This window comes from Canis lupus, chromosome 15 (genome assembly GCF_011100685.1).
Source record: "Canis lupus familiaris isolate Mischka breed German Shepherd chromosome 15, alternate assembly UU_Cfam_GSD_1.0, whole genome shotgun sequence".
NCBI classification, from domain to species: domain Eukaryota; kingdom Metazoa; phylum Chordata; class Mammalia; order Carnivora; family Canidae; genus Canis; species Canis lupus.
Genome location: NC_049236.1, coordinates 21,366,932 through 21,439,020, shown reverse-complemented (window position 1 = coordinate 21,439,020; position 72,089 = coordinate 21,366,932). Strand labels below are relative to the sequence as shown.

The window sequence follows — 72,089 nt, the reverse complement described above, 5'->3', positions numbered from 1 at the left end:
TCCCCTTTTCCTAATGCAGACAGTTTGGTTCTCCATTGCTCCCGTTGTCAACTCAGGTCAGAGATTCCCTTTACATGTCCAAAAATTCAGCAAAAGCTTTGAAATGACTACTTTGAAGAGCCTGGTGGACTTCCTATGCCATACAAAAATGTTCCATCTTTTTTATCTATAAGCAGCTGAGATAATGGGGGACTGAAGCAAAAGAAGAATTTTTACTTTGTACTGACACTGGTCTAAGAACCATAAATACATTAACTAGTTTAATTCCACAATTCCCCTAGAGGATCAGCATACTATCACCCCCATTTTGCAGGCAAAAATGCTGAAGTACAGAAAAGATTAAGGAATTTACCCAATGATACCCAGCTAGAATGCATCAGAGGGAAGAAGCCAGACTTTTTTAGTCAGGATAGGTTGGATTTTGCTGTCATATATTAATCAATCAATAAATCAATTCAGAATTTCAGCAACTTGATCCTTGGCACGAAGTTATTTTAAATGCATTGATAGTAAATGGAAATAATTTCCAAACAGCAAAATCAAATTGCAATGTAAGTGACCTTTATGTTAAGAAACGTTTATTATGGGTAGTCATAATTTCCAAGTCCCTTGTTTACCTACTCATTTGAAAATGACTCAATTAAGTAAAAGTGAAATGATTGTTTGCCTTCTTACCCACATAGTTACCAGAGTATGGCATAGGATTATCACATCAAAGCTAATCTCATAGAGAAAAAACTATGCACAGGATTGAAGACAAGGAAGGATTCAAATCCTGGCTCTTCCACTTCCTGGGACAATGACCTTCTCTTAGTGATCTCTTCTGGGCTTCAATAACGACAATGTCTCAATGGGATTATTGTCAGAAATAAAGGAAGTAAATAACATGCTAAGTGGAAAGGCGATTTTCTGGTCTTTGTGGTACGACTGCCCTGGGTTCAAATTTTAGCTCTGACAAATGATATGCATATGAAATGGGGGCTGTTGCTAATTTCCTTACCTCAGAAATGGTAAAAATTATACCAATCTGGGTCTTACAGAGTTATGGGAAGCTGAGAGTGAAAATGCAGAAAGCTGGTAGTTGAACTGACATACAGCAAAAGTTTAATATGTGGTTGATCTGGATATTTCATATTATCAATTTTTTTATATCTGTAGGACACAGAGGCCATGATACTTTTTTGAGGCATTATTAATTACCCCAGACTTCAATCAACTTAAACCCCAAATGAAATAATCACACATTATTCATCTCTTCTTTTAAATCCCTTCACTGACTCACCATTGCCTCCTGTGTAACATTTTAATTTCTACTCCTAATAGTTCATGTATCTGCAAAGCAGGCTTACAAGGCAGGCCTTGGTCCTTCCCATATAGGTTCTGTGGGCACAAGAAGGACTCAGTTCCTTAAGGCATATAGAGAGCAGGCTAGATGCTGCATAAAAATGTGAAGACCAGTTCCTGCAATCTGACTTCTCAAATTGATTTTGTTATGTAATATAGAAATGATTGTTCAGGTTCCCCATCACTTTTTTTTTCTCACTCAAATGTCCTACTTCCACTTTTCTCTCCCTTCACATCTTTCCATAGCTGTCTTAACTGGAATAGCTCTGGAGTTTAATTAAAACAATGAGCATCTAGTTTGCACAGTTTGTACAGGTGAAGAATATAACCCAGCAGTGATTATTTATTGATGTGAGGATTAAACTCCTGCACTCTCCATGTTAGTGGGCTAAGCAACATTTTCCCTTTTAAATACCCTGATTTCCTTGTAGAAGGGCTTAATTGATATAAGCAAGACAAGAGCAACACAACACACCCCTGGGTCTTACGTGTTAGAGCCTAACGAGAAGGAAGAAAGAAGTAATATGCCCATATGTCTATGATGCATCTTCAGAGTATTAGACCTGTTTTTAAAAGTATATCATTCCTGAACATTTTGTTAAAGCATCACAAATTTAAATATTATATGCCTACATCTCAGTTGTGCTGGTCATTATACTTAGCTGTACAGTGATGGGTCATTCACTTGTGCAACAAATATTTTGAACTAGTTAGTGGGTTAACTGAAGAGGTCCTGTGCTCTGAGAGAGAGCTGAGAGATGAGAAGGAGTTTGGGGGGAAGGTGGAAGTATTTTTCAACTTCAAGAAACATTATGGTGAAAGAATCCAAGGCTGAGGTGAGACTGGAATGGTAAATAGTAGTTTGATCCCCTAGGACCTTGTGTCTCATATTTAAGAAACTTGAGCTTTATCTTAAGTGAAATGACCTTCAAAATCATACAGTAGAAAAGGACTTAAAGGAGCAGAAATCTCACAATTCATAGCAAAAATATAGCTATTAAAGAGGGGGAGCTCAGTAGGCAACAATGACGTAACATAAAAACTCACCTAACACCAGCCTGGTATGTTAGGAAAGAGTCTTCTGGGAGAGTGATGTCGATTCCAACACCTGAAGGTTGAGGAAGCAAGGGGAAGAAATTATGAAGGGTATTTCTGATAGAAGGAAAACATGGAATGACTGCCAGAGAGAGGACTGGATACATTAGGTCTGCAGGTGTGGAGTGAGGACTGCTGTGGGGTGGAGGGCAGAGAGGAAATGGGATAGGCGAGCTAGCTCTGAATCAAGATGAACTTTAACAACCACAGTTACCATTAAGTTTATTCTAGGGGCAATGAGAACAATGAAGGGAGTATATTCTCTCCTGCTGTCACAGTTGTCTTCCTCTGGCAGTCAACACAAACAAATAAAAACACAAGTGAAAACCACAAGTAAACAAGTAAAAACCACAAGGGTACACTGCATTTGCTTCTTCAACAGGTATTTCTTTTAAGCACCTATTTTGGGCTAGCACAGCATTAGGTACGAGAAAAGACAAGCCAGAAAGCAGGCAATATACTCATTTCTATCTTCCATTTTTGCAATTATTTTTATTAAGCAGCCACTGCGCTATCTGTGCCAGGAATACAATGTTGGGAGAAACACAGACAGGGCCTCTGCTTCTACTGAGATCTAATGCACGTTACCGCAAAGCTCATAGGGCTTTGAAAACACAAAGGACGGGCACCTAAAATGACTTCTGTCTCTGTGTACCATCTGGGTAAGGGGGCAGGCAAGAGATAAAAAAAGCATTGTTAAGACAGGTTTTCCAATAATGTATTGGAGGAAGAGGGAGAAGCTTTACAAGTACAAAAAGAGAGGAAAGACCATGAGGTTTTCAGGAACTACTACAAAAGATGCCAACTATACCATCAACTTGAGCACAAATCCTGTGAACAACAGAGAAAAAAGGCCCATGTTCAAAAAGGTTTCCTCTCTGCTTTACAGAAAGAACCAGATTTGTTCCTTTGTTAAATATAAAACCAGTCACATTAATTGACGTTAGGTTAAATTTGACAGGATCTAGGGACCGGACCAAGGGACATTACTATTTTAATCTTAAATGACTTTATTTCTATACCTCTAATAGAGAGTAAATCAAAGGCTTATGAAAGTCCTGCAGCTGGGAAAAGGAAGCATGATGCAGATAACTATTTTTATTTAAATCAATGTGTTGTATTCATAGAGAATAGGGCAGGATGCTGCAGCTGCAAGAGGGGATTTAAAATTAGAGCAGCTTCAATAGTGTTGTTCACAATTTCATCCAAATTCCTGAGCCTTGCCCCATAGTAAGCATATTTTTTGCATTTGTGATGTGTGTGCATATGCATGCATACACATTTAATATTTTCATGGGAAATTGAGACAAACTGCTCTAGAGTCTGAAAATAAAATTATTCTCTGTTGGATAATAATCCCTCTCTCTTTCTACTTATGTCCGTGGCCTCAAAGTCATGTCAAAACTGCTACTTCATAGCTGCTGCTTCTACAAATAAGGAACTTCATTCAATTTCCAGTACCTGGAAAGGTACTGTTTGCTCCACATATGACAGAACTATAAAAACTACCCTCTAGTGTTATCTGACCAAAAGAAATAGCTGCCTTTCAAAGAATTGCTTATGTAATCCACACGTCCTAGATTTCTCCAGGTTTCAAGGGTCATCTTTTCCTATAAAACCCAAATGAGAACAGTCCAAATCCTCAACTGGCTTGCCCACGGAGGTCTAGTTTTTATCGGGTGCCCTTCTTCATCTATTTCTAGGAATCTTTACAGATGTCCTGAGTCATATAAATAATAGAATACAACCCGGCTTACGAGGGCATTGTCCACCTGAATAATATAATTGCTTTATATCTGCCGCGCCTTTACAAAGCACTTGCTCACTCATCATCTCATTTATCTTCACATTATCTTGTACACAATGGCACCCAGATGCAAATAACACACATATTTATTGATGGCTTGGATCCACATTTAAGGATTCCCAATCCTGTGTTCAGTCACACACGACATTGTCTTGTCCCCCGGGGCTGTCATAGTCAAGTGAGCTAACACATGTGAGAAAGCAGTAAAAAAAAAGTGTGTTCCAAATAGATTGCTGTTTGATTTTTGTTGTTGTGTTTGACATAGTTAAAGGTGTGCTAGGCCAGGTTGTCCCTTCTGTTCTATTCTTTGGATAATGATCAGATTAATCTCTCTGCGTGTTGCATCTGTTATGCCGCCGAGTATACAAGAAGGCTCTACTTTGAAAACTCCTCTACTTATAGTCCAAGGAATTGCATCATGATAGTGTTCGAAGTTTCTCAGCTCAAGGGAGAACTTACGCAGCTTGACAATCCCGGTCATGGTACCTATTTCCGCAGACCGCCCAGCCTCCTCACCAGACTCTCAGCATCTCTGGGGAGAGTAGACCTACCGTTGGTAAAGTTAGCAAAACAACAAGGCCGCTGATTGATTTAGGAAGTGACAAATGTGTCAGGATTCCCCTGTGGGAAGCTGTGGAAATCTGGCCTGTCCACACATCCTTGGCAACTGTTACAAAGCCTTTTCAGTTGCGGTAAGTTGTAGTCTGGCTGACTAATTCAAAAGGAGCTCATGCGTGGACCAATTTTCTGCCAGCTTTGCATAGAAACACCCAGTAATAAGCCCATGGAAGTCAGTAACATTTGCTTTACAATTTCACAGAGGCACACAATTAGAATTTCACAATTAGAATTCTTCCTCCACAGTCGGGTGAATGGACAGAACAATCCAGAGAGTGAAGGTGTGATGGCAGGGAATGTTAGCACCCTTCAATGCTTCAATGGCTTGAGTCTGGAAATGATCCCGGAAGGAAGACTCTGTCTCCAATGACCCCGGGTGGGCTCCATCCTTCCGTGTATTCATTTTATGCCAGTTCCTTTCTGCCTCTGGTGTGATTTACCAGCACTTCTCCACCATGCTCACATATGCCACCCTTCCAACTCTGACACGATTTCAGCCTGTCTCCTGCCTTTGACGATGACCTAAATAACAAAATCTCTGTTCTGAAACCCCTTTCTTCAGGAAAGATATTTCACTACAGTTTTTGGCTTGATTCTGTTTCGCTTAGATGAGGTAGAAAAAAAAAAAAAAAAACATGGTGAAACAACTCATTATGTGCACTGACTTCTTTAAAAATATACATAAAGTATTTGAATGAATAATGTATATATTTAAGAATTCTTGATAAGTACAGATGAGAACTATTAAAATTAGATTTAAGCTAAGGAAGGAAGGGGGAAAAGCTAAGTAGAAAAATATTTCAACCATAAAGTAAAATATGTAGTTCGTACATCATAACTCAAACACCTACACTGATGTGCACAGTATGTGGATGATTCTACAACTGTGATTTTCACAATAGTTATGTATGCTTTTTCAAAGACAATATTTCATTCAATCATCATCTAATCTTACTAGTTATAAGGGAAGGAGGAATATATATATTTTAACCTGCTTCTAGGAAGGAATAAATATATAAAAAAAGATTGTTAAATCAGAATATCAATTTCCCATAGCATGCCAAAATTTAGAGTTTTGAGATTAAAACTACAACTGGCTTGTAGTCTTTAAGACAGCTCCTCTCACTTTTTAGTAGATACTCAAAAATAATCATCGTGAAAACCAGTATCACAAACATCAACTGATTTTCTGTCTTTAACCTGTGTAAAAGAAAAATCCATGTTGCTTGGAATACTCAAGTGCTCTGAAAGCCTACTATTGAAGGCCACAGAGCTACACTCATGAATCTGAGAGAAAACCAATAATTAAAAGTAAGGTAGAGCATAAAAATAAGATTATATGGCTCAGATGCTAATCAATGATTCCTAGTTGCAATCTGTATTTGTCGTACTTGGTTTGTCCCAAATCATTTGAATATCTTTTGGGTATTTGTGGGAATTTCCCACAATGTGAGTCCTATCCTTCTAAAGTCAATCCCAGGACTCCTCGTGCCATCTTTTCCCACTGCTAGGCCACCAGGTGACTTAGATTCTGGCAACTAGACGTACCCACTTGAGGCAACCAGAAGGAACAAGAAGACTCCCTATATGAAAAACAAGAAGTGGGCAGCCTGGGTGGCTCAGCGGTTTAGTGCCACCTTCAGCCCTCAGGGTGTGATCCTGGAGACCCAGGATCAAGTCCCATGTCGGGCTCCCTGCATGGAGCCTGTTTCTCCCTCTGCCTCTCTCTCTGTGTCTCTCATGAATAAACAAATAAAATCTTTAAAAAAGAAAGACAAGAAGTAGGCACATGCAGTATCCATCTTTTAGTGAGTAACATAGTGAAGGGGTAAGACCCTTTGAGAGTGGCAGTGGTGGAAGTTTGTTGTGGCCATTATGGCATTGGTGGTACACACTCTGTTGACTCAGAACTATGCTATTTGTGCAGGTTGGGGACAACAGCAATTTCTTCTTTGCAACAGTTCTACATGACATTGTTGGGGATTTTTCATGGCTAGTCATTGGCTTTCCAGAAGATGCTTTCAACTACCTAATGAACTTCAATAAATTCCTACCTGTTTTCACCTGAAAACATTGACTGCACTAAGTAACCATTTTCTCATTGTATTTGAATAGTATTCTAGTTCTGGTCTAATTTTCTGACCTGCTGGTCTATTGTGTGGTATAATTGCAAATTCACATCAGTAGGGCAGATGCAACAAACCCTCTTTCACAGTATTTGAGTGCCCTCTCACTTGATCTTCTTTCTTTTTCAAGCATTTATCACCTATAAGCAAAGTATATAGTTTATTCATTTTTTTATAGTTTATTCATTATGTTTAATACCTAATGTTTGTCTAACCAAAGCTTCCTGTAAAACGTAAGCTCCACAGGGCAAGGGATTATATTCTGTCTGGGGCATTGCTGTTTCACAAGTATCCCAAAAGAGTCAAGCACATAGTTGGGACTCAGTAAATAATGAGTGAATGAATTAACAGAAAAATACATCAATTCATCTTTGTGGTTCTAGAGGATCTAGGGAGAGATGGGTCCTGATGGCATTTTTAAATAGAGGTATGCTAGAGATGCTTTACCTGTTTTTCCCATATTCTTGGTCTTTAAGTGAACCTGGGAACTTAGATCAAGTGAATCTTAAATGTGAATGAAGGAAATTCCTTTCTCTCCCACTCAATTGCCTTCATCAGAGAAAATCTGTATCATTAGCCTGCTTTTTCTTTACTAACATACTTTGCTATTCTGCATATGTTCTCCTGAATTTCCTCATGCCTATCTACTAAAGGTCTCCATGAAAATGTATCATCATCATTAAAATAGCATTATCAAGAAAGTACTTCAAGTAAACACATTATTGAGACAAGTCCACTATTAAGTGAAAATAAGTGGCAGGAAAGTGAATTGATATCAAAACAACTAGGAGGCATTTGCTTAATAAAATTGATTGAAATGGAAAGCTATTAAATATTTTTAATTATGCTCAGAAATAGACAAATGCATTTTGAACAAGTTTACAAATTTCTCCTCACTCACATAAGTACAAAATCATTTAACATGATTCACAATCAGATCAAGTCTCTTTTCTTTCTCAATATGAAAGTATTTTCCAAGGAGTTGGAAAAGACATATATGACATTTTCTACCAAATAGAGAATATTGACAATCAATGCAATTTATTTTAGTAAAACCTTCATAACTTTGAGAGAAAGAAAGAAAAGGAAATGGAAAAAAGAGGAATATAAACACATATGTTGAATATCACAATGGGTCAGAAGCTGGGCTAGGTCTTTATACATGCATGACCTTTTACATATGTCTTTTCACGTCATCTTCATTATAACTCCAAGAGATATTATTATTGCTGATTAAGAAAATTGAGTCTTTGGGAATTGTCTTAAGTCAATGGAGCTAGTAAATGGGACACTTACAAAAATCTGACTTTAAAACTATTATTGAATTGCACTGTACTGACACACTCAAGATACGGCTAATGGGAAGATGCCATTAGGATCCCTCTTGCCTCTTATTGAAGATGAAAGAAATCATCTCTAACATAGACTTGAAAACTCTCAAAGGACTTGGAGAAAATGACTGGCAAGGTTTAAACATGTCAGTTATCATGGCACAAGAGAATTGTCATAAAAAAGGAATGCTGATTATTCAAATCCTAAGAGAATAAAAATGGATCCAAAGTTCAAATTTAATTAAAATTACATTTTTGTCCCTGGTAATCTAATTTGCATTGTTGGACTTGATTGTTTTATTAACATAAGTAGAAAATCGAATAACATGGCAAAGAAGTAAAGAGTGAAAGAATGAAGAAAGTACCAATCTTTGTTTACTTCATAAACATAAACTAGCTCCCCAAATTCCATTCTTTGGTAAACAACTCTCTCCCCGGTTTTATGAAGCACTGCTTCTAAATAAAATCTTTTTTGAATAACAAGTTCTTCTTTATGAAATTTCCTACATAAGTCAAACTAATTTTCTCCCTGGAGAAAGTTCTGGTCCCAGCATGACGGAAGCCCCAGAACATACTCCTGTTGTCCCAAAGAGACTAATCAAACTGCATCAAGATGTGACACTCAAAATTTAACTTTCATGAGAAAAATATTATAAATGGATGCTTGCAAATGTAATTAATATCAATAAAACCACATATTATGGCACATTTCACTGAAACATTAAGAGATCATTGAAGCTGTAATTTAAAGAATATTCTTGAGGAGGAGGGGCAAGATGGCTAAAGAATAGGGTCCCCAAGTCACCTGTCCCCACCAAATTACCTAGAAAACCTTCAAATCATCCTGAAAATCTACAAACGCGGCCTGAGATTTAAAGAGACAACACCTGGAATGCTACAGTGAGAAGAGTTCGCGCCTCTATCAAGGTAGGAAGACGGGGAAAAAGAAATAAAGAAACAAAAGGCCTCCAAGGGGGAGGGGCCCCGCGAGGAGCCCGGCTGAGGCCGGGGCGAGTGTCCCCAGGACAGGAGAGCCCCGTCCCGGAGGAGCAGGAGCTGCACCGACCTTCCCGGGCGGAAAGGGGCTCGCGGGGAGTTGGAGCAGGACCCAGGAGGGCGGGGATGCCCTCGGGCTCCCGGGGACACTAACAGGGACCTGCACCCCGGGAGAGTGCGCCGAGCTCCCTAAGGGCTGCAGCGCACGGCGGGACCCGGAGCAGCTCGGGGGGCTCGGGGGCGGCTCCGCGGAGGGGGCTGCGGGTCAGGAGCGCGAATCCAACAGCGCAGACCGGGAGCACAGGGCGCCGGGACACAGCCCAGGAACCGGCCTCCCCCGGGACAGGCAGAGGCCGGGAGGGCCCAGGACAGCGAGGACGCTCCTGCCCCAGCTGAGCAGATCAGCGGCCCCGCCCCGGAGCCTCCAGGCCCTGCAGACCGAGAGCTCCGTGCTTCCTGCGGGGGCTGACTCCAGGGCTGCAGAGCTGGCCCCGCCACTGCGGTTGTTCCTCCTGCGGCCTCAGGCCGTGAACAACCCCCACTGAGCCCTGCACCAGGCAGGGGGCAGAGCAGCTCCCCCAAGTAATAACACCTGAAAATCAGCACAACAGAACCCTCCCCCAGAAGACCAGCTAGACAGAGAAGATCCAGGGGAAGTCAAGGGAATAAAAGTATACAGAATCAGAAGATACTCCGGGGTTTTTTCTTTCTTTCTTTTTTTTTTTTTTTAACTTTTTGATTTCTGTTTGCTTCCCCCACCCTTTTTGTCCTTCCTTTCTTTTTCTTTCTCTTTTTCTTCTTCTTTTTTCTTTTTTTCTTCCTTTTTTTTTTCTTTTTCTCTTTTCTTTCCTTCTTTCTCTCCTCTCTTTTGCTCCTTTTCCCAATACAACTTGCTTTTGGCCACTCTGCACTGAGCAAAATGACTAGAAGGAAAACCTCACCTCAAAAGAAAGAATCAGAAACAGTCCTCTCTCCCACAGAGTTACAAAATCTGGATTACAATTTAACGTCAGAAAGCCAATTCAGAAGCACTATTATACAGCTACTGGTGGCTCTAGAAAAAAGCATAAAGGACTCAAGAGACTTCATGACTGCAGAATTTAGAGCTAATCAGGCAGAAATTAAAAATCAATTGAATGAGATGCAATCCAAACTAGAAGTCCTAACGACAAGGGTTAACGAGGTGGAAGAACGAGTGAGAGACATAGAAGACAAGTTGATGGCAAAGAGGGAAACTGAGGAAAAAAGAGACAGTTAAAAGACCATGAAGATAGATTAAGGGAAATAAACGACAGCCTGAGGAAGAAAAACCTACGTTTAATTGGGGTTCCCGAGGGCGCGGAAAGAGCCAGAGGGCCAGAATATGTATTTGAACATATCCTAGCTGAAAACTTCCCTAATCTGGGAAGGGAAACAGGCATTCAGATCCAGGAAATAGAGAGATCCCCCCCCTAAAATCAATAAAAACCGTTCAACACCTCGACATTTAATAGTTAAGCTTGCAAATTCCAAAAATAAAGAGAAGATCCTTAAAGCAGCAAGAGACAAGAAATCCCTGACTTTTATGGGGAGGAGTATTAGGGAAACAGCAGACCTCTCCACAGAGACCTGGCAGGCCAGAAAGGGCTGGCAGGATATATTCAGGGTCCTCAATGAGAAGAACATGCAACCAAAATACTTTATCCAGCAAGGCTCTCATTCAAAATGGAAGGAGAGATAAAGAGCTTCCAAGACAGGCAGGAACTGAAAGAATATGTGACCTCCAAACCAGCTCTGCAAGAAATTTTAAGGGGGACTCTTAAAATTCCCCTTTAAGAAGTTCAGTGGAATAATCCACAAAAACAAGGACTGAATAGATATCATGGTGACACTAAACTCATATCTCTCAATAGTAACTCTGAACGTGAACGGGCTTAATGACCCCATCAAAGATGCAGGGTTTCAGACTGGATAAAAAAGCAGGACCCATCTATTTGCTGTCTACAAGAGACTCATTTTAGACAGAAGGACACCCACAGCCTGAAAATAAATGGTTGGAGAACCATTTACCATTCGAATGGTCCTCAAAAGAAAGCAGGGGTAGCCATCCTCATATCAGATAAACTAAAATTTACCCCGAAGACTGTAGTGAGAGATGAAGAGGGACACTATATCATACTTAAAGGATCTATCCAACAAGAGGACTTAACAATCTTCAATATATATGCCCCGAATGTGGGAGCTCCCAAATACATCAATCAATTAATAACAAAAGTAAAGAAATACTTAGATAATAATATACTTATACTTGGTGACTTCAATCTAGCTTTTTCTAGCCTCGATAGGTCTTCTAAGCACATCTCCAAAGAAACGAGAGCTTTAAATGATACACTGGACCAGATGGATTTCACAGATATCTACAGAACTTTACATCCAAACTCAACTGAATACACATTCTTCTCAAGTGCACATGGAACTTTCTCCAGAATAGACCACATACTGGGTCACAAATCGGGTCTGAACCAATACCAAGAGACTGGGATAGTCCCCTGCATATTCTCAGACCATAATGCCTTGAAATTAGAACTAAATCACAATAAGAAGTTTGGAAGGACCTCAAACACGTGGAGGTTAAGGGCCATCCTGCTAAAAGATGAAAGGGTCAACCAGGAAATTAAGGAAGAATTAAAAAGATTCATGGAAACTAATGAGAATGAAGATACAACCGTTCAAAATCTTTGGGATGCAGCAAAAGCAGTCCTAAGGGGGAAATACATCGCAATACAAACATCCATTCAAAAACTGGAAAGAACTCAAATACAAAAGCTAACCTTACACATAAAGGAGCTAGAGAAAAAACAGCAAATAGATTCTACACCCAGGAGAAGAAGAGAGTTAATAAAGATTCTAGCAGAACTCAATGAAATCGAGACCAGAAGAACGGTGGAACAGATCAACAAAACCAGGAGTTGGTTTTTTGAAAGAATTAATAAGATAGATAAACCATTAGCCAGCCTTATTAAAAAGAAGAGAGAGAAGACTCAAATTAATAAAATCATGAATGAGAAAGGAGAGATCACTACCAACACCAAGGAAATACAAACGATTTTAAAAACATATTATGAACAGCTATATGCCAATAAATTAGGCAATCTAGAAGAAATGGACGCATTCCTGGAAAGCCACAAACTACCAAAACTGGAACAGGAAGAAAAGGAAACCTGAACAGGCCAATAACCAGGGAGGAAATTGAAGCAGTCATCAAAAACCTCCCAAGACACAAAAGTCCAGGGCCAGATGGCTTCCCAGGGGAATTCTATCAAACGTTTAAAGAAGAAACCATACCTATTCTCCTAAAGCTGTTTGGAAAGATAGAAAGAGATGGAGTACTTCCAAATTCGTTCTATGAGGCCAGCATCACCTTAATTCCAAAACCAGACAAAGACCCCACCAAAAAGGAGAATTACAGACCAATATCCCTGATGAACATGGATGCAAAAATTCTCAACAAGATACTAGCCAGTAGGATCAAACAATACATTAAGAAAATTATTCACCATGACCAAGTAGGATTTATCCCCGGGACACAAGGCTGGTTCAACACCCGTAAAACAATCCATGTGATTCATCATATCAGCAAGAGAAAAATCAAGAACCATATGATCCTCTCATTAGATGCAGAGAAAGCATTTGAGAAAATACAGCATCCATTTCTGATCAAAACTCTTCAGAGTGTAGGAATAGAGGGAACATTCCTCAACATCTTAAAAGCCATCTACGAAAAGCCCACAGCAAATATCATTCTCAATGGGGAAGCACTGGGAGCCTTTCCTCTAAGATCAGGAACAAGACAGGGATGTCCACTCTCACCACTGCTGTTCAACATAGTACTGGAAGTCCTAGCCTCAGCAATCAGACAACAAAAAGACATTAAAGGCATTCAAATTGGCAAAGAAGAAGTCAACCTCTCCCTTTCGCCGATGACATGATACTCTACATAAAAAATCCAAAAGTCTCCACCCCAAGATTGCTAGAACTCATACAGCAATTTGGTAGCATGGCAGGATACAAAATCAATGCCCAGAAATCAGTGGCATTTCTATACACTAACAATGAGACTGAAGAAAGAGAATTTAAGGAGTCAATCCCATTTACAATTGCACCCAAAAGCATAAGATACCTAGGAATAAATCTAACCAAAGAGGTAAAGGATCTAGACCCTCAAAACTATAGAACACTTCTGAAAGAAATTGAGGAAGACACAAAGAGATGGAAAAATATTCCATGCTCATGGATTGGCAGAATTAATATTGTAAAAATGTCAATGTTACCCAGGGCTATATATCGTTTAGTGCAATCCCTATCAAAATACCATGGACTTTCTTCAGAGAGTTAGAACAAATTATTTTAAGATTTGTGTGAAATCAGAAAAGACCCCGAATAGCCAGGGGAATTTTAAAAAAGAAAACCATATCTGGGGGCATCACAATGCCAGATTTCAGGTTGTACTACAAAGCTGTGGTCATCAAGACAGTGTGGTACTGGCACAAAAACAGACACATAGATCAATGGAAAGAATAGAGAACCCAGAAGTGGACCCTGAACTTTATGGTCAACTAATATTCGATAAAGGAGGAAAGACTATCCATTGGAAGAAAGACAGTCTCTTCAATAAATGGTGCTGGGAAAATTGGACATCCACATGCAGAAGAATGAAACTAGACCACTCTCTTGCACCATACACAAAGATAAACTCAAAATGGATGAAAGATCTAAATGTGAGACAAGATTCCATCAAAATCCTAGAGGAGAACACAGGCAACACCCTTTTTGAACTCGGCCACAGTAACTTCTTGCAAGATACATCCACGAAGGCAAAAGAAACAAAAGCAAAAATGAACTATTGGGACTTCATCAAGATAAGAAGCTTTTGCACAGCAAACGATACAGTCAACAAAACTCAAAGACAACCTACAGAATGGGAGAAGATATTTGCAAATGACATATCAGATAAAGGGCTAGTTTCCAAGATCTATAAAGAACTTATTAAACTCAACACCAAAGAAACAAACAATCCAATCATGAAATGGGCAAAAGACATGAAGAGAAATCTCACAGAGGAAGACATAGACATGGCCAACATGCACATGAGAAAATGCTCTGCATCACCTGCCATCAGGGAAATACAAATCAAAACCACAATGAGATACCACCTCACATCAGTGAGAATGGGGCAAATTAACAAGGCAGGAAGCAACAAATGTTGGAGAGGATGCGGAGAAAAGGGAACACTCTTACGCTGTTGGTGGGAATGTGAACTGGTGTAGTCACTCTGGAAAACTGTGTGGAGGTTCCTCAAAGAGTCAAAAATAGACCTGCCCTATGACCCAGCAATTGCACTGCTGGGGATTTACCCCAAAGATACAGATGCAATGAAATTTAGGGACACCTGCACCCAGATGTTTATAGCAGCAATGTCCACAATAGCCAAACTGTGGAAGGAGCCTCAGTGTCCATCGAAAGATGAATGGATAAAGATGTGGTTTATGTATACAATGGAATATTCCTCAGCCATTAGAAATGACAAATACCCACCATTTGCTTCAACGTGGATGGAACTGGAGGGTATTATGCTGAGGGAAGTAAGTCAGTCGGAGAAAGACAAACATTATATGTTCTCATTCATTTGGGGAATATAAATAATAGTGAAAGGGAATATAAGGGAAGGGAGAAGAAATGTGTGGGAAATATCAGAAAGGGAGACAGACGTAAAGGCTCCTAACTCTGGGAAACGAACTAGGGGTGATAGAAGGGGAGGAGGGCGGGGGGTGGGAGTGAATGGGTGACGGGCACTGGGGGTTATTCTGTATGTTGGTAAATTGAACGCCAATAAAAAAAAATCCAAAAAATAAAAAAAAATAAAGAATATTCTTACATCATAGGACATGTTCCATAAAAACCATATATTCCAAGAAACAAATCATCAAAATGGGAAATATACTTCATTATACAAATCTGTGGGTTTTAAGAATGTTTTGTGCATCAGTTTAAAGCATTTTGGTCTAAAAAACAAACACGCAAAAGGTATTCAAAGAGTATTCAACGTGAAGAATTTTTCTGCAAGTGACCAACTGAGAGATCAAAATGTGTCACTTTCATTTCAAAACCAAAAGCATGACCCAGAGAGTGAACTTATTGCCAAAGACCAGTGAACTGCACCTAAACTAACTTATTTTTTTATGATTCATTTATTTATTTGAAAGAGAGAGTATGTAGGGGGAGGGGCAGAGGGAGAGCAGGAGAGAGAATCTCAAGTACACTCCACCCTGAGCATGTGACCCCACTCGGACTCAACCCCAAGACCTTGAGATCATGATCTGAGCAGAAACAAGAGTGGGATCCTTACCGACAACCACTCAGGCACTTCATGCCCCTAAACTCACTTTTGACTAATCAGAAGAATTAGATCCTATTAAATATTTCACAAGTTACCAAATATTAACTTTGTCATTAAAAATGAAACAAATGAAAAAAAAATGAAACAGATGAACAATGGTTATTTATTTGGATCATGTTTTGATTGCTTGTTTTATATAAAAGGAAACTGGTAGAAGATAAGTGTCTTTCCCTGGACGTTAATTTTGTAATATTTCATATGATCTTAAGTCCTCACCATCCTAGTGAACTATAAATAAGTCTTTTGCCACCACCAACTTCATTCTAGAGAAATGTGGTTTTTGTATATAATAAATAGGTAAGTTTCAGGGAGCCTGGGTGGCTCAGTCAATTAAGCCTCCACCTCTTGATTCCAGCTCAGGTCTTGACCTCAGGGTCGTTTGATGGAGCCCTGTGTCATCTCCACACTGAGTGTGGAGCCTGCTTAAGATTCTCTCTCTCTCCCTCTGCCCCTCTGTCCTCACGTGGTCTAAATAAATAAATAAATAAATAAATAAATAAATAAATAAATTTCAAAAACCTACTTGAATAAATTATTTGAATATTTGCAAGCTATATTTGCAATATATTCTGAATATAGGAACATAGTGTTAGGAATTCAGTAATGTAGTGTTAGGAACACTAACTGGGCCCAGAGAGGTTGAAATACTTTTCCAAGGTCATACAGCTGGTAAGTAACCAAACTGGGATTCAAACTTCAGCAGGAGCTTGAGGTGGCTCCAGAGTTTGTGTCCTAATCTACTATCTTATTTGCAAAGTTCTTTATATTATTCATTTTCATACTTTGATACGTATATCACAAATATTATTTTCTCGAGGTTTATTTGTTTTTGTTTTTTCTCCAGGTATATTTGCCTTTGAACATAATTCAAGTTTTTTATTTAATCATGTACATCAACCTACTAAAACTACTGCCAGGATTCATGACACATGCTTCCACTGATCCCATAGACCAAATATCTCATCGTCCTCACTTCATGTAGACTTTCTAATACTACGGTAATTTGTTTCTACTCCTATCTTTTTCTTGATATTTCTAGATCTTTCTAAATAAGATCAGTTCTTATTTCTCTGAAGGCACTGTCTTTCATGTTCAGATTAAGCTATCTGATCTGTGGTGTTTTTCTCTAAGGGTCATCTAGAATTCTTGTATTTCATTCTCTGAAAAACCTAAATTATACAGAAAAACCAGCCCTTGCACTGGAAGCTGTAAAAACCAAAGTCATGTTGCCAAGTTATAATCTCCTCCACTGTTCCCATGAATCTATTTCCGTGATATCTACTCTATGATGTATTCTTAAAAAATATATTTTCTCTACATATGCAAAGGTGTTGTCCCTGTTGGCATAAAGAGCATGCTAAGGATGTATGAATCATATATTCCTTTTCTTCTCTTTTTTCAGTTTTTATTTAAATTCCAGTTAGTTGACATATGGGTTACTACATGTTAGTTTCCAGTGTATAATATAGTGATTCGACATTCCGTACATTACCCAGTGCAAATCACAAGTGCACCTTAATCCCCATCACCTGTTTAGTTTCCCATTCTGCCTATATTGTTCTTTTTCACTTTGAGTCAAGGTGCAGTTGTGGAGGCTTACATAGTTATTATAATACAATGAATCACATATTTCTGATCAGTCTGAACACAGAGCCCCCCCCCCACAAAATAAAAAAGCAAAATAAAAATACAAGATTTTCTCAGGGCATCAAAGATTTATTAGTAGGCCCTTCTTGACAGGTTCTGTTGCCTTCAGGCAAATAGAGGGATTCACATTAAAAGATGTGACTAAATATAAATATGTGTTCATTAGCTGTGAAATTGAGTCATTGTGTTTTCATGGATTTCAGTAAGTTCTTAAAAGTTTGCTTTTAAAAAGACGAATATACATCATGGTATTTTGTTCAAAGTACTAACATTGTTCAAACATCCTTTGTAAAATTAATGATTGTTGCACACGTCTGTGTTCCTGCTGAAATATTTGAGGGAGGGAGAAAGGGCAGGGGTGTAAAGGAGGGAAGAGAGTCGGGCTTGTTTGTAATAATTGTTTTTTCAAGAGCGGTATCTGTGAGGTCCATTTAAAAATGGACACTGAATATAATTTCACAATGTAAAGTAATCAAGTTCAATACTTATTTCTTGGATTTGTTGAGTTCTTCCCATCCTGGATGTACTCATGCACTTCACAAACAAAGCCACCTTCTTCTATCCCCGTCAGAATCTGGTGGGAGTTTACCTTTCCCACTAACACCCATTTATGTGAATTGGATTCATTGAATTAAATCAACAGCAATCACAAGATTTAGAAATGGAAACACAGGGGCACCTGGGTGGCTTGGTGGTTGAGCATCTGCCTTCAGCCCAGGTTATGATCCCGGAGTCCCGGGATCGAGTCCCACATGGGGCTCCCTGCATGAAGCCTGCTTCTCCCTCTGCCTGTGTCTCTGCCTCTCTCTCTGTGTCTGTCATGAATAAATAAATAAAATCTTAAAAAAAAAAAAAGAAACATTGGAGACAGCAAGAGAATTAAAATGCATGAATGATGGGATGGAAGAGGAGGATAAATTAAAGAGAAATTTCACACTTGAATGAGGAAAAATAAACAACAATTTTTAAAAAAAGAAGAAGAAGAAAAGAAAAAAGCAATCATGTGCTTCTGAATTTGCTTAGTAGTGGGACCTGTGTCAGGGTCCCAGTGTTTTTTTCAGGGCCCCAGGCCTTCCTCACTGATTTCACTCTGCTCCTATAAGTTGATAAAGCTGTCTCTTCTTTAAACAATTGTCACTAATATATGGCATTTGTATTTATATATATTAAATGGTAAGCTATCAGTGCATCAGAGGTATTTAATGTATCCCATCATTTGATAGACCCGTCCCCAAATGACAACACTCCAGAAAACACGTTAGTGCTGTTTACGTTATAATTGGACAAAACAAACCTTTCCTTGCAACCACTGTGAAATAAATATGGAGACTTTATCTGTGAGTTTCTAAAGATTTTATTGTGAGGCAGATCTATTGTAGAAAATGTCACCTGAAACATATTTATATTTTTATCAATTTTTTAGCATTTCTTAGTTACGAATCCAAGTTTACTTTTCTTTATCCCTCACTATGAAACACACAGTATATCTCATCTTTAGGAATTTTAAGGGGCTTTAAATATTTCCCTTCCACAAGGGTTTAACTATAATATGGAAAGTATGAAGTAATTTCAAAACTAGCTTTCAAAACAATGACATTACTCAGGCAATTTGTATATTCCTAATCAGTTCAACAAATACATGTTAACTAGCTATTAAGTTTTGGACACAATTCATCTTGAAAGCAAAAATATATAAGAGTAAATCCTGTCCTATGCCTGTAAGTGGAGACAGGCATGTCAGGATGAAAATGCAAATAATATATAAATCATATTTAATTTCTGTTTAATATATAATTAAGCTTTATAAATCACTAAATAAAATATATTATAATTGGTAGCGAATATTAGTTACTAAGAAAATGTTTTGTGTCACACACGATGATAATACATCGTAATACATTATCTAATTTAATCTTGACAATTCAGAAAGTTAGAAAGTTTTATCTACCTGTTAACAATAATGACAATGAGACTTAAGCTCCTTGTTGACATTGTTGGGTTTAAGTGTTTGGCCCCTATAGTCAGAGCATCCGGGGATTCAAATCCCTTCTCTATAACCAGTTTTTGCTCCACGGTCTACATCTCCAAAGCAGGATTGGTAAGAGAAGTTGCCTCACACAGAAAAGTACAGGAATAAGGAAGTCATCACCAGCAATGTGCTTCACGCTGGGCTCCTCGTATAGCAAGGGCTGAACAGATACTAGGTGACCCCACTTCTTCAACAAAACCAATGGAAGTACCTGGGGCAGGTGCATCAGGCATGAATGAGAATTACTGCACAGAACCAAATCGCTACACAAAGCTTTGTGTTTCCTTCTCCTTAATGAGCTATCAGGTAGCTAGGAGTGGCTGATACATAGACAAGGACAAAGTAAATGAGGGAAGCAGTTATAATTCAGAAAATTCACAGATTGGGGACCAGGTTATGAGAGTAGAATGTGATTAGATTGTGATTTTCCATTGGTACCTTCCACCATTCAGATAACAGAACAGAACTAGTAACAGTAGATAGAATGTAGATAGCAGAGGGTCATAAAGAAAAAAAGGCTAATTCCATTTTGTTAACTTTTTGTTTTTCTGCCAGAATCAGTGTTTTCACTTTTTATTATCAGGAAAACTGCCTGTACTTTATTTTCTCTGTTGACTACAAACAGTTATTATGAGATCTATGATTCCTAACTTATGTTACAGCTTACCATGAACAAATAAAGACTCTAATCAGTTGTTGTGTGGTGTTTTTTCCCCATTAAAGCAATTGAAAGTGACCGTTTCATGGTCCATAATTGAAAAGGTAAAACAGAAACACACACTTCACTAAATGATGTCAAACAAATGTGGTATTGAAAAGATCAATTTAATTTTAATCTTCTAGATCACCAACTTTATGGTGGCAATATTCTGTTTGAGTCAAGAGTTACATGGAAGAGTGAATGATAGTTTTAGAGCCACAAACACCAGGGTTCATATCCAACCTCTCACAACAGCTGCTGTGTGCTCCTGGGCCAGTTGATTAACCTCTCTGATTTTCAATATTCTCATCTGTAACATGGAGATAATGCTTTACTGTGGTTTCTTAGAAAATTAAATGGATGTTTGGATTTTAGCATCCAAAATAGTGATTATCAAGTAGTTTTTACTTACTACATATTAGATTTTTTCCACCACATTCCAATAAATTAAGGTAGGATTGTTTTTATTACTCAAAAATATTTTTAGGGCATAAGAACAGGGGAAAACTACAGTATCACAGGGAAAAGTAATCAACTGATTTCTGTATATCCAGTCAAGTTTAATTACCATATATGTGTGTATGTGTCCACATATAGTGGGTGTATATGTGTATGTGGAGAGAAAGAGAGAGAAAGAAGCAGAGACCAGGAGAGAGAGAAGGAGGAGGAGAAAGAGAAGGGCGAAAAATTATTTTTATGTATTTTAAATGATTCAGGGGAAAAGGAAACTCAAATTTTAGACCACTATCAAAGTACAGTTACCATGAAATACACTCATCTATCAATATAAACTTTTAAAGGGATACAGTCATCACTATCATCTTATAATTGACTCTATGCCTTACTGCAATTGGGGTGTATAAATAACCCAGATAATCCATCATTCCCAGACTCTGTCTGGTTTTCAAGCCTTCCATAATCCTGGCTTCATTTTGCCCACCATCCCTCATGTCCACTCATCAGCAATACGTATTTTTAACTTCAATGGTTAAACCTTCATCATAGTTCCACAAAAGTGCTAGATTCTCTTTCTTCAGATATTCCATTCCCCTGGCCTAAAACGTTTCTAATCCCTACTGTTCACAAAATCTACTTTGCTGAAGAAATCCAGCTCACTGTGTCTACAAAGTCATTTTGCGTTACTTCCAACAGCAGTTTTTCAAATGTTGATCTACAATAAATTTTTCACTAACACAGAGGCAAATAAAAAATAAAAAAATTAAAAAATAAACCTTTTATGTTGGTCACTGAATATAAAGTCCTGAGTAGTAAGTTTCCAGTTTTCATCATTCTTCGTTATATTTGAATTTCCAAAATACATTTATATCTCAGGTTTTGTGGGACAAATGTAATTTCAAATATATTTGCTCTCTCCATAAGCTCTTGAGATAGCACTTAAACTACTTTTTCCAAAAAGTCCCTTACACCCAGTGATGAAATAAAAATAATTTATCAGAAGAAGGGTACTGATTTTTGGCTTTGTAATATATGGCCATATACACAATGAAATACTTAAAAATAGATAGAACTTGCATAATTTGCATAGTTTGCCAACGTCTTTAGGATCTTTTATACTGTCTCCCTTACATATTGACATTGTACTGTTTAGGAATCATATCTAGGCTGGTGCAGAACACTCAGTAGTTGCTTGCTGATGAGCTGGGATGCTCCTTCCATCTGGAAAACAAAATGAGATCTCTATCAGAGCAAAGCTTCATAAAGACAATGACTTGATGCACAGAGTTAATAACATGGATCATTCTGATAATATCCAGCTAAAGTAGCAAAATAGCAAATGATGAAATATCCATTTCTGGTTGAAATAGTTCCCAAAGATGATGAGTTATTGATCCTCTCTATGAATGTTGAAAGCAGTGCTTACTTGGGCAGACTTAGGAGCACTTGCTCCCTTCTGCACTAAGAAGGGACCCTTTTAGTTTCTCTAACCCTCACAACCAAATAGATAATACACTATACTCCTTGCAAAAAAAAAAAAAAAAAAATAATTCTCCTGCTTTGAAGAGTACATCAGAAATCTTTCTTTTCTGTTTCAAAAATTGTAAAGATAGAGCCTAGAAAACTGCTACAGAGGTGAAATACCAAGACCTCTCTCTGTTTATGAGGGAAAAGACCAAGTGTATAATCCTCTTGCCTTGCCCTGGGCCAAACATGTTTAATGTGCTGAAAAGGAAGGAATTTTCTCCTTCTTCTTACATAAAATGTAAGCCTTTGTACATGTGCCCTATTTAATTTCCCCTTGGGTTAGAGCTGCCTGCACAGTCAATGTGACCATTTTCACTCAACTGCCTCCCTTTATTTATATACTTTTCAAAAGGCCAAACCAATTTGTGCATCATGTTGAAGTCCAATGCAGCGTTCATTCTTTATATAATTATAGAAAGTTGCTTATTGTTTCCTCTACATCAACAGTATATTTATCTTAATAACAACTCCCTAAGTTCCCAAGAAATCCTTGTCTTTATTCAAAAGCAAACTATGTTGGATTGACCTGAGGCCAGGACGTGAAAGAAAGATCCTTCTACAGAAAATATTTTGGGAAAGCAGCTTGGAAATCTTTGTATCAGTGATGTATCTGTGATGACTTTTTCTGTTTAGGATCTATAGAAATGCTTGTCGTTTATTTACATTAAGAAAATGATTACTGGACTGCAAAAAAAGCTGAAATCTTGTTTATTAAGTTCATGTTTCATATAAATATTAAAATGTATACTGTTTCCTTATGAATTTTAATAAGAGCTTTATGATTAATATAACAAGGATAGAAGTTAAGTTGTAAACAATATTAATCAATTAAGTTGTAAACAATATTAATCAATTAAATTGAAGCAATTTATTATGAAAATTTTAATGACCTCTTTTTTCCTGTTGGAGAAAGCAAAAACTTTGTGAAGTTCTATACCAAGAGAAACAAGCTGTTCCGTGTCTTGTCTGACGTATGAAGAAGATTCACATGAAATAATTGTTCCCAAAAGACCCAAGAAAAGCACATAGTTTTTAAACTTGGAGGCAAAGCTTGAAATACATGACTCATGGCATTCAATGTTTGAATTTCACCCTACTGTTACCTGATTTTTTAAAGAAATGACAATTCCAGTGGGTTGAAGGGATAACTTCTTTTGAAATTATCAATAAACCATGAATGGTGAGATTGTCCCAAAATTTAACCAGGCAGCAAGCAGTGATAAAATATGAGGTTTTGTCTCAATTGGACGCAAATGATAAAGAAGCAAAAGTGGTGAACTTCAAGAGGTATTCCAAGGCTTACAAGATAAATCTGCTTCAGGAAGCAAAAGAAGGAAACTTCTAATTCTTTTCTCCTACAATTTTAAGAATATATGGAGAATAAAATAAATAAATTCCACTCTCTCAAAATCAAATTAGCATCTACTTCCTTCATATCTACAATATGCACAGACTATCTAAAACAAAGGGAGCAAAATGATTAGTTGGAAGATGAGTAAACTTCCTAATATATACAGGGCCCCTTTATCCTCACCCAAAAATGAGGAAGTTGAACCTTGATTGGTCTTTTCCCCAAAAGAAAATAAATGGAGCTGGGTGTTCAAAAGTATTAGAGGGAAAATGGAAGTCAGAAATTGTATAGGTTCCCCCCCCCCTTTCTTCTGTCTTCTTTAGCGTAGAGGGCAATAGTTGTCCAAAATTCTCATTGCCCCTCCTGATTGACAACCAAGGTTAAAAGTGGAATAAAACCATTACCAATATATTACCCCAGAGTGTGAAATTGACAGCATTTACTAGTACTGACATTTTTCAGTTACCTGGATAAAATATATATGTTATTGAATTGTATTTGAGTACCTCTGCAACAAAAGAAAAATGTTGCTAATGTAACAGAATACAAATATTTTACTAATGTTATAGAACACAAACTAATGTTTAAGTTGTTTACATCGGAATTAATTTTCTTATAAAGCCCTAACTGTATGAAAATAGGCTTAGAAAGAAAGAGCCAACAAATTATACACAAGTATAATGAAAATCAACAAAGAAGTTAAATTAAAAACCTATTTATAAAGGAAGAGAAACTATGTCTTATGGCCAATGTATTATTGTTCCCTATAGTGTACAGGGGACAGTGTTTCATTTTATCACTAAACCACAAACCAAAATATTCCTCTGAGTTTTTCTGAGATGCAAGGAACATCTCTTGAAGATTTTATTAAAAACAAGTCCAGGCAAAAACCTATTCTAATACATACTTCATGCCGCTGGCCCAGGAGGTCACTGAGTTTTTTTCAAAACACTTTTGAAACAGGAATTCAAAAACAGTCTGCTGGAAGCCAAGAAAAATCTTGAGTTTCTCATATGGTTTAATAGCTAGAGTTGCTGTGTTCAAAAATTAAATGAATTCAGTGATACATAAAATTTCTACCATTTGCCTTGCTTTATAAGGTCACGGGGTCAAAAGTAGCCAAGATTCAAGAAATCTACTTTATTTTAGTATTTAGTTATTTTTAATTTTTTGAGTACAGTTGAGCATTTAGTTATTTTTAATTTTTTATTTGAGTGTAGTCGACACACAACGTTATATTAGTTTCAGGTGCACAACACAGTGATTCAACACCTCTATATATTATGCTGCAGTCACAAGTACACCTACCATTTGTCAAGCTACAATGCTATTACAATATCAGTGACTATGTTCCCTCTGTACCTTTTATTCCCATGACTTATTCATTCCATATTTGAAAGCCTGTTTCTCAATCCCCTTCACCCATTTCACCCATCATCCTACCCCTCTTCCCTCTGGCAACCATCAGTTTCTTCTCTGTATTTGTAGGTCTGATTTTGGTTTTTGTATGTTTATTTCTTTGTTTTGTTTTTTTAGATTCCGTGAATCAGTAAAATCACATGGTATTTGACTTTCTCAGCCTGACTTCGTGAAATCTATTTTTTTTAATGTGTCTGATCCTTAGAATGCAGACTTGGATGTGCCCATCAGGAAACTCCATGAAGTAACATGTATGATGTTGGAATCAAATAGTTTATTCTCCCTTCATGTAAGTAGATAATCTCTTTTTAGCATGTATTTTTGGTATGTATCAAATATCACATACTTTTAAAAAATTAAGAGTAAATAAATTACATTCTATTTCCCCTTCCTTCATGTAGGGAAATGTTGCAGATACTTCATACCCTCAAGAAGGGACCCCAAGCCAAATAGTGAAGTAAATGAAAAGAAAACCATAAAACTCCTAGAAAAACCTATGGGAGTAAATCTTCTGGACATTAGTCTGGGAAGTGACTTCTTGGATATGACACCAGAACCACAGGCAACAAAAGCAAAAATAGATAAGTGAAACTACATCAAAGTAAAGATCTTCTGCACAGCAAAGGAAACAATCAACCAAATGAAAAGGCAACCTATGGAACGGGAGAAAATATTTGCAAACCATATATATAATAAAGAGTTAATATTCTGGGGGCACCTGAGTGACTCAGTCATTAAAGCAGTGAACTCTTGACTTTGGCTCAGGTCATGATCCCAGGGTCCTGGGATTAAGCCCCACATCAGGCTCCATGCTCAGTGGGGAGTCTGCCTGAGGATTCTCTCTCCCCCTCCTTCCTTTCCCCCACTCTCTTTCTCACTCTCTCTAAAATAAACAAATCTTCAGAAAAAAAAGAGTTAATATCCAAAATATAAGGAATTCATACAACTTAATAGCAATCATCATCATCATCATCATCATCATCATCATCATCCTATTATAAAGTGGTCAAAGGAAATGAATAGACATCTCTCCAAAGACATATAAATGGCAGGAGGTATATGAAAAGATACCCAGTATCACTAATCATCATCACAAATCAAAACCACAGCAAGACATTACCTCAAACTTGTTAGGATGGCTATTATAAAACAAAACAAAACAAAACAAAACAAAACACCACAAAAGATAGTAAGTATTGGCAAGGGCATGGAGAAAAAGAAACCCGAAACCCCTGTACACTCCTGCCAGGAATGTAAACTCATGCTACTACTATGAAAAATAGTATGGAGGTTCCCCAAAAAATTAAAAATAGAACTACCATGTGATCTAGTAATTCCACGTCTGCAGTTACCTCCAAAGGAATTGAAACCAGAATCTTGAACAGATGTCTATAACCCCATGTTTATTGCAGCAGAGTCCATAACAGTCACCACATGAAAGCAATGTAAATGCCTACCAATGGACGAATGGATAAATAAGTTGTGGTACTGTCATGTGACAGAATATTATTCAGTTTTTTTTAAAAAAAGGAAATTCTGTTTTTTGTGACACATGGATGAACCTGAAGGACTTTATGGAAGAGCAATAAGCCAGACACAGAAGGACAAATGCTATATGATATCACGTCAGGAGGAATCTAGTCATAGAGAAGCAAAGTAGAATGGTGGTTGTCGGGGGCTAGAGAAAGATGGAAATGGAGAGATAATAGAGTACAAAATTTTAGTTATGCAACATAAATAGTCCTAGTGATCTACTGTGCAACAATACTGTATTATATAGTTTAAAAATTGCTGGAGGATAGATCTTGTGCTAAGTGTTAATAATAATAATAATAATTAAATAAGAGGATGGGAGGAAACTTTTAAAGGTGATGGATATGTTAATGGTAGAGACTGCAGTGATGGTTTTATAGGCATGCACTTATCCCAAAACTTACTAAGTTATATACATTAAATATGCATGCCTTTTTGTATGTCAATCAAATCTCAATAAAGTGGTTTTTAAAAATAACAACTACACAAGCCTCTATTTAAGATCATAACATTGTATATAACCCCTAATGTAATATTGTATTTTTACTTATTTTTAGTGTATATGCCCCCTAATATAATATTGTATTTTTACTTATCTTTATTGGAAGGAACAATTAGTGGTCAAGTTCAAGAGGGGGTTGAGAGAAACAGCTGTGGGTACTGAGGGCATGCAGGGAACACAGTGGAAAAATTTTAATCCTCCCAGGTCTCTTTCAACATAGGTATATAACCCTGCTAAGTACCAATATTCATTGCTTCCATTGTATTTGTTTTTAGTTGTATTTTTATCTTTAACTCTTTTCTATAATAGACTATCACAATCTAGGCAGAAATTCTAGATTTCTTATTGGATTCTATTTTTACAGTACACTGTAGTTAAATTAATAAAGTAATAATTTCATTCTAAACACATTTTTAAATAACCTTGATGGAAACTAATTATTTTTCCCAAAATAATATTCTTATAAAACTGAGATGCATCTTATCCATGTCCTAAGCATTAGAAAATCATGATAGTAGTTAGTCACCTGGTAAAAACAAAACAGAGTAGTGTTGTAGAAACTAGATTGTAAGGGCTCGATGAAAATGTAGACAGCAAGGGGGTGCCTGGCTGCCTCAGTCAGTAGGGCATGCGATTCTTGATCTCAGGGTTGTAGGTTCAGGCCTATGTAAAAACATAAATATATAAAATGTGGGTAGTGAGGAAGTAGGAGCAGTAAGTAGATATTTATGTTAAGATGTCTGGCAGAGAAGGAAGGGGAAGAAGCAGGGACTTAAAGGATCGAATGGGAATGGCTTTTAGAAGAGAGAAGTATAGGGGCACCTGGATAGCTCAGTAGGATAAGCACCCAACTCTTGATTTCAGCTTGTGTCGTGATCTCAGGGTCAAAACATTGAGCCCTGCATTAAGCCCCACCTTGGGATCCACAGTGGGCGTGGAGCCTGCTTAAGATTCTCTCTCTCCCTCTCCCTCTACCCTCCCTCACTCTATCAAAAAAAAATGTAAATAAATAAATAATATAAAAGAGGAGTATGTTCATTAGACAAAAGGGGAAAAAAAAGACTGAAGGATAGATCCTTTGGAGGAATGTCTCATTAGATGTAGAAAGTGATAAGAGCAGGAACAGGAACTGAGATGAAGAAATCCACGTCAGGTGAGCTTCATTCCTCAGGAAAGCTTTAAGTAACACTATCTGCTAAGAGTAAGAGCGGTGGGGAAAGGGAATGAATCTTCGGAAAATTGAGGGAGTGGAGATTAGCAACAGATGTCCTTAAGAGTCCTCTCGGGAGTCTCACTAGCTCAACTGCGTGTTGACTGCCAGCTCTGTTAAATAGGGAGCTGATTGAAGTAGACAGTAGGAACCTTTTTATAGTCTAGGAAAATAGTGTGCCAAGCAAATTAATAGAAGTCTAGGCATGAAAACTCAAACTTGTGAAACTGTGCTCAAACAGACGGCGCAGTAGACAATTATGCTCACTTCAGTTGATTCTTATGTGTTTGAAAGCTCATGCAGGTTACTCAAAATCCTAAGAGATGTAGGTATAGTTCTATTTCCCCGTTTCTATCAAGAAAAAGACTACACTTCTTCCATGTCTGACAGCTCCCACATACCACAATACAGCACTGTCTCCTACCAAACACACACACACACACGTGCACACATATACACACACACTGATATTTATTATATCTTGGCTTTTGTTTGATAAATTTAAATGGTACAGTCTGGTGAGTTATGGCTGAATGCATGTGTATCTATTCAGGACAACCTATTTTGTGACATCCTCAAAGCTGAGCCAGGGACGGTATTTATGAATGTCATAGATATTAGAATGAATAATATCTAACTAAAATTATAAAATGGCAGGATAGTTAGGCATTAATATACTACTAGGGATCCCTGGGTGGCGCAGCGGTTTGGCGCCTGCCTTTGGCCCAGGGCGCGATCCTGGAGACCCGGGATCGAATCCCACGTCAGGCTCCCGGTGCATGGAGCCTGCTTCTCCCTCTGCTTATGTCTCTGCCTCTCTCTCTCTCTCTCTCTATGTGACTATCATAAATAAATAAAAATTAAAAAAAATAAATAAATATACTACTAGTGGAATGCAGAAATATGATTCAATGTAATCACAGTTAATTTCAAAAGTAGTCACATAAAAAAAGACTTTTTTAGAAGAAACAATATGATGAAAGATGGCCACAAATACAGAAAAAAAAAAAAAAAAAACCACAAAAACAAAAAAAAACCCAACTTGGGTGGAGAGATTCAAAGTAGATGTGAAACAAACATTACACTTCCTATTATTATAGGAGACATAGCTCTTCTTCAGACACTGGGATAAAAAAGGGGGTAGTGGAGTCCCTTTATGGTATCAGCTTAGCTCATTATGACCCTGTAACTTACCTCCTCAAAAAAATAAAAGGGAAGCAACTAGGGAATCATGTTTAAAGTACATAGCCTACCACACTTATGTCCACACTTTAGGCACTTGACCCAAGCTTCTTTCTCCTGCATTTTTCTCTCCTAAAAATCTAGACTTTAAAAAATAAAGAATTCTAGTTCAAGGAACCTATATTTTTCTTTTTATCTTTTAAGCATGCATAAGCAAATGTATGCCAGGCATTTTTCACAAACCATATAGGCCAAGAAAAAGAAATAGTCAGCTTAGGGTGCCTGGGTGGCTCAGTTGGTTAAGCATCAATGATTCTACAAACACATGGCTACACCATAAGAAGATTCCACTTGAGATCACTGAAAGATCCAGTTTGACATTCTGAATGTACATGCATACACACATACACACACAACCACTCTAAGTATAAATCTCTGCATGTAGAGATATGAAAAGAATGGGTCACTCAAATGTTTTGAAGGGTGAATCTGATTTCTCGGTGATATGATCACGGTTTATTGCTTCCACTGAATGTCAAATTGTAGAGACACAGGCTCAGCAGGCTTAAACATCGAGATAGGCTTCAAATGAATTTCTTGACATCTTTCTCCTTGGAGGGCATTAAGAGGACTGATAAGTACTTTTGAAGAAGTGTTCAAAGCTTATGAATAATCAGGGAAGTAGATAAAGGAGGGTTGAGATAATACAAGAGTGTGTTTAAAAATATTTTTGCCATAATTCCTTTATAGAACTTTTATCTATGAAGTTATTAATAGTAGACCTCCCTTATCCACAGTTTTGTTTTCCGTGGTTTCAGTTACCCACTGTCAACCACGGTGTGGAAGCACATGATCCTCCTTGTAACATATCATCAGAAGGTCAAGAGTAGCCTAATACAATGTCATGATGCCGATGTTATCACCTCACTTTATCTCATCACATAGGCACCTTATCATCTCATAGCATCACAAGAAGAGTAAGTACAGCACAATAAGAAAAAGAGACCATATTCACATAATTTTTATTACAATATATTGTTATCATTGTTCTTTTATTGCTGTCAATTGCTGACTCCACCTAATTTATAAATGAAACTGATCATAGGTATGTATGAAAAATCACAGTATAGTGGTACCTGGTGGCTCAGCAGTTGAGTGCCTTCCTTTGGCTCAGGTTGTGATCCTGGGGTCCTGAGATCAAGTTCCACATCGGGCTCCCCACAGGGAACCTGCTTCTCCCTCTGCCTGTGTCTCTGCCTCTCTCTGTGTCTCTCATGAATAAATAAATAAAATCTTTAAAACAAAAAAAAGAAAGAAAGAAAGAAAAAGAAAGAAAGAAAGGAAAGAAAGAAAGAAAGAAAGAAAGAAAGAAAGAAAGAAAGAAAGAAAGAAAGAAAGAAAGAAAGAAAGAAAGAAAAAGAAAAGCCATAGGACACATAGGGTTTGGTACTATCCCTGGTTTCAGGCCCTGACTAAGGGTCTTAAGACATCTCCCCCACAGAGTAGAGGGGACTGTTGTAACTTACTATGAAAATTTGGAAAAGTTTAGAATCAGAACTTGGCTACTTCTTGTATGACAGTCTTTTTGTCTTACAATATTAATAAATGAAAAGTAATAACAAGTAGCATCTACTGAGAACTTTAATATAAGACTGAGATCAAGTAACTTGCCCGCACTCACTAGCAATTGACAAAAATTGAGATTTGAAGCCACAAATCAGTGGTCAGTCTGATCACCAAGCTCATGCTCTTCTAACCACTGTGCTATATGGCCATTCTCCATCTTCATGCCTCTGAACAATTAGAATTCATCTTGATAAAAACACATACCACTTGAACCCTATGTACAGTAGAGTTCCACAAACTTCTACTTCAGTGAACTTAACAAAGTGTAACCAGTCAGTTTACCTATACTGTGTTCTATTCAGGGTTCATGGCATTCACTTTGGTATCTTAGCTTTGTTTACTCTCTGCTTTTCTTACTGAAACTGCTTCTCATCTTCCGACAGTTTTCAGGAACAGTAAAATCTGTTTTTCTGAGGTCATTCTATAAGGAAACAATTGGGAGTTAAAGATATAGAAAGATGTATTTAAGTCACAAATATTTTCCATCCTGTCTCTTCTGCCTTCAAAGACAGAATCCAGCCTTATAGGGATTTTTGCCATTTGGGAAAAGAAAAAAAAAAAAACAACATTCTGACACAGTGCATGCCAAAAGAAATATTCTTCTAAAATATCCATTCTCCTCTTTTAAATGTTACTTTCAAATGCCAGCCCATAATTTCCAAGCAGCATAAACTATTGTAAAAATCAAAGGAAATTTAGTGTTTTTCTTTTTTTTTTTTTTTTTTTTTTTTTTTTTTATTTTTTTTATTGGTGTTCAATTTACTAACATACAGAATAACACCCAGTGCCCGTCACCCATTCACTCCCACCCCCCGCCCTCCTCCCCTTCTACCACCCCTAGTTCGTTTCCCAGAGTTAGCAGTCTTTACGTTCTGTCTCCCTTTCTGATATTTCCCACACATTTCTTCTCCCTTCCCTTGTTTTCCCTTTCACTATTATTTATATTCCCCAAATGAATGAGAACATATAATGTTTGTCCTTCTCCGACTGACTTACTTCACTCAGCATAATACCCTCCAGTTCCATCCATGTTGAAGCAAATGGTGGGTTTCATCTGAACAATACATTCTATGTGCAATCTTAGTGCTTCAGTTTTGGGTGTAGAGAGTTGGATATTTTTCATATTTCTTCCCTGTAATTCGATACCACATGTCTAACAGCATGGATATTCTCTTTTTTTGGATAGAGAGACAAGATGTGAGGGTGACAATGGTTGTAGTGACAGAGACTATGTGCAGTTCAGAACACTGTGCATAATTCATAGAATTCCATTTTTACTTTGTAAGTGTGCCACAAAATTCTAATTGGGTACTCATTAGCCTGGGAGAGGGGAAAAAAGAAAAAAATGCTTCAAGATATATTTTTAATTTTCACAGCATTCCATTTCAGATCTCTTGAATCTACAACAATATCTACTTTATTTGTTGATACAGATCCTATAAAATGCTTCCATTCAGTCAATTGCTGTGGTTGACTTTGACACTGATTTGACTTTGGGCCTAACTTCCACTTCTCTTTCTTGATGTCCACAATAAAACTCTCAAGCATTTGCCCTATTCGGAGAGCTGGCAGGTCATTTTTCAATATCATTTCATGCAGCTGAGTGTTAAAGAAGTCTTTCACTCTGAGAATGGTGTTGCTTATTTAAACTACTGAAAAAACCTTAAGGACCCATGTGTTCCAAATAACAATAATACAAATAGTAAACATCATGGAGAACAAACAAAAAAATTATGGAAATTAATGAGTCATTCTTTATTCCCTCTCCCCAATGTGAGACACAAATAAGCAAAGGCAAACAACTTAGACAAATGAGCGGATGGAGATTGGAAGGGTTGAAGTGGACAGGTGGAAATGACAGATGCTCTGGGGGTGAGGAGGAGACCTGGGGACAAATGATAAAATCTGATCCAGACAATTGGAAGAAAATGATGGCTCCGTTTAGACAAAGGCTCTAGCTAAAGAGGAGCAGCACACAGGGACCCCAAGAAACAGGTGAAGGCCTCATCTAGAAAGTAAGGCTGGTGTTATTTGTGCCAGTGAGAAGAGGAGACAAGACATGTAAGCTGGCCAGGGCTGGATGACGCCGAGGAAAAGTCTTGTTAGGATGACATGACTGGCAAGCAGTAAGTTGGATGAGAACTACCACTTCCCTGAGGGAGATAGATGAAGGTAAGGACAGCAGGAGGAAGCATTCTGCTCCCAACTGACATAAAGATTGTCTGTTTGTTGAGGCTCACTTCTGGAGTCTAGATCCCCTTCCAAGGAGGGGAGGCTTCTTTCTCTATGAGGTTGTGTTACCCTGGCCCTAAGTATAGTTATAGCGGTAAAAATAGAACTTGTGTAGCTCAGGCAATAAATATATAGGTTTCTTGGAAGCCATAGGGATTCCCTGAATGCCACATGTGTTCTTGAGGAAAGCCAGAAAAAGCGAGTTTAGTCACTTGAGAGCTAGAGATCATAAAGGACACACTGAAAGGAGATAGAAGTTGTGAGATGCCCCAGGTCATCTCTGCATACCTCCACCCACATGCACACAGTTTAAACACACTGTTCTGGAAACAACGGAGGAATTTTGAATTTTGCTGCTCAAAATAATCTTGTTATCAATTTAGGTATGTACTCTTCCTCCCAGCCTAGGACTCATGAGGAATTGCAGCATTACTAGTTTCTCCTCCTACACAGAATCTAACATCTTCTACTGACTCAAAGTAAGTACCTAAGTTCTCTATATATTACACACAGAGAAGCCCTGTCAGTTTTTTTTTTCTATGGTTCCCAAACCTCTGGGTTGCATACCCAGTTCCTTTACAGTATTCAAGGGCGGTGCACCTACATGGCTCAGTGGGCTAAGTGTCTGACTCTTGATTTCAACTCAGGTCATGATCTCAGGATCTTGATCTCAGGGACATGAGTTCAAGTCCCATGTTGTGCTCTGCACTGGGCATGGAGCCTACATAAAATAAAATAAAATAAAATAAAATAAAATAAAATAAAATAAAATAGGTTCAAGAGGCATCTTAGTCTAGTTTGGTCCTCTCTTGATGCAGCTTGTGAAACATGCCATAAGCAAAAAAGATGAGTTATTATGCGGGCTTCTCTAAAAGCCAAAGGGTCAAGGTATGTTGGTGGCCTGACTGTCACATTTTCAATGGGATGCTCACTCCCAGTCTAATGTCCAATGGAGAGACTACACCTGACTTGCTCTGAGCTTTTTGATCTGAAGATCTTCCAACTTGCTCACTATCAATAAATAGAGGCAACAGGTGGAGCTGAAGGTGGAAAGGGTTATTAACGAAATTTTCCAGGGATCTTGGGGTTAAATAATTTATAAACCTACAGGGTTTCAGAGGAATTAGGTAGCAGTGATTTGTCTGTAAAGGCTAGAGGACTGGGTGTTAAGTTGCAGCTCCTTGAGTATGAGATGACACAGGAACCCGATGGTTAACGGTCTCTGTCACAATCTAGATACATTGTAGGAAGGACAAATAGACTAAAGCAGACTTTTCAACAATAAGAAAAGAAGCCAAGACAATGGGATAGTGATACACAGTTCTGAACTGTTCAGAACTATTAATCTAGAAACATAGACTAACATAAACTTTCACCTGAAACGGAAGTGAAATTATGACATTTCAGAAAAACAAAAACCAAGGATTCACCACCAACAGAGCTTCAGTAAAGAACTTCTGGAAAGAAACTGAACAAAAAAGGAAAAAAAATACAGTGAAAGAAGTAATGGCGATCAAAGGAAATCATAAACGTGTGGGTGAAACTAAGCAAATGATAAGGGCAGGAAGCAACAGCATTAATAAGAATCTGGAAGGTAAAAACCAAGATTGTTCTGATGGAACTAAAATACTGGAAAATAATACTATGTAAATTGGAAGAAAGTAATGGAAGTCAGAGCATAGTGAATTGTTCAGAAGCAGCATAGAGATATTCATTAACTTCAGATCTTGTTAAATATGCGCGTGTTAAGTCAAAGTTTAAGGGTGATCGCTAAAGAAAAGAATCGAGGTGTAATGTCCTAATCACTATGGGAAAACATATAATGTAAAAATATCTCAAACATTTCAAAAGAAAGCTTTGTTTAAAAAAAGAAGAAGAAGGAGGAGGAGGAGGAGTAGAAAAATCAGGACAAACGAAAAGCTAGAAGCTATTAGAAATAAGGGCAAGTTGGGACGCCTGGGTGGCTCAGTGGTTGAGCATCTGCCTTTGGCTCAGGGCATGATCCCAGGGTCCTGGGATTGAGTCTTGCATCATGCTTCCCGCAGAGAGCCTGCTTCTCCCTCTGCTTGTGTCTCTGCCTTTCTCTCTGTGTCTCTCATAAATAAATGAAATCTTTCTAAAAAAAATAGAAATAAGGCAAGTATATTCACAAATTCAATAAATACAAAGTAATTCAATTTATCTTTTAAAAAATAGATATTCTAAGATTGTGTTAGAATATTCCAGCTCTATTGTTTAAAGGATCTAAAACATAAAGACCCAGAAATATATTAAAAATGAAAGTTTGTGAGAATTAAGTATTGCTTTATTACTATCGAATAAAATAAACTTAAAGGTTAAACAGAGAAAAACATGCTAAAGATAAGGGGGGACACAATATAATAAGTAAGTAGTTAAATATACCAGGAAGGCATAATACAATAATCTTAAATTACTTTACACCTAATAACACAGATTTAGGAGGACAAAAGGCAAAAAATGAAAGAATTACAAGAAGAAACTAATGAAGCTATGCTGAAGTGAGGAAATTGAATGTACTTGCATGCAGAAAATTTTAAAGCATCCTTCTTAATCGATAAATCAACAAACAAAATAAATGTGTGAGTTTATAGAAAATTGAGCCAATAGGATAAAAATATGACCATGTATCATAAGCATGTACAAAGCAGCATTCAAAAATTGGAGAACAGGAACAAATGAGACATTTATGCTAATTAACAACACAGTGGGGTAAACAATCAAGCCTTAATCAGTCAAAGACTTCCACTTCAGGAAGCTGAGTTTGCCACTTACCCCAAGTTTTTTGTTTGTTTATCACGGTGGCCTTGAAAAGCATTAAAATAGAACTCACAAGCATACTACTGACAGGAAGGACTGTAGGACAGATAAACACATGCAGCATAATACCATTCACAGTGAAAATATAAAGACCTGCATTTTAAGTTTTGAAATTCAAGATGCCCACCTTGGGGCACCTGGGTGGCTCAGTTAAGTGTCCGTCTCTTGATGTTGGCTTGTGTCATGATCTCAGTGTGCTGGGATAGAGGCCCCCCAGTTGGCCTCTGAGCTCAGGCAGAGTCTGCTAGAGATTATCTCCCTCTCCCTCATCCTCTGCTCCTCCCCTGCTCTCTCTCTCTCTCTCTCACACACACACACACTCTCTCTTTCTAAAATAAAAAAAATAAAAATAAAGATGCCCACCTCTTAGAGGTAGTAGATAAGGAGTAGGAGGTGGCTATGGAAACATTTCTTATAATGTTTCATTTCTTGGAGGTGCTACACAAGTATTCATTATATCATTCTTTTTGCCTTTTTGGATGCCTGGAAATTTTACAATCAAAAATAATATAACAAAAAATAACAAAAATAATAATAATACAACAAATAAATAAATACATATTTCTAACAGTGATCTAGAATAGAACTCATAACTTTCTTATAAGAAAGATAAATGGTTCAGCCTCTCAAAAACAAAAAGAAAGCAATGGAAGATAATTTTATGTGTGCAGATAGAGATACATTTTGAAAGGTGAACAAAATAATATGAAAGTAAAATCGGAGATGACCAACCATTGCAGAGCATTATGTCTTACTTACAGACATCCACCATCATGTTCTTCCCCAAACTGTAGTGTGCCACGTGTTAATGGGAATTCTCGGTGAAAGTTTAGGAAACATTACAAATTATATCTCCTCCTGGAAAATCACAAGACACATTATTACATGAAATGGCTCTAAGAAACTAGCTGTAAAATAAGGCTGCTTAATTTTGTTGAACTTCATTTCCCAAACTGATTTGATCATAAAATCCTTGTTCTAAGGAATACCTATTAGCAAATTTTCAGGATGCTAATGTTCCATTGAAGAAATTTAGGAAATGCTGCCCTAAACGTCTATTTCCTAGAGTCATAACTAAATGGGAAATACTCTAGTCATTTATATTTAATTTATATAATTAGTTAAGGGTACTCAGTCATTTTTCAGGTGAAATGCCCCAGATGATATGTTTTTTTTTTTTTATTCCTAAGCCTGTATCTTGTCATTTCTGTAGTTAAAATTTTAAAAAAGAGTGTTCCAATTACAAGAAAGAACTTGTTAACCATCAGGACTTTATTATTAACTATTTACCAAACAGCAGATAGTTTTTGTTCAATTATTTTATTCAATTTTATTTTTCACTGATTGCAAAAGCGAAACATAGAAAACTGATTAAATATGAAAACAAAAAGGAAGAAAATAAACCTATTTGAAATCCAGATCTAACTACTATTCCGGTCCTATAGGTATGACAGGCCCAGTTTTTATATATATGTAAAAATGTATATATTTTATTTTTTAACGTACTTTTCCAAACCCCATCTCTCACTTGCTCTCAACTTGATTTCTATTCTAAAAATAATTTATTATCTTCTGTGAAAGCCAGTGTTTTCATGATTTGATGCAGAGCATCTTAGATTTAGTCGATGTAAGTTCATCACATGAGCTCAATATCAAAGGCAGTGTTCAAGAGAAACATCTTCAGTCAGGCTCTTAGCACCAGGGTTAAATTTTTCTCTTACCCAAAGAGCAATTCAAGAGCTCCATTGATCAGCACTGCAGTCCTTTTATTGACTGTCAAAAAAGACTATCCAGCAATATTTCCATTATTGCCATGTAACCTTCATCTCATTCATGTATTTATATCCTCATTTATTCATCCACTTAGCTAGATATGCCCTCTACTTAACTAGAAAATTAAGATGTATGCTCCCTCTTTAAATTGAACTGGATTATATAGGCCAGATTACAGCATGACAAATGTGTAGGGAAAGCAGAGGGAGGGATTGGCATCCAGGTCTCTCAAGTAAAACTTGCAGCAATTAGAGCTAAATACTATTTCATTAATGCTATATTTAAGGATGCCTGGGGGGCTCAGTGGTTGAGTGTCTGTCTTCCGCTCAGGTCGTGATCCCAGGGTCCTTGGATTGAGTCCCACGTCGGGCTCCCTGCATGGAGCCTGCTTCTCACTCTGCCTGTGTCTCTGCCTCTCTCTGTGTGTCTCTCATGAATAAATAAATAACATCTTTAAAAATAAATGCTCTATTTAGTCCAGTGAAGTGTTATTTTGTGGAAATAAAGAAAATATTTGAATTATACTAAACCACCATAGTCTATGAGCAGTCCTGCTGGCATGAGACTGCTGGAAGACACTCTCTCCCGGGCCCCTCAAGATCCCGAATGGGCCTCATACTCTGCTCCAGCCCCTTCCAGCCCCAGGTTAGGAACTGTCCTGCCAACCCCAGAGGCAGGCCAGTGACCTCAGTTGAACAGAAAGTCCTAAAATGGATGCTTGTGAGCTTCAATTTCTCCCAGTTGTGGTCCTGGAGCAGTTCGGTCCCCTCAGAGACCCACTGGGGGACATGCCCACCCGCGCTCCTGTCAACCTCGGTCTGTTGCAGAGCCTGAGATGGTCCTGTAAGTCAGCTTCAGGCTCCCTCAGTCATGGTCACCGAGCCACAGTGATGCAGTCGCCTGTCCAGAGAAGAGGTGGGAGAGGAGCCCACCTGGGCCTCCAGAGCAAGCCTCAACCTTGGCTGTGGACCAGAAGTAACCATAGGAGTCAGTTGTAGCCCTTCCCAGCCAGCATCTGGATTTAGTCCTCTCCATGCAAGGATGCATCCAGGATCCCGGCAGGAGCCCATCCCCTCCACCCGCCCCACTCTGTGTACCTGGTAACAGGCCTGCTATTTAAGGACCCAACTGCACACCCCAAAGTGGATCCTTGTGCCAGCACCACCTACTGAACAATGTCCCTTCCACCTAGGGGCCAGACAGGGTCCCCCTATGCCCAAGACTCTAGCAAGAAGCCTGCCACCTCTGACCCCACAGCAGACCCAATAACAGCTTTATTTAAGGCAAATATTAATAGAACTGAAGGGAGAAATAAGTAACAATATAGTAACGATAAGGGAATTTATCACCCCACTTTTGAAATTGGTTAGATCATCCAGACAGAAAATCAATAAGGAAATAGCAGACTTGATTAACCCTGCACACCAAATGGACCTAATAGGCACATACAGAACATTTCAATCAAAAGCATCAGAACACACATTCTTCTCAAGCGCACGTAGAACATTTTCCAGGGTTTCTGGACTGAACCCAGCTCTGCCCCTCTTCCCTTACTCTGCTCGCGCTCTCCTCTCTCTCTCTCTCTCTCTCTCTCTCTCTCTCAAATAAATAAAATCTCGAGGGAAAAACCCTGGCTTAATGTGCAATTCAGAGGTTTTCTAACTACTTAAATATATATCATAAATCAGTAATTCTAGCTTCAGTATTATGTCAGCAACCTTACTAGATGGGTACGGTTTTCAATTACTCTAACACTTCCATAGCAAAATATTTATTTAAAATCATTTAAATGTGTGTAACTGTGAGTATAAATGAAAAGCAGCTTGCATATGTCATCTATGTTCCTGAATAGCCTATATTTTTTTTCAGTATGTATTTATTTAATATGCTCTTTTGTTCTCACTCATTATCTTCATAAGTGATAATGCACATAGCCTACTGCCATTCATAATTAGCAACACAAATTCACTGCTTAGAATTTTGTCTTCTAATTCCTCAAACTCGTAGTCATGAAAACATGTTATGAATTTGGAAAGAATACTTATTTTCTCCCAAAAGATATCTAAGTCAACCGTGATACTGCTTTCAAAGGTAGAGAACTACAAATGGGAGAGTTCACATTTGCTTTTGCCGGTGTTTCTATACCAGAGCTGTATTCAGGTGTATTCAGGCAATTTCAGAAATGTTTTAAAGAGACAAAAAATACCAGATACACATAAATAAAAATCGAAGGAAGAAAAGAACTAAGTGCAACAGTAATAAGCATGCCATTGAAAGCCTTCCGGGAGGGAAAGGAATTAATCTATTTTTAGCAGCTGGGCATTATTTCTTAGTCATTTGCAGAACTAATGAGCTTAAAAGTTAGTCCTCCAGTTTCTTCCAAATGTTAGCACATTTAACCTAATTCATAAAACGTTTTCTGGTCTGAAGCTATCAACAGATTATTAGAGACTCAGTGATTTTTCTTCTTGCCACTCTGATAGCGTTCCTGTAACCTCCGCTGTCTTTTGTAACACAGAGTCCATTTTATAAAGTGAAAACGAAACAAAGCTGAAGGAAAACAACCTCCAGTGTTCTATTTATGAAATATGTGATCAGCTTAGTTTAGAACGTATAGGAAATGTTAATAAGCAAGTTAAATAAAATCATAAATAGGCTGCTTCTCTAAAGCCAACCACATAATAAAAATGTTCTAGTTTGAAGTTATATGAGAAGAGGACCATTCTTGGCAAAATAGAAAACAATCCAAGGGAGGGAGAATGAGAAGTTAAAAGTCTATCTTTGACATCAATATCACTTTGTTCTCTCATTGCTCCCTTTTTCCCTCCAGGTGCCAGGGACTGAGTCTCTGTAACCCTCCCCAACCCCAAATCAATTTATATCTCAAGATTTTCTTCATCCTCTCTATGCCATCATCTAAGTTTCTCAATTTAAATTTCCATTTTCTAAATATGTTAGTACAGTATTTCCCCCACATGTCTGAGAATCGGAATCATTTAGGTATCTTTAAAAATACACACAAATCTGGGCTCCACCCAAGATAAATAAATCCAGAATACCAAGAGTAAGGTTCAGTGTTCAAATTCACTTTCCTGATGATTCTGATCATCAGGTTTGGGGAGGACCGGGGCTCAAGCCAAACAGCTGAGATATTTGACAAATCTTTTTTAAAATATATAAATAAATCCAAGAAACTACAGATTATTAAAATTGTATTCTTCAGCATCTTATTTGCATTTTAACAGGCCGTTCGATGGCAAAACTCCTAAAGTGGTAATTTTGGATATTTGAGATATTTACTTACATATTCATCAAATACAGAGCATCACACTGGGCTTTCACAATTACTGTTCCAGGCAATAGAGATTAAAAAAAAAAAAAAAAGACTAAGGTGTTGCTCTTGCAAAAATGGAGCTGTAAGTAGGGAAGAATAACAAGAAACAGATGAATTTTAAACACAATAGAAATATGAGCAAAGGCTTTTGGGAATCAAAGAGAGTAGATAATTCTCTCCTCCTTGGGGAGTTTGGGAAAGTGTTATTGGAAGAGGTGATATTTAAACAGGTCAAAAGAGGAGTAGTTTACCAAGTCCAGAAAGACAAACATTATTGCAGGATGGGAGAACTGTAAAGAGTGCAGTCTTCCTGGGCTCTGGATTGTATAGCTATTGAACAGAGAGATGATACTGAAAGCATGATTGAAGAAGCCCCACTGTGAAGGGATTTGAATACCCTGCTAAGTTGTTTACACTTTAGTCCAAAGATAGATCAGTGAGGGTCCATTTGGTTGCCAGGGACAGAAATCTCAAATAAAACTGTCACATAGGAATAGCTTCAGTTGCTGGCTGAACCAGGAGTTCAAACCCCGCCCCCAGGACTCCCTCTCTGACATCTCTGCTTTCCTTCATGCTGCTTTTATCTCAGGCTTCACCTGGTGGCAACAAAACTGCCAAAGAGTTAGAGCTACATTCTTCCCACCTGTTAATCCCAAAGAACACAATGTCAATATCCCATAGCTCTCTTCTGAATCTCAAGGGGTTCTTTCAAGTGCCCAAACAGTTATCAGGTGCACCAGGACCTCATCTTACAGGTTCTCCTCCAGGCAGAATGAGAGTGTTCCCTCTGTGGCTCTACCACACATTCTAAGAACCAATCTGATTGCACCAACTTGGATTGATAGTCCCGTCGCTGAATAAATCACTGTGCTGGCGAGGTGAGAGGGGATGGCAGGGGGAAGTTGATTGGTTAGGACTGGCCAAATAGCCATCTAAAGCAGCCCTATAGTCAGGGTAATTTGGTGCCCTCATTGAAAAGGCAAAACAAACAGGGAATCATGTGCTGAGTATCAGAGACAAACAAAATATATAAAACAGGCAGTTCTGGTAGCCAACTAAAGAATTGGGTGAAGAGAAACGGACTGCAGTTAAAACAAAATACAGTAGCCCAAATTAACTTAGATGGAATTCAGGAGGAGAAACAAAATATGAAATCATTTATTTAGTAGAATCTATTAGGCCTCTGAATGATGCGGGGGTGGGTAGAAGATACAGAGGAGTTAATGCCAACTTGAGTTTCTACCTTTCATTGCCACTAAAATCACCATTTATATGCACAACTGAGCCCAATGTTAGAAATACCTTCACACTTCTCCGGATAGTCTCTTTGCTCATAAGATCCAAATGAGTAGATGCTAAATCTCTCTGAAATAACTAATAAGACTATGAACACACTGAGACACTTGCACAGATATACACTCACACAAACACATAGGCATACATTTCTTGGATTTTAATCTATGTGCTGCTAATTAATGCAATGTTAATTAAAATTCTGAGTTTGTGATACTGTTATTGCCTTTACAGCTGACTTTCCAGCAGAAACTTTTAAAAAGGCATTCCTATGAGTCCTTGAAAAGAAACATGACTGAAATGTTTCTGTTATTTGATTTTAACTGTTCAAAAATATCCTTAATTACCACGTGAAAAGAGTTTCAGCAAAAGGTATTTTAAACAAATTGGAATTGTTACAATAAAACTAATTCAAAAACTCTTTGTTTACTTTTAAGGATGCTAAATATAAAAAGGTAAATTTTAGATGAAGCTAATCAAAGGATCCACTGGAAGTAAAATTTTTTTCAGTCTCATCTATTCCATTAGTCTTTCAACTTGTTGCTCATTATTAAAGAAGATAGAATGTTTTATACACAATATGCAAGCAATTTAAATTACCTAAATGAATCCCTTTAAGTAGCTGTCATCTGTAACCGAACATTCCTTGACAGAGTAATTCCAGATCCCATTTAACTATGCTACTCAGTATTTTACTGACACCACTTTCATGATTGTCTACTCACTTAAAACTTATTACCTGTAGACTCCATTCAAGGAGCATAGACAACAAATGTCTGCTTTGTGCTTACTTATTTGTTACATAAAATATTTTCTCATAAGGAGGCCATGAGTTTAAAATGTGTTTTATGCTGGTTTGAGGGCAACTGTAAGGAGGCAGAACAAGGTAGAACAAAGAAAGCAGGTTTTAATCACATTCTTCAGACTCAGTGACTTAAAAACTAAGTAAGAAGGTGAACCAGCCAGGATGCAGGAAGACTCTACAAATCTGCACAGAAATAGGCAATACCCATGATATGTTCATGGGGAGTTCCAACTAGAAAAAAACATAAGACTATTAAATGGAAACTCACCCAGGAGGTGAACATGATGGAGGTCACAATCTACAAAGAGTTCTTGACCCTCAGTGTCTTCTCTGCCATTTGACCTGGGAGAAACAGAGAGAAGAAAGACCCAGGAGAGAAGCTCAGGGAAGCTTTTGGGCTTTAATTGCACAAATGGCCAGCCAGTTCACATTTGGCTAAAATAATTGTATGTGCTATGACCTTGGACTTTCAGTCTCTGAGCCTCATTTTCCTGGCTTGCTGAATGCGGCCCATAATGCCTATCTTCAAAGGTGATATTCAAAATAGTTAACAATTAGCAAGACACAAGTTCCAATCAATCAGCACAAACGTGTGATCAATGAGAACAGATATAGATAGTGAAGTACAGCTTGATATCTTTCCCCTCTTCCCCCACAAAGTTGATATAGTGATTAAATGATATGACTGTAAAAGCTATAACAGCACAGTATCAATAGGAGCTCAAATTATTTGTTTTTCTGCTTCTTCCTACAGCTTGCCCTTGACTCAGTGCACAAGACTGACTCCATGTACAATCTTTTGTTCATAAGGGCACCATTTCCAGAAAGTTCTACACTTAAATGAGAGCCTAAAAGGTGTTTTCCAACTCTAGCAGCTACAGATAATTTGTTAATTGTAAAAAAAATTATGTTAGCTCAAAACTGTCATTCACTCTTGTAACTTCTTTCTATGCTCATTCTTTTTAAATTTCCTCAATTTTCCACCTAAATACTGATAATTCCCAATTCTATGTCTCCAATCCAAATCTTTTCAACTATATCTTTAAAAGCTCTATTTCATTCATTCTTTTATTCAGCAAATATTTATTTAGCCGCTGCTGGATGCCAGGTCTCTACTAAGCAATGGTTATTTAGTAGTGAACAAAACAGATATCCCAGCAGAACATGTCCCCAGAAAAGCAAGGACAAAAATCTTTCACCAGAATCAATTCATTTTCTTGTCTTTCCTAATTCAGTGAATGACATTGCCAATTAGCCAAATGACAAAGTCAGATCTTGCCTGACATACTTAATTCCCTCCTCCTTATTCTCCAATACCCTACACAAAGTCAGCCTCATCAACCATGAAAGTTGATTCTCTAAAACAGACTGTTTCTATATACTATAAAGCTGTAGTAATCAAAACAGTAAGTACTAGCACAAAAATAGACACATAGATCAGTGGAACAGAATAGAAAGCCCAGAAATAAATCCACATGTATATAGTCAATTAATTTTTGGCAAAGAAGGCAAGAATATGCAATGGGAAAATGACACTCTCTTCATCAAATGGTGTTCAGAAAATTAGCTACATGCAAAAGAATGAAACTGGACCATTTTCTTACACCATAAACAAAAATAAATTCAAAATGGATTAAAGACCTAAATGTGAAATCTGAAACTATAAAAGTCCTAGAAGAGAGCATGGGCAATAATTTTTCTGACATTGGCCACAGCAATTTTTCTAGATATGTCTCCTAAAGCAAAGGAAACCAAAGTAAAATTAAACTATTGGGACAACATCAAAATTAAAAGTTTCCACACAACTAGCTGGGCAGCCCTGGTGGCTCAGAGGTTTAGTGCCACCTTTAGCCCAGGGTGCGATCCTGAAGTCCTGGGATCAAGTCCCACATCAGGCTCCCTGCATGGGGCCTGCTTCTCCCTCTGCCTGTGTCTCTGCCTCTCTCTCTCTGTGTGTCTCTCATGGATAAATAAATAAAATCTTAAAAAAAAAAAAAAGTTTCTACAAAGCAAAGGAAACCATCAACAAACTAAAAAGCAAACTACCAAATGGGAGAAGATATTTGCAAATGATATCCCTGATAAAGGATTAGTATCCACAATATATAAAGAACTTATACAATTCAACACCAAAAAACTCCACAAATAATCCAATTAAAATTGGGCAGAAGACACGAACAGACATTTCTCCAAAGAAGACATACAGTTGGCCAACAGACACATGAAAAGACATTCAACATCATTTATCATCAGGGAAATGCAAATCAAAGCCACAATGAAATATCACCTCATACCTGTCAGGATAGCTAAAATAAACAACACAAGAAACAACAAGTGTTGGCGAGGATGTGGAGAAAAAGGAATGCTCATGTACTATTAGTGGGAATGCAAACTGGCACAGCCACTGTGGAAAACAGTAAGGAGGTTCCTCAAAAATCAAAAATAGGATCATCATATGACCTACTCATTTCACTGCTGGGTATTTACCCAAAGAATACAAAACACCAATTTGGAAAGATAATTGGACCCCTGTGTTTATTGCAGTATTTTTTACAATAGCCAGATTATGGAAGCAGCCCATGTCCATCGATACATGAATGGATAAAGAAGGTGTGGTATATACATATATTTTTTTTATCTGTAAAAAAATATAAAATATATATCTATATTTTATCTTTATCTTTATATAAATATATTATATGTGTGTGTGTGTGTGTGTGTGTGACACAGACACATAGTGGAATATCACTCATTCATTAAAAAAAATCAAAATAAAATCTTGCCATTTGCAAGAACATAGATGGATCCAGAGGGTATTATTCTAAATGAAATGTCAGTGAGAGAAAGACAAATAGCATATTATTTCACTCATATGTGGAATTTAAGAAACAAAACAAAGAAAGATAAAAGAGGCAAACCCCTCAAAAAATCAAAAAACAGACAAACAAACAAAAAGCTAGGGGTGGCTGGGTGGCTCAGACAGTTAAGCATTTGCCTTCAGCTCAGGTCATGATCCGGGAGTCCATCACCGAGCCCATGTTGGGCTCCCTGCTCAGTGGAGAGTCTGCTTCTCCCTCTCCCTCTGCTCCTCCCCCTGCCCCACCCCATTCATTTTCTCTCTCTCTCTCTCTCTCTCTCTCACACACACACACACACACACACACATACTCTCAAATAAATAAATAAAATTTTTAACAAAAAAGAAACAATAAGCCAGACTCTTAAACACAGAGAGCAAGCCAATGGTTATTAGAGGGAGGTGGGTCAGGGGATGGGTGAAAAAAGTGAAGGGAATTGAGAGCGCACTGATGATGAGCACTGAGTAACGTATGGAATTGATGAACCACTGTATTGTATACCTGAAACTAATATAACACTCTTAACTATACTGGAGTTTAGGTTGGTTTTTAAGTAAAATAAAATAAAAGTAAAATGGCAGATTTTCCTAATGACTGTTAGAAATGTATTAATTGAGAAGAAAAAGAGCATTTATATTCTATACCTGTTTTAGCAATTTTTATTAAAAATCACTTTTGCAACCGTTAGAGTGTGATGCTTCACATTTGAGGATTTTTTTTAAGTAAAATAAAATAAAGACACATTTACTTGACAGAAAGCTCTTCCTCCCTCACCTCTTGTTTCAGTGTCCTGAAGCCTTATTGCTCTGGCCCTCTGTGCCCTCCATAGTGTTTTTAATGATCATTTTGCTATTGATTCCATCTTGAGATGTGTTCCACAGCAATTATGACCTCTGACTTCCCATTTTCCCATTGAAATGTATATGTTTCATTCCTGCTAAGAAGCAACCCACATGTTTTGTCTTTTGAAGCTCAAGTCTCAGCCTAAAATTTTCTTTGCTTTTACACTTTATATTCTATCAGCAAGGGGCAAGGTTCAGGAAGAGAATGCTGCTCTTTTGGTGGTGTTATATTCCATCCAAGTTTGCACAACATCTGAAATTGCAGACTGAAACAGTGGGTCAAATACATAGTAGCAACCGCTGGGCTTTGAAAAGCCTTTTTCCACTTTACAAAAAAATTCTGCAAGGCCCATGCTGTCCTATCACAGTTATGGTCTTTCTTTGAATAACTTATATTCAAACTTTTGCTTTATTTTATGGCCAAGAGAATTTCACACATCAAAGAAGGTTCAAGCAGGTCAAAAGAAGTACCCAAATAAGTGCTAAGAATGTTACTACAAGGAAAAGAACAATATGAAAACTAACATATGCCCCATAATAGCAGCTGCACTCTTTTAACTCATTATATCACTTTGCAGCTTTGTGCTTTTTCAGAGTTTTAAATCAACACATAATCCTATCATGATTTACTCATCCATTTAACAAATGTTTACCAAGACTATCTTCCGAGGCTCAAACCAAGCTTTCTTTTAAGAAAGCGGGATATGAAATGAAAAAGTCAAGCTCGTGGTGCTAATTACATTTTATTTAAAGAATAAAGAATATGCATAAAGAGCCTGTTAAATTTGTTTCTAGAGAAACTATCATTCATAGTCCTCAAATTATAATTTCCTCTCACTTTTTTTCTGGCCAGTCTTGAATGTAACAGAACATTTGAAGGGAAATCGCACATGGTCTTTCTTCATAAGGAAGGACAATACCATTGAAAGACGGAGTCAGATTGCCTCATGAAACCTAAGTGAATTTTGCCATAGTCTTTTGTTTACTCACTAATTCAGTCAATAAATATCACATAAGTACTTAAAATATATCAGTCACTGTGTAACAGGCCGAGGTTATAATTGTAGTTGAGGCAGAAAAGGAGCCTGTCCTCAGACATCTTAAATTCTGATGGAACAGACAGGAATTAACCAAATAACATTGCAAATATCCGACGTTGGCACAACGCTGTAGATTCACCTTCCACCACCCATATCCCTCTACATTGCTGTTTTCCTTCCTATGATAGTCTTCCCACAAAGACTGCAAGAAATTCTTCTGGGTTATAATTACAATGCCTGAATTCAGGGTAACTTGATGCCTGTGGCTCTGCCTCTTTTCATCCATTGTTTGTTGGACACTTTGATACAAAACAATAAAGAAAAATTGTGCTCACTCTGATCCTGTATATTGGCTTACTGAGCACACTGTTGTTCTCCCCATAACATTTCACAGCTCTGCTCTATTGCCTGAAGTTATGCCCCCAGATGTCCTACGGACTGTTGTTTCCCCCCTTCTTATGTTTTAGTAACTTCTGTTCATTGCCCACATCTAGTTCAGTGGAGCTCAAGGCAGCAGACCGGGTTCCCTGCTGGTAGACATTGCCGTCCAGAAGACTATGATTGCCGTTTCAGGTTTGCCACATGGTGAATCAGAGATAACTCTGATGCAACTCATCCAACTTATTTGCATTCTCTGGCAGTGAACTAAAAAATGTAGATGCAAGATAGGATGAATATATTTCTTTACTTTAGGTTCATTCTTTCTACTCAAGTTCATGCTGATGCTTGGGTATTACTCAGCTACATCTATAGCTCCTATTTATCTTGCCATTCAGTTGCCTATAAAATATTTATTACCAATTTCTGTTCATGCACTGCTTGTGCCTGGGGATGAAAAAAAAACATGAATAAAGCACAATGATTGATATGTAGTAGACTCTCAACAGTGTTTTTAAATAATAATAATAATAATAATAATAATAATAATAAACCCTGATGACTGACAAACACAGTGTCTATCTCCAATGACATTCTCTTTAGCAAAAAAGGTAAGAAGGTAAACACAATACAAGGAGCATTGCCAGTAAAGAAGGTATAAAATGCACCTAGAACAATGCCTGTGATATGCTAGGCCACAAACATTTGTAGAATGAATGAATATGAACAAGTAAGGGGGTACTAATTACTAATTATTGTGAGTTGACAGAAAATGAAACCCCTAATGTCTACCCCTAAGACATACAGAAGGAATCACTGCACAGGTGTCGTCTGAGATAGATCTGAAGTTTGCTTAGCTATTCGCCAGGTGTGCCAAGGAAGTCTGGTTTGTTGACTATAGGAACAGGACGGGCTAAGCAGAGCTATGTAATTTATGGGGCCCAGTGCAAAATGAAAACATGGGATCAGACGCTTTGTGCAAAATGTAGTGGGGGGGGGAGATGGTGTCTAAAGTACTAAAATATAAAGCTTTTCCTGTCTTCCACAGTCTTTCTCCTACTTCTCAGCATGTTTATTATTTGCTACTTCTATTGTTCTAAGTAGAAAAAAAATAAAAATTTTAAATTATAAGCATCAATTGTGCCCTTCATCTTTATACTTTTCACAATATCAGTTTTAAATAAAAATATAAGAGCAATTAACTTGTGTGCGGAATCACCAAATCACACAATTTGTATTTCATAGCTCATATGTGTGTACCAAATAATGGAAGTGCTACAAAAGCCTATCAGTTCTAGTTCAATTTTTGATATGCACACATTCTACCTGAATGAAGGAGAAAGGACCTATGGGCTGCTCCTTACTTTCCCTTTTTTACCACGTCATCATTTCTAGTACAAGTAGTTGGCTAATATTGAGAAGTAATACCAAGTGACAAAGGATATGATAGGATTCCTTGTTATCTCAAATTTCCTACAATACCATTGCCTTTCTTTTACATTTGAAGCCAGTTCAGATTCAGTAGGAAAGTGTGGCATCTCAGGCGGTGTGCCCCAGCCTCCTAAATTGTAGTCTTAGTACACGTACCTTGCTTGGACTTGCATTGAACTTCAACACCAAACTTCCACCATATTGTTGTACTCATGGGGCCTCTCATGGGCAAATAAGCAACAAGCAAAGCCGAACACACAGACAATTCTCTCTGTTCATGTTCATGCCTCCTTGTTCCTTGGAACTTCGCTAAATAAACAAAACACAAGTTCAAAGTTAAAATTATTTAGACTTTTCGGACCACGACAGCATAGCTTTCAATGAAACACAGAGCCCTGGTATGTATGGAACCCTGTGCAACACAGGTTGCATGCTCATGAAGCACACCCTCGTTCAAAGGCACAGAAGCATGAGCCAGAAGTGTGGCCAGGGAACCTGGCACCGTCCCACTGTGAGGGAGCCTGGAGTCTGAAGGGAGTATAAGTGAAGTTGTTCCATACATACCAGAGAGGTAGGCAGGGTCAGTTGCCCTTTGCATTTTGCTCAGGAAATTTTCTCAATTCAGGTCTCTGGCGACAAAGACAGAGGCCCCAGCTCAGTGCAGGTCTTGAGTCAGGCCTCCAGGGTTCAATATCTACTCTAAGTGAGACCTGCCTCACTCTGGCCTGCCTCAGTTTCCTCATTTATGAGAAGCATAAGAGTTGCAAAAGCATTTAGTACAGTGGAGGACGTTTAGTAAACAGTGGAGGACCTTTAGTAAGTACACAACACATGTTAAGTAGTATTACATAACTTCTAGAATCATTCATGCAAATATTTACTGATCACAAGCTATTCACCAGGGACTCAGCTAAGAGACATTGTAAGAACAGTACTTACGTAGAAACTTGAATTATGGCACTAAAGGACTGTCAAAGCAACTTTAATTGTGGCGAGAGAAGGAGCTTAAGAAGGCACACTAATGTGCTGCTCCTCACAGCAAAAGACGCAATTGGAAATGGAACATCAATTGCAACTGGCCAGCCAAATGTTTCATTTATCAAGAAAGGAATTGGGGGAATTGTCAGCAACATGGACAAAAAGCAGCATGCTCATAGAGGTTCCACAACCATTGTGAAAATTTGATTCCTTAAGAGACATCAAGTGTTTAAGTAAATATCTCCAGTAAATCTGTGAGCCTCAGATGACATGGACATTTCTCCAAAATGAGACTACCTTAAATATTTTTAAATCAGATTTTGACTAGAATCTTGGTGATGGGCTTCAAAACATTTCAGTGAGGTTTCCACTGTGATAAATGTAGGTCCACCTTCTTATAAATGTTAATGGTTCACATGTGCAAATTGGCCCATTTGCCAATAGACACATTTATTTGCAAATTGACCTATTCTCTCTACCCTAGAATTCAAGAAAACATTTAGACTCATTTGGAAGCATAAAAAGTATTACCATTCTTACCTGGTACAAAGATTCTATCCATAATGGGAATTAATAATCACCTGCAATAGACTTTTACCTTTGCTCAACTATATTTCATGTCCACACAACAGCCGACTTTAAAAATTACAAATCAAATACCACTTCACTGCATGAAACCCTTTAATAACTTTTCCAGTGTAATTAGAATAAAACTAAAACTATTTAATATGATGTTAGGGATTGATATTACCTTCCTCCTTCATAACCATGATTCCAGATTTCCTGATTCTAGACCATATTACCAAGCTCTTTCCCTCATATTTGGCATGATCTTGGCCCAGAATTCTCTGGGTCCAGGTTTTCCCAAAGCTGACTCTTAACATGCATTGAAATCTTGGTTTAAATATCACTTTCTCAGACTAGCCATCTCTTTCTGTCCTTTTAAAAGTGTTTCTCAATAAATAAATAAATAAATAAATAAATAAATAAATAAATAATAAAATAAAAGTGTTTCCTAGTTCACTTGCTATTCCATTACAATAGGTTTTTTCCCTCAATTCTCAGAGCACTTTTATCCTTTAAATTCTTATTTTGTGTTTACATGTTATTATTTGTCTTATCCTAGATGTAAGCTCTAGTGATCAGGGATTTTTAAAATTATTTGCTGTTTTATCTCCATCAATCAAAACTGTCACTGGCACCTAACAGAAACTTACCATAAATATTTGGCTGAATAAATGATCAAATGGATGAAAAAACTGCCTCTGTGATTTTATTATTTTTTTGCCTTCTTGTTCTTTCCACTATAGTTTATGATGCTTTTCAGAAGTATAAGCAATTACTCATTTGGTGTTCTAATTGATTTCTGCCAAAGAGAGTTAATACTTTACTTGGTTTGGAAAGCCTTTGGTGTTTTATCTTATTTGGGCAGAACATTAGCTTATTCTCTAAAATGCACACTCAGAAAACAATCCAATTCTTATAAAAGAATTGAAACAAATATTACAGCTCCAAACGGTGTCTCAACTAGGAAATATTAGGAACTACAGCTATAAACAAATCAATCTAGAGGGTAGAAATCATTCATTCATGCTCCAATCCTACAAAGTCCTGCTCAATCTCATAAAATTGTGTAAAGCATCCCAGAACCCTCCATTCTTCTCAGTTAAATTAATTACTACTGAATCTAAATTTTTATATCTACTTTTTATACCTACCTTTGCTAGAGTGCAGCATTATATTTAACTGTTTAAGTATCTGTCTCTTCTGTTGGACTAAAAATCCTTTGATATAGTAATCATATTTATTTGCCTGTCCAATCTCAGTGCTATTACATAGTAGATATCAAATATTTTAACGAATGCATATAGTCCATCAGTCTGAGGATCTTCAGAGTCCTTAGAGACTACATATTTGCTGATACTGAACTAATATCTATAGGAAAAAATAGAGCTTAAATTTGGGGTTGGAAAGTAGGAAAGCCCTGTTTCATATCCAGATCTACCCCTTGCTAACAGTGTGGCTTTGAGCACTTCATGCAACCCATGGAAGACAGTTTCATCACCTCTAGACTAAGAATTATAAGAACATTTCTAGAAGGTTTTTGCGAGGATTAAATAAGATGACATTTCTGAAAGGTTTACCATGGTGCCTAGGACATAGCAAGCACTCAACAGAGAAGACACCTGATAGAGGTGTGAAGGAGCTTATGTTTGAAATGAGGGGCATGAATACAAGAAACTGCATATAATTCTCTTTAACTCTGTTAAAAATATGTGGAACTAAAAGTTGTGATATGTATTGAGGAGGAATGTTCCTCTGTATATTAAAAGCTGAATTCATGGTCATCAGGGATTAAAGTAATCCACAAAAAGCCATTTTTTTCTAACTATTGTTTTTATTGGGCCATTGAAAGTTTTAACTTTTGTCAGATTAGCTGGCAATAACATAGACTATCCATACTGATTTTGACTTTTATATAACTCAGCAAATGTCCAGTTGGATTTTAAAATGTGTTCAGGGACACCTGGGTGGCTCAGCGGTTGAGCATCTACCTTGGGCCCAGGGCGTGATCCCGGGGTCCTGGGGTCGAGTCCCACATCAGGCTCCCTGCATGGAGCCTGCTTCTCCCTCTGCCTGTGTCTCTGCCTTTCTCTCTGTGTCTCTCATGAATAAATAAATAAAATCTTTTTAAAAATGTATTCAGATCCATCACTAGTCTTTGCACATATCAATTGTTTTCCTAAAACAGGAGTCAACAATCAATGACTCAGCCTGTGGTCTTACATCATAGGTTTTACACAACCCATGAGCTAAGAATGGGTTGTGCAATTTTGAATGGCAGAAAAAAATTAAAAGGGAGACATTTTCAAGACCCCTGAGAGTTATATATAAAATACAAGTTTCAATATGCATAAATAATCTTCTGTCGAAACACAGTCTTCACAATATAGTGTTGATAGAGTTAAGTAACTGTGAGAGAACCCATGGCCAGCTAAGCTTAAAAATATTTACTATCTGATCCTTGATAATAATAATAATAATAATAATAATAATAATAATAATAAAAGTTTTACAGCACTGACTGAAACACCAAAGAGTATCTTTATTTTCATGCACTGGGAGAAAGGATTGTTCTCCCCAAAACTTCTTCACCTGTTCCACCCTATGCCACCATCTTCATGAGGGTGTGGTCACTTTGTATGCTCACATAGGCACTCCTACAGAAACATGAATTTGTTAGCTCAGCACATCAGTCTTACACTCCAAAGTGCCATGTTTTAGGAGCCGAATCCAATACTCTCCTAATTTACTAGTAAAAACTCTTTCAGATTCACTATAATTGACTTTAAAACTGAAGATATTCTCTTTATTGTTGTTTAACTAATTTAACCTGACTTTTCAAGAAATGGGCTATGTTGAGAAATAGCTTGGAAGAACACACCTAATATTTGTCCCAGATTGTGCACTGTTATCCTGTTTGATATACATCTTTAAATAAGTCAATTTTATTTTATGCTCTGCTAAGAGAGAAAGATGTATTTATTCTTAGGCTTCGTGAAACATTGGAATGAGTAAGTCGCTGTTCCATTTACTCAATGATAAACTCAAGGAGAATAAAAATGTAATAGAGAGAAAATTAGCATGTCACTTATTGTACTGGATGGTACTCCTGAGACATGCCTGTGCCTTTTTTCTTAAAATCTTTGACTTCCTCACCTCTATTTTCTGTGCCCAACACAAGTCCAAAAAAGTGCAAGTGCTTATCCACAAACACACCTTTCCATTTCTCATTTTCCAAGTAAATCAACAAATTTGAACAGATGACAGAGCCAGAGAATTGCTCTACAATACCATTGCCCTCAATTAACATTTCCTCTGGGCAATTCACACTGAAATAAAGTTCCCTTTGTCTCCAGTCAACATCTTAAGGAAACAAGGTGTAAATTGATGAAAGAGAGAGGAATCTTTTGGATTGGGCTTGGTAGGGTAACATCTAAGTGGCTATCTTTTTTTCTCCTAGTCAATTCTTAAAAGAAGAAGCAGAGTCCTTAATATATTTCCCATTTAGTTTGAAATAATCATTGTCCAGGTTGATTGGAAACATTGTTCTGTGACGGCTAGCAGACGTCGAGCACTGCATTCTATATAAGAAGTGAAGCTATCTCTCTGAACATAGTTTGTACGCTTTCAGGATGAAAACAATCAAAATGCTCATCCAGACACTGAAACAATCACTAGGGTCTTAAAGGACAAATTCACCAAACACACACACACACACACACACGCACACGCACACACATGCACATGTACCCAAAGCATTTACACATAAATGTCTAGCCAGACAGAGCTAGATACTTGCAAACTAGTCCTGTGAATTGAGACAATCATTTTAGTTACTGGAAAATGTAAAAATTGGAATGCTGCATGTGGGTTTCTCCATAGCTTGCTTACTCTGTCTTAAGAGAAATAGTATTTAGATACTGTTTTCCTCAGACATGTAGCCAGAGAAAAAAGCATTTTGAAATTTCAAAGCTGAAGAAAAGAGTGACAGTATAGAGATATATCAGCTGATAAAAGTAATGCTGACCAGGAAGCTTTTAAATTATTTTCAAAATCTTTTATCAAGCTATATTCTATTATGGAATATGGCGGCTTTTTAAATTGGATTTCCCTCAAGCTGCAAAAGTGAGCTTGTTGTTCTGCTACAATCTCCTTTGAGGGAGCTCCAGGGTTATTAACCCTCTAACTTAAGAAATGCAGGCAATATCCCAAAGCCTAGTTCTGAGAGGAGTTGGCATCTGTGAGCATATAGAGAGCCTGACAGATGTGTGTTCACTAATTCAACGGTTATTTATTGAGCCCAGTACATGCTGTGGATATGTGTGGGCCAAGGGCAGGCTGCCCTCAAATGTGCCACGATGGCATATGGATTATTTTGAATTAAAATCACTTAAGAAGAAGCCAGTGCAAAAAGAATGCTCTGACACCCCCCCCCGCCCCCCCCCCCACACCTTTTGTCTCCAGAAAGCAGGAAACAAATCTCCCATGTGAAAGATGGCATCCTTGTACCAGGGGGTAGATACACTTACTGTCAGACATAGGAAATTCAGAGCTAAAAAGTGCATATAAACAAAGCTTGTTGGTTTTTGGTTTTTTGTTTTGTTTTGTTTTTACTAATTTACTACCTCAGCCCAAACTCTGTTTAAAATTCCATCTAGTTGGGATCCCTGGGTGGCGCAGCGGTTTAGCGCCTGCCTTTGGCCCAGGGCGTGATCCTGGAGACCCGGGATCGAATCCCACGTCGGGCTCCCGGTGCATGGAGCCTGCTTCTCCCTCTGCCTGTGTCTCTGCCTCTCTCTCTCTCTCTCTCTCTCTCTGTGACTATCATAAATAAATAGATAGTTTAAAAAAAAAAATTCCATCTAGTTAAAAAAAAAAAAATTCCATCTAGTTGAAGCTTCCAAACATACATTTCTTTGTCTTGTCAATTCCTCACAGATTTTTTTCTTTGTCTAAAAAGTATAAAAATGCCTGCTTTGGTCACTTCTTTGGATCTCAATATCAATATGGGCCTCCATGGGTATATAAGTAAACTCTGTGGTTTTTTTTCCTGTTAATCTGTCTCAGGTCAATTTCATTGTTAGACCAGCTAGAAGAATTTTGAAGAGTACAGAAAAATCTTTCCTCTCCAACACATACATCAGCAGTAAAAACAGACAAAAGTCCCCACTTTTGAGCTTAAGTGGAGTTTACCTTCTAGCTGAGAGATACAGATAACAGACAATAAATGTATCAAATTAGTAAATAGCATAGTATATTAAAAATGTTCAGTACAATAGAAAAAATAAAGCAAAGTAAGAAGAGCTGAGGTTGGGAGAGTCACAACATTAAAATAAATGGTACACAATGTAGGCCTCATTGAAAAGAAAACGTTTGAATATCTGAGAGGTTCATATCTTGGAGAAGAATGATTCAGGGAGAGCAAGTGGCCAGTACAATGGCCTAATCTACAATATAGATTAGGACACACTCAGTAAGTATGAAAAATATCAAGGAGGCCAGAGAGGGTTAGGCATAGGATGAGTGAGGGTAAAAGTAGTAGGCAATGGGCAAATTGATAAACAGATTATGTAAGTGTTTAAAGTAATAAACTGAAAAAAAAATGAGGACTCACTGGCAGGTTTTGGGCAGAGGCATATTATGATGTAGATGTTGTGAAGTTTATTGCCTGAGGTGACTTGAACATTTTAGAAACTGAAATTTATTCTCGTACATGAAGTATGACTTGTCTCATATGAGATGGGGCACTACACAGATATTACATAAAACCCCTCACTTAGAACACGGGAGAACTGACTAGCGCCAGGTTTTCTGTGTGATAAGTGAGTCATTTAATTTCTTTATGCCTCCAAAAAGTTGAAAAGAATAATGCTACCTGCCATGTGTAGCTCTCAGAGTGGTTTGAGGAACTGGGGAGATAATGGAAGAAAGATAAAGTGTCAGATCAATATGGGGTGTCTTAGAGCTCAAGAGTTGATGACGATTTGTGTACATTCTGGTTGTCACAGCGATTATAGTCCTTTCTATCAGGAGTGAGAATGTCTATGCTGAGGCTAGAGAGTCAAATTTTTAGAAGATCGTTATATTTGTGAGAATGATAGGATATAAAGTATGTATAAGAGCTTTACAGGGATAATGTAGTGGAGGTGCTGACAGGAGGCCACTATGATAGATGTCAGATCAATCTATCAGATGGTAAACTCAGAAGTGAATGTAGAACGTGGGAGGAGAAGCTCAATCCCAAATCAAGCATGTCACCAATGTTAAGTGACAATGCTTGCTACGGGGAAAGCTATGAAAGAAAATAATATTTGCCATTATGAAAATATCGGACTTGTCTTTTTCCATTCCTGCTCAAGCAAGAGAGTAGATTTTTGTTGGCTGAAAAATTAAATGGAATTAAATATCTGTAATTTTTAACATCAAAAATGCGAGTGAAATGTTCCTGAGACTATAAGTACATAGGATAAATATATCAATAGGTATAAATGAAAATGACAGAGCAACACTAAACTCTCTTACATAATGTAAGAGATGATAAATTCCTTCAGGCCATATTACATAGAATACAGATTACAGAAAACAATTTTGCTCCATTAAGATATTTACTCTATGATTTAGAGATTTTTTAAATGTGTTTTTTGATTTATGATTTTAAAAACCTCACAAGTTAACTGTATGTAGAAACATTAGCTCCCCCATGAGAATAAAATGAATAGGTTTATCAAATATCTTATCCTAAAAGATCTAGGAAGACAGATACATAAAATAGAAATGTCCAAATGCTAGAGGATAAAGACTGAGGAAAGCATTTCCCAAAGTGACTTGCTAATAGATTTTGGTAGCGGGGTCTGCAGTCAAACTGATTTGGGAAATACTTGCCAAGAGCATATCCTGCTTCTAAAAATGGCAAACTAAATAGGTTAAAATGGTAGGGCACGCTGAAGGAGAAATGGAGGAACAGCTAGAAATCCAGTGAGAGCCACAATGCAAAGGGACATGGAATCCCAAAGAGAAAGTTTCTTACTTTATACTTTTGCTGAATATACACATTTGTCACAGCACACGAAAAAAAATTATTTTGTGTTCATAGCATTTTTAGAGCAACTGGTTTCTTCTTTTAGAGGTGTATAAGCTGAGTTCCAAGAGATCAAGTGATTTACCTCAGGCCATAGAGCTGAGATTGGGTCTTAAATTCAAGTCTTCAATCAAAGTAATATTCTTTGACTTCTAAACCTCTAAATATCATTTTAAAAATGGAAGATTCTTACAATAAACTTATGATACTCTCCTCTCCTTTTTGGTGAATTATTTCTAATGGCTTTTGCCATGGGAACTGAATTTTCCTTTTCTGGAAAAGAATCTCCTAGTTCCTATATAAAAAATAAAACAACTCTTGGTACCTACCAAGTGTTCCACAGATACAGTGGTCTAAATATTTGATCTATGTTTTACCATGTTTTTTTACTTTCTCCTACCAATTTATCATCAATAAATTTTTTGTCATGTTTGAAGATTTAAAATAATTATAGAGATGATTTTAGAAAGATACTGTGATAATATATGGCATAAGACATAGATATATGATAAATTTTGATGTGATATGAGAACTGTACTATGTGAAACAATAAATTCAAAGTCAACAATCTTGACAAAATTGTGATATATCTACAGAGAGACACACATATACACACAAAAATGATTGCATGCAAAAAGCCTATGACAGGGGATCCCTGGGTGGCTCAGCGGTTTGGCGCCTGCCTTTGGCCCAGGGCACGATCCTGGAGTCCCGGGATCGAATCCCACGTCAGGCTCCCGGCATGGAGCCTGCTTCTCCCTCTGCCTGTGTCTCTGCCTCTCTCTCTCTCTCTCTCTCTCATGAATAAATAAATAAATAAATCGTTAAAAAAAAAAAGCCTATGACAATTTAGTTCTATAATCTAGTTAAACATTATTGTACCAATGTTAGTTTCCTGGTTTTTATATTGTGCTACAGTTAAATCAGTTGTCACCACTATGGAAAGCTGGATAAAAAAAAAAAAAAGGAAAAAAAAAAAAGAAAGCTGGATGAAGATATACAGATTTTATGCATTATTTTTGCAATGTCCTGAGTTTATAATGACTCAAGTGATCAGTTAAAAACAAACAAAATACAAAAACAAAAAGAGCATAATTCAGAAGAGGGATCCACAGTCCTCTTCAGGCAGCCAAAAGAGCACAGGGCACAAAAAAAGTTAAGAACACCTGGCCTAATCCTTGGTAACCACAAAAGGACAGGCTCAAGGACAGGCTGAGGCATCCTCTGTAGATCTCCTTCAACTTGACAAGATCCAAAGAGATATATTTTCAGGAATCTTTGAGAGTCTTTGTTTCTTCATCTGTACAATGGTTCACTCACAATGCCCACTCTGAATCAGAAGCAAGAAAACTTTTGTAGTGTTTTTGCTGAGTATCTATCTCCATGCTAACACCTTGGATCTCTACCCCCTACTTCCCTCCCTAATTTGGCAAGGGGCTAAAAATAAATTAGATTCAGGTCAGTAAGAGTTATCAATCCGAGTCAAAAAGAAAGAGAAAACAAAAACTGTGATTTGTGAAACAGCTGATCCCCTTTTACTTATTCCTATTTATCTATCTATCTATCTATCTATCTATCAAGAATAAAGATACTATCTGGAGCATGGCTTATTATGGAAGATGTAGGAAGTATTTTTCTTCTATTTTATGAGAAAATATAAGCATTATATTACAAAAAGTAATAGGCTATATATTTTACCATTAATTTGTATCAAATATTTTGAAAATCAAATAGTCTCTAAAAAAACTACATTTAATAATTAAGTCTATTACTGAGATAATTGATCCAAAGAACATATTTTTCAAAATTATTTTCATCAATAGTATAGCTCCAAATAAATTTTAAAAATGCAATGTTTGGAATATCTATGCATATCAAAAATGAAACATGAACATATTGACTGTTTACTTTAGAAGAGATTGAAAGAATACTTACATTTTTTCAAATAATTTTTGCCTAAACTGCAACAACAGGGACTAACTTTGCACCCCAAATATGAAATGTCACTTTTAGAATTGAAGCTCAGCCTACTTGATATTTGAAAGAAAGAGAACAGATTTCAACATCTCCACAATGCAGTCATTCTAGTCAAACAGGTTCATACCATGAGTGCAAGTGTGGGATGTACTTTGAAAAGTATCTTGGAATTTTTTTCCCTCCTAATTATCAGTAATGTTGAATGTATTTAGTGAGCTCAGAAAGAGTCCAGGCTGATTACTCTAGCAACGCCCTAATGCAATTGTATGAGTTTGCTAGGGCCGCCATAACAAATGACCACAAACTGGGTAATTTGTTTAAAACGACAGAAATTTATTCTCTCGAAGTTATGGATGCCATCTCTGACTATCTATAAAGTCATATGAAACTGAAATGTTCAAATCTTAAATTTGGACCTCTCTGGATCAGAACATTCCAAAGGATATAATGAATCTATCTAAACCTACATTCATCTTGCACACAAAAATAAGGTGAGTGGAGAACTCCTTCTGAGGCTCTAAGGAAAAATCCATCCCGTGCTCCTGTTCTAGCTTCTGGTACCTGACAGCAATCCTGGTGTCTTGGTTTAGTACTATGTAACTCTAATCTCTGTTTCCATATTTCACTTTCTCCTTGTTTGTATCTGTAGCTCCAATTTTTTTCTATCTTTTTATTATAGGGATACCTACCCCTGGACGTAGAGCCCAACCCAAATCCAGGATGATTTCATCTCAAGATGTTAACTACATCTAAGAAGACCCTTTTCCAAATAAGGTAACATTCATGAATTTTAAAGATTAGGGCTTGGACATATATCTTTTGAGAGGCCTTAGTTAACCCACCACAGCAATGATCTATTTTAAAAGTAAACAAGGCGGGGGGGGAATCTCTGGGTGGCTCAGCGCTTTAGTGCCTGCCTTCCATCCAGGATATGATCCTGGAGTCCCAGGAGGGAGTCCCCCATCGGTCTCCTTACATGGAGCCTGCTTCTCCCTCTGCTTGTGTCTTTGCCTCTTTTTCTCTCTCAAATAAATAAATAAATAAATAAATAAATAAATAAATAAAATCTTAAAAAAATAAAAGTAAACAAGGAAAAAATGATAAATTCCACATAATCACAAATAATATGGACATCAGATTTGGCCATTTGGTAATATTAATATCACCCTATACATCTGTGGGGATTTTTTTAAACAGTTGAAAAGGGGTCTTGGGGCACCTGGGTGGCTTAGTGGTTGAGTGTCTGCCTTTGGCTCAAGTCCTGATCCTGAGGTCCTGGGATCAAGTCCTGCATCAGGCCCCACAGGCAGCCCACTTCTCTCTCTGCCTGTGTCTCTGTCTTTCTCTCAGTGTCTCTCATGAATAAATAAATACAATCTTTAAAAAAATAAAATAAAAAGGGACCTCACATTTACTTTCTTTTCAATATTTATAACAATTACTAAAGATAGTTTTATTCTATTCTCATTTTGCAGATGACAAAGCTAAGGCTCAGAACAGTTACTGACTTAACATCAAATCAAGAGAGAATGTTAGGACATGTCAGAATTTTTTTTTTAAAGGGCATGTCAGAATGTAACTCAACTTTGAAACCCAAGATGCCCGATTCCAAGATAAATTCATTGCTCTAACCTATGAGAAATTTTCTCCTTTGCATCTGATACAAAGATAAGACATAAAAAGAAGCTAGTGTCTTAATAAATCAAATACAGTCAGGTAAGTGTTGCCAATAATAGAGCTTGAGCAACATAGACAAAAATCATCCAGACCAATAAATGGACAATATCATGAAAAGGAATTGTTGATTCATGACAACAAAACTGTTAATAAAGCCTCACTAAAAGGCTTAGTTTATTATTTTCTTCTTTTCTCTTTTAAACGTTAGTGTATATGTAATAGAGCAAATGATGCAATAGAGCAAATGACCAGTGTCTGGATAATTTACTTCAAGAAGGTTGGATTATTCTTTCTCAGGGAAAAGGTCTGTTGACCTCTCTATTTCTGCCTCTTTGTTATGCCTTGCTGCAGGATTCCTTCCTTACCTCCTAGACAAAGCTGATGCTATATTTATCATGTGAGATTCTGAAAAGAACCACAGATAACATGTATTTGACACCTTACAAGATTGTGTAAGATGTTAGCAGGATAAGATTTCAGTTCTTTGATGTTTTTGGAAATCTCGCATTCTCCATTGCAATAGAAATAATGACCATGGTGCCTTCCTTTATGTAAGGAGTTTTAATGGTCAGGGACGTAGAATACATGATTTTGTGAAGTATGCCTTTTATCTCCCTAGAAATAGTGCCTTACCATCTCTGACTATCTATAAAGTCATATGAAACTAAAATGTTCAAATCTTAAATTTGGACCTCTCTGGATTAGAACATTCCAAAGGATATAATGAATCTATCTAAACCTACATTCATCTTGCACACAGCAGGCTGACTGGATGAAAACACAGAAAGTGCCTATTAAGTTCTGGTCTAGAAGCATTCCACAATGAAATGAATTGGTTAGAGTTGATTTCCACAGTAAGCTACATTAATCACTAGGTTCTCAGCTGTTATGTTCTGTGTGTTTGCTGCCTAATATGTAAAAGAGGCTGGGTAAATCTTACCAATTCTTTGACAAGCAGCTATACAGTTTTTTATTCTTTATTACAGAATAAGAATCCCACTGAAAAATGAAGGTTTTTTTTTTTTATCACTCAATGTCAGGCAAGTCAGAAAGTATTAGTTCGTAATGTACCTTTCACTATTTAAATATTAAAAATGGTGAGGTGCAAAGCAATATGGAACAAATCCTTATGTGTAGGATAAGGTGGGGAACTTAAAAGGATATGGGGAGAAAATTAACCTCAATAGCAACAAGGAATTTGCTTTCTTTCCTTTCTTCCTCTTTTCCTTGGTAAGGAAGAAGGAATAATTTTCCTTCCACCCTTCGAAGTTCTTGCTAAGACCCATCCTTTACAGGAGAGATACTCAGGAAGGCTGAGTAGTTCCCCAAATGGCTCAAACCACCAACTTAAAAATACTATCCTCAGCTAATGACAAAAGAAAATGTTGAGGATGAGGAGCCTGAGCCTGGAAGCTTATCAGACAAAGCAGGGTCAACAACAGTATGCACATTAAAGTCAGTGTCTTCTCCATTGAAAGCTTATAGAGATTCAGTGAGCTTTTCTTCCTGGTACAAAGAGGAACACCCTTACAAAGGAAGATTTCTCTTATAAATGTAAATGTCTCCTACAAAAGGATAACTTCTACCTGGTTTTCGAAGCTTCTCCCATGTCCTAGTTAAAAATAATCCCTATACACCGCAGAGAAACATTCTAGAGTGGGGAGTTCTGCTCTCCAGCACTCCTTCATGTCCCTCATTTCTCAGTTCAGCATCAAGAAAACCCGGAAGGGGGAAAAGAGGGGAGCAAAGGGGGAGGGTAGGGATTGTGGGGGTGAGGTCGGGAGGGATAGGTATTTAGGGAGGAGAGGGGCGAGGGCTTTATTTAGATGCTTTCTTTGCTTGGTTTTAATTTCTCCATAGGCGTACTCCTTTCTTCATTATTTCCTCCTCCCTTCCTTTTCTTCTCTTTCTTCTCTTTCTTCCTTTTTCCTTCTTTCACTCTTTTTTTTTTCCTTTCAAAGTTTGGAAATGTCATGATTTTACTCTACACATCTGACTCTAGCCATGAGATGTATGAAAATAAATTTGGATGATTCACATTCAATTGGATGAATTTTTATTGTTGTAAGAGTGTTATCCCTGTAAGAGGACCCTTGTCATTCTTTTATGTATTCAGTAATGTCTATGATTACTTACTATGTGTCAAACAGTGCAGTAGACACTAGGGATTCAACAGTGAACAAGATTTTCAGGGACCTCAGGCTTTATAGGGGACCCAGAAAATAAAGAAGGAAAACAACAAATTAAAAAATCAGATCCAGTTATGGTTAAACAGTTTGCTATGATAGAGAAAGAAACAGGTCACTATTATATAGAATAACAAGATTGAGTAGAATAACCTGATTTATATACTATAGTCAAACATATAGAAAAATGCAGTTTTATAGTCAATTTTATGCTATTTGGCATAAGAGAATAATGAGTCCAGAATCAAATATGCTAATCAATGAAGTAAGTCTTTGAATGTCAGACAATATCAATATCACTTGCCAGAGGAATATAAAACTATGTTCTGACGAATATAGATTGTGTATCATTTATATGCAAAATACTGGCTACTCACTATAAGTAATACAAAGCTGAGTAAGACCTAGACTCTTTCATTTCTGGATTTATAATTTGGAAGAAAAGACACACAAATAACCACATTACCAAAAAAACCCAACTATGGTAAATGCCATATGAACAATAAAGAAAGGCTACCAAAGATCAGAGGAACAACTCTTTTACAACATGAGTCACATTATGTCACTCCTCCACTGAGTTTTTCTAATGGCTTGCTGCCTCACTGAATATAAATGTCAAAGTCCTCTCAATGAGCTTCAAGACCCTACACAGTCCGGCTGCTATTACATCTTTTACCTCATCTACTACCAACGCCCACCTTACTCTCTTAGGATCTGTGCTGTTTCACAAATCACCAAATACCGTCAAGCCTTTGGAACTGGTTCTTTCCTTCAAATATCCACATGGCTAATTCTCTCACCTCTCCCAACACTTGTGTCAAATCTTACCTTCTAAAGGAGGCCTAATGGTTCTTTTATTTAAAATTAAGATACTATCTCCACTGCACCTTTTCAAATTTCTTTATCCTACTCTCTTGTTTTCTTTATTCTATTATGCTTATTATCTTCTAGTGTACTGTGAAAGTTATCCACTATCATGTGTGTCTATCGTCCATTTCTGCCAACGAGAGTATAAACCCCATGTGGATAGGAATCTCTATCTGTTTTATTCCTTGATCCATTCCAAGTATCAGATCAATATCTGAAGCACAGTAGGTGCTCAATACATAACTACTGAATAAATTAATGAGTGACCAGCTTTGACTGGGGAGAAAAGGCAGTGGAAGAAAACACTTATGACTTAATGTATGAGGAGGTAACTTGATGATAAAGAACTTTGACAGGAAGAAATGATCTTCCTGATTTATCCATCCCTCTTTCAGCACGTGGAGGATATTTTTCAAACATAGGTAAGTTCATAAAATTTCTCTATGTAACTATACAGTGGATAAGTATGAATCATAAGATGTGATCATAAAACAAGTTTATTTTGGTTTCCCAATGTCCTTGTCATGTATTTAGTTGTTCTCTTTCCACTGGATGAAATTCTTACGATTCTTTTGGTCATTCTAAGGAGGCTACTTTTAATCAAAGTTACCATCTCACTTTTATAAGTAAAACATTAAATCCAACTTGATTAACACAGACATGTATCCTCTCCACTGTAGTGGGTGGGGTCAGAAGGTGCAGAGAAGAGAAGGGAGCTCACAATTAAGAAAGAAGGATGGTTGGGTTTCTCCCTTCCTCTTCCAGCTTGAAAATATTAGTTTCTGAACACTACAGAATTAAGTTCAGGAAGGACAGAGTAGCATGGAGGACTTAACCAACCTTATTGCCCTGAGCTGCATTCCGTGGCTCTGGCAGCTGTTCAGAGCAGACTCTCTCCCTCATTAGTGCTTTCATGGGCTCTCTGGAGATTGCTCTATCACTGATGATCTCTCACTGGCAGTTCCCTAAATCCAAACAAAAGCATCTTTATTCTGAGCGCTCAATTACTCCTTCTACATCCCACATAATCCAGATTCCAGAAAATGATGCCTGTTTGCTCCTGCAGTCAGCCTTTTACACAAGATCTAAGATAATACCTATAGACTTCCTTTAGCTCCTGACGTATCTGGAGCCCATGGAAAATAGTCAAGCATTCAATCACTTCTGCTACAACAAAAACAGTTTCTCTTTCACCCTGGCTATTAGATTAGTTATCCAGTTGTGTTTCTTCTTTTAGAATTTGAAAGTAGGAGTTAACTATCTGCCCATTCTATATCCCCCCACCACCAAAACCAACAACAACAATAACAACAATACACACACACACACACACACAAAACCCTGCAGAAAGTGTCTATTAAGATATTGGAGTAGTTTTAAAATACACCTTTTTGACTTCAGGTAGAGGAAAAGCACCCCCAACTCTCCCTATTATGGACAGAACTGAGACTCATATAACGGCCTTCTTCTCTACCATCTCTCAGTCTCCACTCAATGAATCCTTATATGTATTTGATAACATTTTGACCAAGTTAAGAGTGGTAAACATGGCTTGCGGTCAATTCGTGTTTATGAGAATTCTATAGGATGGTTCGTCTCACTGTTTAGTTGAGTATCTGGTATGGTACATTTATCCTTCCAATTTTGGCTGAAACTTTCATTTTTACATCCAATTCCCTATGCAAAAATCTTCTCTGCTTCCCAATTACTCATAAGATAAAGTCTAAACTTCTGAACTAGAATTCACACATTGATAGCATAGCTTCATATTTGCTTCCCAGTCTTGTCTTCTATTATGTACCTCTAATACATTCAAGTCTGACAGTGTTTAATTCATTTATTCAACAAATACCTATTTATGCACATACAGCATTCCAGATCATGTTCTAGACCTTGTATGCACGTCAAAGATGAATATGCTAGACTATTTATCTTTTCCCAAATATATCATAAACCATACATTTTTTTTACTCTTCTCATATCATCTCCACCTTATGGAATACCATTTCACTCTTTTCTGAATAGTAAACTCGAATTCATCTTTTCTGTTACTGCTCTAAAATCACCTTCTCTGTGGAGCTGACCCTGAATTTCATGTCAGCATTCCTCCTTCTATTCGGTGCTCCCACTGCACTTTATTGATTTGGGCCAGTGCATTATTATATTCTGACCTGTATATGTCAGAATTGTCTGCTAGTTAAGAAGATACATTATATTTATAGATTTCATTTCTAATAACTTAGATAGGCATTCTTGCCTCATAATAGAAAGAACCTCAATAGGTTTGTAGAATAAAAAATGAAAACTGAGAAGGGAATGTCTTCGATGGGGATGCAGGCAGGTAGCACAAACATACTTGCAGACCAGTAGGTCAACCTAGCATAAGGTATGCATTAACTGGTGGAAGATAAGGCTTTAAATGTAGATTGGATCCAGAGTAGGTGATATTCTGATAGGTGTTGAATACCATAGGGGGATGTGTACTTAACTCAGCAAACAATAAAGAGTTATAAAAAGCTTCAAAGAAATGCGTTATTATAGTTGAATAATCTGACAATATTACACAGGTTGCTTTGAAGTAGGAGAAGACCAAATAGTTATTAATTTGGGGTTCCTATGTGTCTCAGTCAGTTAAGCATCTGCCTTCAGCTCAGGTCATGATCCCAGGGTCCTGGGATCAAGTCCCACATGAGGGAGCCTGCTTCTACCTCTCCTCCCAGGCTCGTGTTCTCTGTCACAATCTCTGTCTCTCTCTCTCAAATAAATAAATAAAGTCTTGTTTTCAGAAAAAAGAAAGTGTTCTTTATAAAAGAAATAGTTATTAATACGTAACATGAGAAGGAACAGCACAACTGTGAAGGAAACATCACATGAATCATTGTAATACAGGAAACTGTCTTTAAGAAAGGGTCAAAAAGAAAAGTAAAAGATACTCCAATTAATCTTGAGTGATTGGCAGAATGATAGCATAATTGTGGGAGTTAGAAGGGGAAGAAGGTGATTCTTAGTCTAGTTTGGACATGTTAATTTTGTGTGAAAAGTGAGATGTTCTATTAAGATTTTCAGGAGGCAGATTGAAGCCTTGGCAACTTGATGGGAGCCTTTAGGAAGGATTTGGATAAAGAATTGTCACAACTTGTAATGAAACCCAGAGCAATGTATAATTATAAGACTATAAGAAATGTACATTTATTTGTAAAAGATAATTTACCCAAAAGAGAAAAAAAAAGAAAATCAATAAATAGCACATAAGAAAGGGTCTCGATGTAAGAAAAGGAGAATTGCGCTCAATTCACTAGATTCACATTCTCCTTAAGGAATAGAAAGAAAAAAAAACAAATCAGTGAAACATTGCCCCTATGAAACAAACAGATGACAAAGATGAGGAAAAAACTGTTGATAAACAGTACACTTATTGAATTATAAAACACTTTAATCTGAATCAATAATTAGCAGACCTGACATCACAGAAAATTTAATTAGTGATTTACAGAACAAGACTGAGAAGGAACTAAGGAATCCAGAATAAAAGGGCAAAGAGAGTATACAGTCAGATAAAATGAGAAAAATGGCAAGTCATAGTGAAATGCAGTTAATATAAGAGACTTCCAAAAGAAAGCAGAATAAGTATATTGTGACAATAATCAGAGAGGAATTCTAGAAAATTATCCAGTTTTTTAAAAATGATCTATATTTTGAGATTGAGAAACTAGTCATGTTCCAAGCAAATTAATAATAAAATTTATACAACAAAAAATAGCTTGGTGACATTAGTGAATTCTAAGCATAGAGAATGCTCCATACAAAGAAAAGTAAAATGTAAGACAGGCCCAGCATTCCTTTCAAACACCAAATGCTAGAGCACAAGGGAACAACACCCCTAGAGGTTGAAAGGAAAGACTGTGACCCACGATCGCCACATCCTGCTTCGCTGCTGTTCAAACATGAAGGTAACAGCTGGACAAGGGCCATAAAATAGACCAATATTTTGAAAAAGTTTATCAAAAATAATTATCTATCTATACAGTCAATATCTATCACACAAGCCTATGACTGTCAAATAGTAATCTCTTCCTTAGATCTGTTTCCTGAGCTCCAGACTTATATATTTAACTACTGATAGAATCTCCATTTAGATGAAATTCTCCGTCCTAGAATGCCTCAATTCTCTCTCCATTTCCAGAGCTGCCACCTAGCCTAAGTCATGATTGCTTCCCTCCTAGGTTACTTCAATAGCTTCCTCTAGTTTTCCTGACACCCAGTCTTGCCTTTCTCTAAGTCATTCTCCACATTGTAACTGGAATGATCTTTTCCAAAGTGCTGTTGTCATCATTTCACTTCTTTGAATGAATCCTTTGATTCATGATTTGTTTCTTTGTCCTTAGGATAAAGCCCAACATTTTCCAAGTAATTGAAAGAGTCATCTCAAACTGTCTAGTGTTCACTCTTGATTTTGGCTTAGGTCATGATCTCAGGGTCATGGAATCAAGCCTCACATTGAGCCCCACCTCAGGCTCCATACTCAATAGGGAGTCTTGCTTGAGATTCTCTCTCTCTGCCCTTCCCTCCCCTTCTTAAATAAGTAAGTAAATAAATAAATAAATAAATAAATAAATAAATAAATAAATAAATAAAATTATAATCATGACCTGAGCTGAAACCAAGAGTCGATGCTTAACTGATGGAGCCATCCAGGTGCCCCTATTATTCCCTCTTTAAATGGAAACAGAATGCATAAAATAATATCTGTAGTAACCCCAAATTAACTGACAGATGTACATATCAGTGGTAGATTTAACATACATTATTATTTCTTATATTAAATAAAAAATGATAAAGTATTTTAATAATGGATTTGGTAGGATTGAGTTTATATATTTTTACCTTAAAAAATAAAATTTTATAACCATGAAAACATTTCTAAAAATAGATCATATAAGAGATTATAAAGAAAACCTAAATAATTCATAATAATCTTATCAGTGGTTATTTTTAAACTTACCAGTCACTTTAATGACTTTATGAATAATCCAAAGTTCTTATAGTTAGTAGATATTGTTTCTATCAATAGGGAAAATTAAGCCTACCTTTTTAAAATCTAAACAAAAAGAAAGAAGAATGTGGAATGGCTGAGGCAGATGATGACCATACAGACGAGGTTGCTTGATGATTAGATCATTTGTGATTTTAAAGATAGAATGTTAAAAAAGATGCCAGATCACACGGTACTGTGGAACAGTGAGACAAAAGGAAGGTTGGGGGAAAAGCAGAGGAAGCAAAAACGGGGTTAGAGAGTAATGTGAGTGAGAGAATTCCACGCCTGAAATATTAGAGATTAAGTAAGATTTATTACCTTTTGCTTTCTCTTACCCTACATTTCCAACTTTCTAGAATTAATGACATCATTTGTGTCTTCTTATTCCTCCACATAAATCCCCAGAGTATACTCACCACATCCCTGAACTTTCTACATCCATCTACAACCTTCCTATAAGAAGCACATTTCATTTTATTTGATATTTCAGTAGCAAGAGACATTGGTAAATACCTCTTCCCTCTTTGTTTCAAACAGATGCTTGCTTTTTCCTCCTTGACGATCCTCTTGATATTCCTTCTGAATTGGCAACCAGGTAGATAGAGAATCAAGTCTAGACTTAGCAAGCCTGAGCAGATGGTGCTTAGAAGAGAGTTAAAGTATATAAAGATTAAGGTACATAGATGATCATAACCAGAGAGGAGGTTTTGATATTGTACTTCTTGGAGTACAGAGATTACTAAGATATGTAGGTGGCTAAGACAGAAAAAGAAATGGTAGTCTTTGGATAGAGGGAATATGCTCTCAGAGATTTCAGTGGTGTCATCAAGATGCTTTATTGGGTTTGTATACAGGCTAAGCTGTTTTTACAACACATCCCAAAATATACTTGTACAAATAAATATACTGTTTCCTAAAGTTCCAGTTCAAATGTAGGCAGGTGTGGGTAGGCGGTTAGCTCTCCAAAGTAATCCAGAAATTCAGGTTCTCTCTCTTTTGTTCCTCCACCATCCCCTAGGCTGCTTTCCTTTTCTAAACAGTCTGTAAGAAGAAGCAAGGGGGAAGCTTAAGGCAAGCAGTTGATCTGGGAGTAGTACATCTCTTATGTTCCCAACCCGTTGGCCAGAGCTTAGTCACATTGCACATTTGAAGAACATGGAAGAAAGGAACAGTTGCAAAGAAGGTTTAGATAGATAGTCTCTGGCTGGTTGACAATGTCCTGTTAAATATAACGGGGTTCTTTATTAAAAGAAGTGAAGACTGCCTATTGGAAGTCTGCATGCATAAATGTAAGATAATTAGTAGTTTCAGACACAAAGTCAAAATACAGGGTAGAACAAGGACCATGAAACAAAGGTTGAAATCAGTGAGGAAAGAATTAAAATCTTTTCTGGGTGGTAGGCAGGTGTCTTTAAGACAACAAAGGAAGTGCCGTCAGTAGTGTGCATGAATTTTATTAAGGAAAAGATCCTAGGTTTTTCCTTGAGAATGTTGAACTCTTTTTCTGAGACTGTGAGTTGCAGTGCTTTTGAGAAGAGGAAAACTAAAGAGATATGGAATCTCCGGAGGTATGACACTTATTTACACATTTGTGGAAGAATGTGGAACCCGAGTTTTAAAAGGAAGATGTTAGCACAGAGGACATTAGAAGTAAGCATGAATAACTAAGGACGGGGATGCTAATTTTAGAGAGAAAAATTAGGGACACTGGGAAGGAAAAAATGCTTTTGGAGAAATCATGTCAATACCCAGGATAGGAGAAACAGGGAGGAGTCAGTGTACATTGACACAAAGGTAACTGAAAGGATAAATCTTTTTTTTTTTTTATAAATCTTTTTTTACATATGGTTTCTCACCTTTCATTTTATCTTCATTTTAACAGTTCTTTGAAAATTATTAAGAACAAACTCAACTCTTCCTGAATTTGAGTAGAAATTATAAATAAATATAAGTGCATGAGATATAAAA

The 72,089-nt window shown here is 37.2% G+C and overlaps 1 long non-coding RNA gene across 2 annotated transcripts; it reads right to left on the bottom strand.

Annotated features, from left to right (window-relative positions):
* Positions 1-18,552: 18,552 nt before the first annotated feature.
* Positions 18,553-70,861, bottom strand: LOC102155796. Of its 2 annotated transcripts, none has more exons than XR_005370390.1 (5): positions 70,635-70,861; positions 49,916-50,068; positions 43,479-43,552; positions 36,765-36,863; positions 18,553-21,806 (listed from the first exon to the last, which is right to left on the bottom strand). It is a non-coding gene; the product is annotated as an uncharacterized LOC102155796 (long non-coding RNA). The 2 variants fall into 2 exon arrangements; XR_005370391.1 differs by lacking the exon at positions 70,635-70,861 and adding an exon at positions 65,927-66,053.
* Between the last annotated feature and the right edge of the window lie 1,228 nt (positions 70,862-72,089).